This window comes from Neoarius graeffei, chromosome 16 (assembly GCF_027579695.1).
Source record: "Neoarius graeffei isolate fNeoGra1 chromosome 16, fNeoGra1.pri, whole genome shotgun sequence".
NCBI lineage: Eukaryota > Metazoa > Chordata > Actinopteri > Siluriformes > Ariidae > Neoarius > Neoarius graeffei.
In genome coordinates, this window is record NC_083584.1 from 60,740,955 (window position 1) to 60,813,043 (window position 72,089).

The following is a 72,089-nucleotide window of genomic DNA, read 5'->3' on the forward strand; positions in this document are numbered from 1 at the left end:
ACCTTCAGTGAATTAAACCTTTCTGGAACTGTAAATAATTTTAGCACTGACATTAGTGTAACCCGTCGACCTTCATCAGGGAACAAAATGGCTAACATTACTTTAAAAAAAGTTGAAAACAAAAAAGAACTATTAAGCTGTATTTCTTTCACAACGTTAAAGGGATGGTTTAAAGTCCGATGGTTAGGCTTTCCTGTTATACTGTGATTACTTGGGAAGCGTTTCAAATCATGTACATTTAGTCTGTACACTGATGGTGTGGTTTTTTACACTGTGGGACTCTGTGAGATGAAGTGCACTCTTTATTACCGTAGAAAACCTCTGAGAATAAAGTGTGGAACGCTGGACACTGGACACACCAAGTGGAGAACACAGCTACACCTCGGGCTGATTGACTACAGAGTCAACTCAGAGTCCGATTCCAAGTGATGGGAATCGATGCCGTTGACTCCAAGACGCGATTTCTCACAAGAATTGTTTTGGTTTCAAAAACCTGACACACAGAGAAAAATTAGCAGTTCAAATTTTTTAAAAAGTGCACAATAACAGCTTCAAACTGCCATCACGTGTTTCACTCAGAACAGTTTTGTCCTGGTTAGAGAACTGGCCATCATTCGAAATAACTGGCACCAGGAATCTTTCAGCACTCGCGAAAAAGTGATTGCAGATCTACTCTTGAAATGAGCTAGCTAGCTACTAGATGTTTAACGCGACTATATCGTTGCCTATTGTTTTTCCGTCATGAAACTGACAGTTGAATAGGTTGTTTGCGAGTCACATGATTCCAATGACGCGCAAAATTATCAGGAAGTGAAACGCAGAATGGACAAGATGGACAAAAGCCCGTATTCTGCTAGTTTAGACTATATTACAAGAGGAAGGTATCAAATAAAATCACTCCATAAACCATCGTCGTTTCTCGGTATGGTCGATGACTTGACATCGTATGCAAACAAGCAGTTAGCAAGCAAGGCAATTTACAAAGCAAATGCTCGCCAAATTAGAGTAGCTAACAGAAGCTAAACTGTACCCGATTCACTTCTAACGACTTCTTCGACTCAGCGATGTCACTCGATCGTTGACCTGTTTTTGTTGCAAATTATACATTTTAATTTGTTACATTGGTGTGTAGTGGAAGGATGCAGTTTATACAAGCTACATCATTGTCACTTTGTGGACTCAAGTCTGAATCTTTAGAGTCAACTCTCAGTTCCCAGATGCTTGGAATCAGAGACTCGTTTTGGGATCGACTCCCAACCTCTCGACAAACCACAAAGGAAGCTCAGGGAGCATTCTAGAATACCAAACTGGTTGTGTTCTAGAACATTAAACAATACCTACTCTACTGTCAAATGATAAGTTATTCTGGAACACTAGACTGAGAAGTGTTCTAGAACACTCTAGAAAGGTAAACTAGGCAGCATTCTAGAAGACTCTTCGGTTTAGTGTTACAACACACTTTGGTTTTAGTGTTCTCAAACACATCCTAGTTTAGCGATCTAGACTGCTAAACAAACTGCTGTTCCATCCTGCTAAACCAAAGAGGGTTTTTGAATGCTGATACATTCTACTTTAAGGCATGGCTAATGCTAGCATTTTAATGCTAGTTTTCATAAAGATGTCTTCAGTCACTTTAAGAGAAGTTCTCAGGCGTATGTTTTTTTTTTTTTTTTAATTTATGTCAAGTACTACATAGACATGCTAGTACATCCTAGAAGTGTGTGTGTGTGTGTGTGTGTGTGTGGGTAATGCTTGGGAATCTTTAACATGTTCTTTATTCACAATTTACTTTGTTAAATTTAGATGATCTTTCAAATGTGGACAAAACTTGTTCAAGTCTTTTATAAACCTTTTTCTTAAAGGAAATGCTCTACCAGTTTCGTTTTATAAATGACATTCGCTCATTGTATTTATGATACAGATGTGCAATAAAATTGTTTTGTTTTTTAACCATATTATGTGTTTGAACTTCTTACAACCACACACACACACACACACACACTTGTACTTCTATCATTGTGGGGACTCTTATTGGCATAATACATTCCCTAGCCCCAACCCGAGCCTTAACCATCACAACTACATGCCTAACCCCACCCCTTACCCTAACCCTAACCTAAACCTCATTCTAACCTGAACCCTACAACTAAATATTAACCATCAAACAGCCCTTTGAAAGAGTGAGGACCAGACAAAACGTCCTCACTTCCCAAAAATGTCCTAACTTTGTTGGGAAAAACATATTCCAATCCTCAATATGTAGTAAGTACAAGTACACATGTACGCGCACACACACACACACACACTGTCAAAAACCCAGAGTTTAATTTCATCTTCATCTCATACAAAATTGTTTAATTAACAAAACCGTTTTGCATGTTTTTACAAAGATAAATTAGCACTTTATAATATTATAACACAATTAAAAGCTACAAAATCCCCCCAAAACACACTAATCCAGAGGGCATCAATTATATTCCTAAATATTATCAGCCACATAATGGTTTTGGTACCGCGAGTTGGCCTAGTGGTTAGCGTATCCACCGTCCGACTGGGCTATCATGAGTTCTACTCACAGTTGGGTCATACCAAAGACCATCATAGCAAGTGTTGCCAGGCAAAACAAACCTCACCTGGCAGCACTTATTTTATACCTACATGTTGATAATGGTAATATTTCTCAATCATCAGCTGTCAGGTTATAGTCCTATGAAAATCCATGACCTTGAGCTTGACATTTCAAAGTCATTCAAGGTCAAAGGTCATGCCAGCAAATGAAAGCCCATATGGCGCTTCCTATATGTTGATAATGGTAAACATCTGGCTATCGTGAACCATTTTAAAGTTATAGCCCTTTGAAAATCCATAGCCTTCAGGTTGACCTTTCAAGGTCACTCAAGGTCAAAGATCATGGTGCCAAATGAAAGTCCATATGGCACTTCCTATAAGTTGATAATGGGAAATATCTGTCTACCATCAACTGTTTTCAAGTTACAGCCCTCTGAAAATCCGTGACCTTGAATTTGACCCTTCAAGGTCAAAGATCATGGTGCCAAATGAAAGGCCATGTGGGAGTTCCTATATGCTCATAATAATAAACATCTCTCTATCAGCAACCGTTTTTGACTTATAATGGAAAATATGTTATTTTGACCAAAAGGTTGATCTTTCTGGTGACCTTGAGCCGATTACTCCCAAAATATAATCAGGTAATCTACGGACCATTGCCCACCTACCCTGAAAATATGAAGCCAATCAGTGCAACCGTCTAGACGCTAGATTGTTAACAGACACACACAAACAAACTGCACTGATTACAATACCTCGCCTCGCTTACTCTGTCGTGGGCGAGGTAAAAATGGTGCCTTCTGCCATCTGGCAGATGTGAGCAGGGAGTCAAACTCTTGCGGTTACCAGACGACCCGCCCTCCACTGTAACCCTAGCTATGTAATAGACGAGAGGCCGAGGGCTACTGAAATGGAGATCGGCGCTGCCTGATGTGTCTTGTGGCATGGGAAGGACTTTGATGACATAATGGTTTCACTGTTCATTGGCAATGCCACTTTTCATGTTCGATCCAGTCAGAACTTAGAATGAGGTGGGACTTGGACAACGTTGTTTGGACTGTACTGAGCTTCATTCATGAGTTCTAAACGTTTCATAATAATAAACAGTGTGACTAGAGTTTCCAAAAAGAAAGAGACTCTGCTAGTTAACTGTAACTGGTGGCTTAATCATGGTTGGCAGAATAATACTGTGGGCTAAGAACGTTCCTCCTCCTCTAAGACGAGGTATTAGAGCAACATTTAAAATATTTTTTGTGGGAAAAAGAGTAAACTTTAACTGTTTTACAACTTCCCAAGAAGTGCTACAATTCCATTTCTGCACTGTAGTGGACTGTGGACCTGGAAAACCTGGGTGTTCTGAAGACATCAGATTGTGGAACCTTTTCAACTTTGTCAACTTGAATGATCTCGATTCTTTCCAGGACAGAGTGCTGAACCAACTCTAAATGCAGACAACACCAAGAAATTGCATGCAGAAGGTTCAAGTTACATTGAGAACGATCAAGTAATATTTACCAGGTCTGCAACAGGAGGACTGAATGAAAGGATGCATGTTGGAATTGAGAATCAACTCAGCCTCAGACACAAACGCAGACTATCGAGCTGAGAGCTTATTTTCAAACACTGTTTTTAATTTAATTAATGAATTTTAGTTGCCCTTTTAACCCTGGTCTCAGTCATTCATTTCTGAATCTACAACATTGTAGAAATGGTCCAATCAAAAAATAATAGTAATGCATGTCAATCCCCATTACACAAACATAAGCTTAACAGTTGACTAAACCTCTTACTTAACAATTTTTAAAATTATTTACACTATGTAAAACAATTTTTGTTCCTGGCTAGTAAGTGCTATTTTCTAATGACTGATGCCTCAAAAATATAGAAAATGCCAATTAATCCTTTCAAACTTTGCTTTTGTGTCCAGGACATTAGTATTTTGAAATTTCATTGAGAAAAGAGGCAAATTTGCATTTTTTTTGTTCACATAAAGTGAACATGTACTGCATTTATACACTACCATTCAAAAGTTTGGGGTCACTTTGAAATGTCCTTATTTTTGAAAGAAAAGCACTGTTCTTTTCAATGAAGATCGCTTTAAACTAATCAGAAATCCACTCTATACATTGCTAATGTGGTAAATGACTATTCTAGCTGCAAATGTCTGGTTTTTGGTGCAATATCTCCATAGGTGTATAGAGGCCCATTTCCAGCAACTCTCACTCCAGTGTTCTAATGGTACAATGTGTTTGCTCATTGCCTCAGAAGGCTAATGGATGATTAGAAAACCCTTGTACAATCATGTTAGCACAGCTGAAAACAGTTGAGCTCTTTAGAGAAGCTATAAAACTGACCTTCCTTTGAGCAGATTGAGTTTCTGGAGCATCACATTTGTGGGGTCGATTAAATGCTCAAAATGGCCAGAAAAATGTCTTGACTATATTTTCTATTCATTTTACAACTTATGGTGGTAAATAAAAGTGTGACTTTTCATGGAAAACACAAAATTGTCTGGGTGACCCCGAACTTTTGAACGATAGTGTAATTCTTCTGGACCTGACTGTATGTCCCAGGTGGTGAAGGGAGAGGACCACCAGGTGCTGTACACCTATTCACTCTCTTTTGGGACCATTCAAACCTGCAGTTACTCCACCGCATGAAGGGTGCCAAGATGCAGATTATTTGTTGGTATCTGGTCTTACAGTGGTGCTAAGCACACAAGTCGTTCTACCAATGAATGGTTAAAGAAGAATAAAGTTAATGTTTTGGAATGGCCAAGTCAAAGTCCTGACCTTAATCCAATGGAAATGTTGTGGAAGGACCTGAAGCAAGCAGTTCATGTGAGGAAACCCACCAACATCCCAGAGTTGAAGCTGTTCTGTACGGAGGAATGGGCTAAAATTCCTCCAAGCCGGTGTGCAGGACTGATCAACAGTTACCGCAAATGTTTAGTTGCAGTTATTGCTGCACAAGGGGGTCACACCAGATACTGAAAGCAAAGGTTCACATACTTCTGCCACTCACAGATATGTAATATTGGATCATTTTCCTCAATAAATAAATGACCAAGTATAATATTTTTGTCTCATTTGTTTAACTGGGTTCTCTTTATCTACTTTTAGGACTTGTGTGAAAATCTGATGTTGTTTTAGGTCATTTTTATGCAGAAATATAGAAAATTCTAAAGGGTTCACAAACTTTCAAACACAACTGTACACAGCTAATTAAGTTCACTGTGGTCCACAGACTGGAGGCGCAAGTGGTACTGGATGACTTTTTCTGCTACTGGGGGGTGTCGGTTCCATATTATATGGGTGCAATATGTTGTGGGGTGTTCAGCATGATTCAAGAAAACTGTGGGGATGAACCAAAACCCAGCAAATTGAGGTTCAATGCATCTTGCACCTGTATCCATTAATGGCTGGTTATCATCCATCACACCCTGACTCTGCGGTATTCCTGAGTCTTTTACCACACTGTAAAACATTTCAAATTGGTTTAACTTGGAAATACAAGTTCACCTGCTGCCTTGAAAATGTAAGTAAACTCAATTTGACGATTATCTTTGTTTCAACTCAGAAAAGTCTCAATTAATCAAGACAACTAAGTAATTCAAGTCTCAGCTCATCTCATCTCATTATCTGTAGCCGCTTTATCCTGTTCTACAGGGTCGCAGGCAAGCTGGAGCCTATCCCAGCTGACTACGGGCGAAAGGCGGGGTACACCCTGGACAAGTCGCCAGGTCATCACAGGGCTGACACATAGACACAGACAACCATTCACACTCACATTCACACCTACGCTCAATTTAGAGTCACCAGTTAACCTAACCTGCATGTCTTTGGACTGTGGGGGAAACCGGAGCACCCGGAGGAAACCCACACGGATACGGGGAGAACATGCAAACTCCACACAGAAAGGCCCTCGCCGGCCACGGGGCTCGAACCCGGACCTTCTTGCTGTGAGGCGACAGCACTAATTCAAGTCTAACCTTTGAAAACGTGCTCAGATTAGTTCAAATTAAAACACTTTTCAGAGCTCATTGAGTTAAAGAGAAAAAGTAAGTGGACATAACTAAACAAGGCTGAAATGTTTTACAGTGCACAATGGGATAGTGTAATCGTTTATGATTTATCTTTGTGGCGGCATGACTTTTACTAACACACTACTGCCGACAGAAATGATACACATCTAGAAACCCACAACGGAAATACTGCTGTCTTGGGGGCATGTTTTTATATCTTGGTGGGAGGTATGTCCTATATATCCTTATATGGATAGGAATATGTGACAGTTTTTACCTTTTGGGGATATTTTAACTGATCTTGTTCGTGTGTCAGGTGTTGGGGAGATTTTAACTCTTCAGTTGCGTGTACTGTACTGTGCTATTGGTGCTTTTAGATTCATCACTGTGGTTGATCTTTGCAGAAGAACACTGCCCTCAGGTACACCAAGTCTCTCAAATAGTCTTTCCATCACTTTCACACGCACTCTAAAACACTTACCATAACGTCGTTGTTCACGTGTATCATTTTAAATAAAAAAAATCTATATCTGAGATATTGCTTAAATAAGTTTGACTGTGAGTTAAAATTTTGAGACAAATGTAAGCAAATCTTTATTTCAATAATCCGTGTTAGAACAGAAATAGATTTGATACAAAAGAGGAGTACACGCTCTGAAAACATGGGACATGACTCCCCCAACAGAGCAGGTGATGTGAAGCAGCTGATTGCAGTGAATTGTAACATTCTGGTACACGGTCCAAAGGCGCGAGTCTGCATCCTGCTTAAACACAGGAGGGTCCCCTTTGTCCCTCAGCAAGCTGCCCGTCTTGTCTCCAACCACACCCCAGGTTACATTGCTGAGAGGATATCCTCCTGACGAGGAGCATTCAATCACGCAGTTATGGACAGGTTGGACATTGTCGCAACTCTGGACAGTGATGATGGGAACGCTGTAAGTGGCTGTGATTAAAAAAGAAAGACAAATACAGAGACAGATAGAGAGGGGGAAGCTAAAATTCCAAAAATCAGTTAATCACACCAGCCGCTCTGCATAATGATCAATAATTATCACTCGCATGAATTTCTAGACATGCAATCATGAAGACTGCTTTTGAAAGACTGCACATTCTTTTGTGGAGAAGCTGCTATAAGGGTTGATGTATCTTCTTCATCTCATCTCATTATCTGTAGCCGCTTTATCCTGTTCTACAGGGTCGCAGGCAAGCTGGAGCCTATCCCAGCTGACTACGGGCGAAAGGCGGGGTACACCCTGGACAAGTCGCCAGGTCATCACAGGGCTGACACATAGACACAGACAACCATTCACACTCACATTCACACCTACGGTCAATTTAGAGTCACCAGTTAACCTAACCTGCATGTCTTTGGACTGTGGGGGAAACCGGAGCACCCGGAGGAAACCCACGCGGACACGGGGAGAACATGCAAACTCCGCACAGAAAGGCCCTCGCCAGCCACGGGGCTCGAACCCGGACCTTCTTGCTGTGAGGCGACAGCGCTAACCACTACACTGTGCCGCCATGAATCTTCTTCCTAGATGTAATTAATCCTCATAGATTTAAACTGATTTTAGCCATCATTTGCATTTTTGTTCTATTTCACCTGTTATAACTGACGATACAATAACCACAACTTTCCCAAACTCTGACCTTTCCCATGATTCATTGAAATCGTGCAGCTATCATCTGGAAGGTAGGATATGTCAGAGTAGAGCGATTGGATTATTGTATTGGTTTATTAATAATGTAGTGTTTATATATTGTAAGTCACTTTGGACAAAAGTATCTGCCAAATACCGTCTAGGTTCAATATGTATATGTATAGGCTCAAGAAGCAAAAGTTAGAAGAGAAGCATGGGCTAATCATTTTCATGCAGATGCTATCAAACTTTGGAAACAATAAACATACCATACTTAAACTAGAAAAGCACTCGGAGAGCGCAGACCTCCGCCAAGAATCCTTTAAAAAAATTCTGGGATCCAGAAGGTGATCCGGATCACCGCCAAAATTTAATGGATTCTTACTTGTGCCCAGTCACGCCTCTGGAAAAAATTTCAGAGCAATCCGTTCATAACTTTTTCCGTAATGTTGCTAACAGACAAACCAACCAACAAACAATCAAACCAACGCTACCAAAAACATAACCTCCTTGGCAGAGGTAATAATTCCTTGTCGATGTATTTGTCCAAGCTTCTTCAACTTCTTAACTCCCCTGACCATTCCAGGTATTGGATGGAATTTGTACAACTAGGTGATTTGTTTACACTCGTACTTCAGCACCGGTCGCTCTTGAATTCTCTTGGCTACATGCACTTACTGTTAGTCACTTTGAATAAAAACGTCAGCTAAATGACTGTGATGTAGTGTAATGTTTGAATAATGTACAATACTTCAACAACAATTCCATAGAATTAACGTTGTTGATTCGGGTCCAAAATGCAGCGGTTAGTGAAAAGACAGGAATCGCATGTACAGACGAGCAGCGTATGCAGCATACGTCTTGCGAGTCCATGTGTGCTCAAAACAGTCTCTATTCATAAATTCTTTAAGCTTTCGTGAGTTGTTTGTGCACCCGACGGCACATGTTGAACCAGAAAAAGACATCATTTAAAAAGATGTTATCCACTGACGAAAACATGGTTGTTGTAGCTAGCTCCGCTCGACTACGTTCAGCTCTCAGCCTCATCTGCTTGAGTAAACCGGAACTCAAAGACCGGCATCCAGGAGAGGCGGGTGTCATGGTGACCCCCATTGTCTCTCGCAGGAAAGCCATGGATACTGATGATGCATGACGTCAAAAGGAGTTCAGCTTTGTACTCTTTGGCTCTCCAATACGGACACCAGACATTGTAACAGACATGTACAGCATCTTTACAGAAATCCGTAAATCAGTTAATTAGTACGTGAAGTAATGCATAGTTTTTGCACTTTCACTTGGCTATGCTGGAAAGCGCGGTGTCTTTTCTAGTCTACACCTTTCAGTAACACTTATCCGAGCATGATGGTTCTGTTGCTGACAGGAAGTCTATAGTCATTTAAAATAAGTATTCTTTACAACTGTGGAAAAACATCTCAGATAATACATGTCAAAACTTTACACAAATTTAAAGTGTGTGTGTGTGTACTTGTACGTGTACCTGTAACTGTGAGATTAAACTTGGTGTTGATGTAATTGTCAGTACTGGACAAGACAATACATCTGTACACTCCCTCGTCAGCAAGAGAGAGGTCGAACAGCTCCATGCTGAAATCCGTTTTGTTGACGTTGCTGCGATTTATGTACTCAGGAGGCACAATGATATTTTTGGTGTGAAACCCGTTGATGAAGATGACGTTGTCCTCATTTCCATCAGCTGGTGTCTTCTCGAAATAAAGCCCGTAAATGTTGTGTGGGCGCTCCAGCTCACAGCGCATATTTACACGTCCACCCACAATCCCATGAACATTACGCATGACAAAAGTTTTTCCTGTAGACACACACACACACAACACTCAGATTTTACATATGAGACATTCAGAATAGCAAGGTGAGGTGTGTGTGTGTGTGTGTGTGTGTGTGTGTGTGTGTGTGTGTGTGTTTTACCAGTGCTCACTATCTGCAGTGCTGAGATGATGACAAACAGCAACCTGAAATATTAACATTACACAAAACAATTTTGCATTAAGAAAATTAACATGAAGTTTAGTTATTATTATTATTATTATTATTATTATTATTATTATTATTATTATAGAATTACACTGCATGTAAATCAGTTGTCCCGTAATTAGCTGCTTGGTCATTTATGTCTGATGGTATTTATCAACATACACAATAAGCATTACCAAAGTCTCCTGCAGTATATCTGGGAGGAATTTTTCATTTGGTTTGGCCGACGAAAGATTTTACACAACGGAGCCCAATGTTTTCATTTCAGAAACGTTTCCTGTCCACGTTGTTTTCACAAGTGATAAATGGTAACCCGAGCATTCACACACTGTAACGATGTGTGCCCCCTCCTAGAACTGCCACCTTATTGTGGTGGAGGGGTTTGTGTGCTTGAATGATCCTAGGAGCTATGTTGTCGGGGGCATTATGCCCCTGTTAGGGTTTCCCAAGGCAGACAGGTCCTAGGTGACAGGCCAGACCAAGAGCAGTTCACCAAAAAACCCCTATGGAGAAAAAATCCAGGACCGTGACGTCGCCCGGTAGGACGCAGCCGGGGCCCCACCCTGGAGCCAGGCCCGGGGTTGGGGCTCGTATGCGAGCGCTTGGTGGCCGGGCCTTTGCCCATGGGGCCCGGCCGGGCTCAGCCCGAAGAGGTGACGTGGGCCCGACCTCCTGTGGGTTCACCACCCACAGAGGTAGCAGTAGGGGTTTGGTGCAGTGTGGATTGGGTGGCAGTCGAAGGCAGGGGCCTCGACGACCTGATCCCCGGACACAGCGGCTGGCTGTTGGGACATGGAATGTCACTTCGCTGGGGGGGAAGGAGCCTGAGCTTGTGCGGGAGGTTGAGAGGTACCGGCTAGAGATAGTCGGGCTCACCTCCACGCACAGCTTGGGCTCTGGAACCCAGCTCCTCGAGAGGGGCTGGACTTTCCACTTCTCTGGAGTCGCCCGTGGTGAGCGGCGGCGGGCTGGTGTGGGCTTCCTTATAGCTCCCCAGCTCAGCCGCCATGTGTTGGAGTTTACCCCAGTGAACGAGAGGGTCGCCTCTCTGCGCCTTCGGATTGGGGAGAGGGCTCTTGCTGTTGTTTGTGCCTACGGGCCAAATAGCAGTATAGAGTATCCGGCCTTCTTGGAGTCCCTGGGAGAGGTACTGAGGGGTGCTCAGACTGGGGACTCCATTGTGCTACTGGGGGACTTCAATGCTCACGTGGGCGATGACAGTGACACCTGGAGGGGCGTGGTTGGGAGGAACGGCCTCCCCGATCTGAACCCGAGTGGTGTTTTGTTATTGGACTTCTGTGCTAGTCACAGTTTGTCCATAACGAACACCATGTTCGAGCATAGGGGTGTCCATAAGTGCACGTGGCACCAGGACACCTTAGGTCGGAGGTCGATGATCGACTTTGTAGTCGTGTCATCTGATCTCCGACCCTATGTCTTGGACACTCGGGTGAAGAGAGGGGCTGAGTTGTCAACTGATCACCACCTGGTGGTGAGTTGGATCCGCTGGCGGAGGAGGAAGCTGGACAGACCTGGCAGGCCCAAACGTATGGTGAGGGTCTGCTGGGAACGTCTGGCCGAGCACTCTGTTGGGGAGGTCTTTAACTCCCACCTCCGGGAGAGCTTTTCCCAGCTTCCGAGGGAGGCGGGGGACATTGAGTCTGAGTGGACCATGTTCTCTACCTCCATTGTGGATGCAGCTGTTCGGAGCTGTGGCCGCAAGGTCTCCGGTGCCTGTCGTGGCGGCAATCCCCGAACCCGGTGGTGGACACCGGAAGTAAGGGATGCCGTCAAGCTGAAGAAGGAGTCCTATCGGGCCATGTTGACCTCCGGGACTCCTGAGGCAGCCGACGGGTATCGGCAGGCCAGGCGCGCTGCAGCTCGGGCAGTTGCGGAGGCAAAAACTCGGAACTGGGAGGAGTTCGGGGAGGCCATGGAGAAGGACTATCGGTCGGCTTCGAAGAAATTCTGGCAGACCGTCCGGCGCCTCAGGAGGGGGAAGCAGTACTCTGCCTACACTGTTTACAGTGCGGGTGGGGAGCTGTTGACCTCGACTGGGGACATTGTCGGGCGGTGGAAGGAATACTTTGAGGATCTCCTCAATCCCACCGTCATGTCTTCCACTGAGGAGACTGAGGCTGATGACTCAGAGGTGGACTCGTCCATTACCCAAGCCGAAGTCACTGAGGTAGTTTGCAAGCTCCTCGGTGGCAAGGCACCGGGGGTGGATGAGATCCGCCCTGAGTATCTCAAGTCTCTGGATGTTGTGGGGCTGTCTTGGTTGACACGCCTCTGCAACATCGCGTGGCGGTCGGGGACAGTGCCTCTGGAGTGGCAGACTGGGGTGGTGGTCCCTCTTTTTAAGAAAGGGGACCGGAGAGTGTGCTCCAATTACAGGGGAATCACACTTCTCAGCCTCCCAGGGAAAGTTTACTCCAGGGTACTGGAGAGGAGAATTCGACCAATAGTCGAACCTCAGATCCAGGAGGAACAATGCGGTTTTCGTCCTGGTCGCGGAACACTGGACCAGCTCTATACCCTTCATAGGGTGCTCGAGGGTTCATGGGAGTTTGCCCAACCAGTCCACATGTGCTTTGTGGATCTGGAGAAGGCATTCGACCGTGTCCCCCGTGGTATTCTGTGGGGGGTGCTTCGGGAGTATGGGGTTCGGGGCTCTTTGCTAAGGGCTGTCCGGTCCCTGTATGAACAGAGCAGGAGTCTGGTTCGCATTGCCGGCAGTAAGTCAGACCTGTTCCCAGTGCATGTTGGACTCCGTCAGGGCTGCCCGTTGTCACCGGTTCTGTTCATAATTTTTATGGACAGAATTTCTAGGCGCAGCCAGGGGCCGGAAGGAATCCTGTTTGGGAACCACAGGATTTCATCTCTGCTTTTTGCGGATGATGTTGTCCTGTTGGCTTCTTCAAACCAGGACCTTCAGCATGCACTGGGGCGGTTTGCAGTCGAGTGTGAAGCGGCTGGGATGAGAATCAGCACCTCCAAGTCCGAGGCCATGGTTCTCGACCGGAAAAGGGTGGCTTGCCCTCTCCAGGTTGGTGGAGAAGTCCTGCCTCAAGTGGAGGAGTTTAAGTATCTTGGGATCTTGTTCACGAGTGAGGGAAGGATGGAGCGTGAGATCGACAGGCGGATCGGTGCAGCCTCCGCAGTGATGCGGTCGCTTTACCGGCCCGTCGTGGTGAAGAAGGAGCTGAGCCAAAAGGCGAAGCTCTCAATTTACCAGTCGATCTACGTTCCGACTCTCACCTATGGTCATGAGCTTTGGGTAATGACAGAAAGAACAAGATCGCGGATACAAGCGGCTGAAATGAGTTTCCTTCGCAGGGTGGCTGGGCGCTCCCTTAGAGATAGGGTGAGAAGCACAGTCACTCGGGAGGAGCTCAGAGTAGAGCCGCTGCTCCTCCACATCGAGAGGAACCAGCTGAGGTGGCTCGGGCATCTTTTTCGGATGCCTCCTGGACGCCTCCCTGGGGAGGTGTTCCAGGCATGTCCCCCCGGGAGGAGGCCCCGGGGAAGACCCAGGACACGCTGGAGGGACTATGTCTCTCGGCTGGCCTGGGAACGCCTCGGTGTTCTTCCCGAGGAGCTGGCCGAGGTGTCTGGGGAAAGGGAAGTTTGGGCTTCCATGCTTAGACTGCTGCCTCCGCGACCCGGTCCTGGATAAGCGGAAGAAGACGAGACGAGACGAGACGAGACGAGACGAGCATTCACACACTGTAACGATGTGGTGTGTCACACACGAGCAAAAACAGTTAAGATTAATGACTGACTCTTAATACAGCCTGTGAAAGTATTTTGACTTGTACATTATACATACTGCACTCTGTATAAATGGGATGATGTGAAAATCAGATGCCAATCACAGAATGAGAAGCCTCGGCATTGTCGAACAAACTGGTTACCACATCTCATCTCATTATCTCTAGCCGCTTTATCCTTCTACAGGGTCGCAGGCAAGCTGGAGCCTATCCCAGCTGACTACGGGCGAAAGGCGGGGTACACCCTGGACAAGTTGCCAGGTCATCACAGGGCTGACACATAGACACAGACAACTATTCACACTCACATTCACACCTACGGTCAATTTAGAGTCACCAGTTAACCTAACCTGCATGTCTTTGGACTGTGGGGGAAACCGGAGCACCCGGAGGAAACCCACGCGGACACGGGGAGAACATGCAAACTCCACACAGAAAGGCCCTCGCCGGCCACGGGGCTCGAACCCGGACCTTCTTGCTGTGAGGCGACAGCGCTAACCACTACACCACCGTGCCGCCCTGGTTACCACATTACAACATAAAAACTACATTTCAAATGGACATATTTTTTTTAAATATGCATTTTTGTAGTCCTTTTGATGTGGACAAAACTATAAAACAAATGTACATGTTTTCAAACGAATGTGGACAAGGCTTCAGATGAGATTTTGTTCAATTGGTTAAATCACAAACACAGGCTTGTGGAGAGTGTGTGTGTATGTGTGTGTGTGTGCATGTGAGTATATGTAAAGTTGAGACTCACCAATAAACACATTGCATTTCCATTGAAAAGAAGAGAGACACTCAGTAACTCAGTAGAGACGCTCACCCTGCTAAAACAGAAGTAAAAAAGAAGAACCACCAGTTTTGGTTTGCAGTTGTATACTGTGTACTCTCAATGAACAGAGTAAACAGTATGATTAGGGGTTATATATGTTGTTTTTTCCTGTTAGAGAGAAAGTGGTCCTACCAGTGAGTGTGTGAAGTTTCATCAATCAAGTCGAAGATGAAATGGAAGCAACTAAACAAGGCGAAGAGCTCTAGTCCACAGTGCGTGGGGGGGGGGGGGGGAGAGAGATGTAAGAAGACATACACTTTACATCATTATAGAACACTTCATGGTTCAGTCTTCTAGAACCTTTCCAAGACATGCTCTAGAATGCTAATCACGAAGCATTTGTCGCAGCAAAGGCAAGGTTTAGATGCGTGGATGATCTAATGAATGATTGTCCATCTGTGCGTAATTAATTGATGAACTATTTTTATCCTTTGTGAGTGAAAATGCCGAGCAGAGAGAAGCAGTGGCAGGGCAAAGCAACTTCCCTTGACAGTGTTCTGTTGAACCTGTGCGTGCATGACTGTGGAAGGTTTTGGTTTTTGTTTAAAGTACATACAGTATTTCTTTTTTTTTTTTTAAAAAGGCTGTTCTGAAAAGCTGATCAGGAAATAAGCTCCAAATAAATCAACACCCTACTTTCATTGCTTGCCTCCTTACTTTTCCCAACCTTATGAAAGGTGTTACAGTGGAGCGCAAATCTGTGATCTTTGGGTCGATCCACGGCTTTGGAGTTTTCATCCTTTGTGGAAACTGTAAAGTACAACCCCGATTCCAAAAAAGTTGGGACAAAGTACAAATTGTAAATAAAAACGGAATGCAATGATGAGGCCATCTAGCTGGCTGAGGACCATCTAGCAGTATATTCCCCTTCTTCCTCAGATCGTTTCCCTGAAAAATGGTGGTCATTGCTTCCAAAGCTGGTACCACCTGTAAAAATTCATGGGGGTACACAACCACACATGACTGGATTAGAGAGGTAATCAAACCTCCTTCCACCAAAGCATCTTTCAAGATGTGGCACTGAAGATAGCATGCTAGGTCAAATGCATAGCATGGAGGGGGCAGTTGATCTTCGACTTAATTATCCACTTATTTCAAGGGACAAATTCGCCAGATTTTCAGACATTGTTAAGGGGAACATTTGTGGATGGGTTCTGCAGTAGCAAAGCACAGTATGGGATCTGCACAGTGTTAGCTGGGGGGTATTACCTGGGCTGTTAACATCAGAGGGTATGAAGGGCTCTACCCAATCACCTTCATGGTAATTCCCCACAGGGATTTCCCCTTGAAGCAGTCACAAGACAAAATCCTGAAGCATGCCTTCAACAAAGTGAAAGTACCCTAACTGTTCGACTATTAAGGATAGGTTATATTGAGTGATGCAGGACAAACTAAGGAAGAGACCCAGTTGTTTGTACCATGGAGCCTCAGGAAAATGTTTCATGTGGTTCATCATAATCCCATGGCTGGGGATTTAGGTCAAGATAAGACAGTAAACCATCTCATGGCCCAACAGCTTGTGAGTCTGTTGGCCACCCAAAAGCACCATTGTGCCCACTCCTATTGATCAAGGACCATTTTGAAAGAATTGATATGGACCTCAACAGGCCAGTAGTCTGGGGTGCACAAGAGCATCACTTTGTGTTGTAGTTAAATGGATTGTGTAACATAATTCCCAGAAAAATATGATCTGTACATTTGTGTACAATGATACTCAGAATTGTGATAACTGGCTTGAACTCCTATTATTTTCTGGCCAAGAGGTCCCACAAGCCTCCATGGAATTCTCCCCATTTGAATTACTATAGGGGTAGAAGCCCCACAGCGTCTTAGACATTGCCGAAGAAAATTGAGAGGAGGGGCCTTCACAGAGGCAAAATTCAGTACAGTAATTTGGTACAGACTCAGGACCTTTAATCCTGATATTATTCACATCAAGTTTCAAATTACTAACAAACTGACAAGAGCCCTTCAAGATCACACAGCAAGTTGATGTGTTAATGTGATGCATTACAAATTTATCTATTCAACCTCCTAAAACTATGGAGAAGCATGGTCACTGTGGCTCTGTGAACACTAACTCCTTAGAAGGAGAAACTGTGCATCTGCCCCTACCATCTACTCAAGCACAAGAAATAGGTGGTTTCAGAGGAGCTTGAGGGTATGCTTGATATGGGTGTAACCATGCACTGACAAATTGCTCAATCGGTTAGGTGCAGCTTGTTTTTAGTGAACACTGGTTTTAGCTAAGGGAGATTGGCAAATTTCATTGACTCCAATGTCCCAAGAGAAAATGCCCTAACCTACTCCGTTTGGTTTACACCCTTCTATTTGGGTTGTTTGGAACCCTGGCCACATTTCAATAACTAATGTCAAAATCCCCACCCCCACACCACCTATGCTGCTACCTATTTGGATGATATTATTCATAGTACTGAACTGCAGTGGCACATTAAACATTTCAGGGTTGGTCTGAGATCCTTGACAGAGGCAGGACTGGCAGCAAATCCAAGGAAGAGTTCAACTGGACAAGTGGAAGCACAGTAACTGATCTTCTACTTGGGAATGCCAGATACAGTGTATTGCAAAAGTATCCATCCTCCTTGGTGTTTGTCCTGTTTTGTCGCATTACAAGCTAAAATTAAAATGGAATTTTGGAGGGTTAGCACCATTTGATTTACACAACATGCCTACCACTTTAAAGGTTCAAATTGTTGTTTTATTGGGACACAAGCAATAATTAAGATGAAAAAAAAAACAGAACTCTGGAGTGTACATAGGTATTCACCTCCCCAAAGTCAATACTGTGTAGAGCCACCTTTTGCTGCAATTACAGTTGCAAATCTCTTGGGGTATGTCTCTATTAGCTTAGCACATCTAGCCACTGGGATTTTTGCCCATTCCTCAAGGCAAAACTGCTCCAACTCCTTCAAGTTAGATGGGTTGCGTTGGTGTACAGCAATCTTCAAGTTATGCCACAGATTCTCAATTGGATTGAGGTCTGGGCTTTGATTAGGCCATTCCAAGACATTTAAATGTTTCCCTTTAAACCACTCCAGTGTAGCTTTAGCAGTATGTTTAGGGTCACTGTCCTGCTGGAACATGAACCTTCGTCCCAGTCTCAAACCTGTGGCCAACTCAAACAGGTTTTCCTCCAGAATTGCCCTGTATTTAGTGCCATCAATCTTTTCTTCAGTCCTGACCAGCTTTCCTGTCCCTGCAGATGAAAAATATCCCCACAGCATCATGCTGCCACCATGCTTCACTGTAGGAATGGTGTTCTCAGGGTTTGTGCCACACATGGCATTTCCTATGATGGCCCAAAAGATCAATTTTAGTCTCATTTGACCAGAGAATCTTCTTCCATGTGTTTGGGGAGTCTGCCACATGCTGTTGGGCAAACTCCAAACGTGTTTTCTTAAGCAGTGGCTTTTTTCTGGCCAATCTTCCATAAAGCCCCGCCCACTCTGTGGAGTTAAAGTGGTCCTATGGACAGATATTCCAATCTCTTCCATCTCCACTGTGGATCTTTGCAGCTCTTTCAGTGTCATCTTTGGTGTTTTTGCTGCATCTCTGATTAATGCCCTCCTTGCCTGGTTTGAGTTTTGGTGAGCAGCCTTTTCTTGTCAGGTTTGTAGTGGTGCCATATTCTTTCCATTTCGCTATAATGGATTTAATGGTGCTCCCTGGGATATTCAAAGTTTGGGATATTTTTTTATAACTCAACCTTGATCCATACTTCTTCACAACTTTGTCTCTGACCTGTTTGGAGGCTCCTTGGTTCTCATGTTGCTTGCTTAGTAGTGTTGCAGAGTCAGGGTCCTTCCAGAACAGGTTGAGTTATACAGACATCATGTGACAGATTATGTAACACTTTGATTGCACACAGGTGGATCTTAATCAACTAATTATGTGACTTATGAAGTGAATTGTTTGGACCAGCTCTTATTTAGGGGTTTCGAAAGGGGGTGAATACTTATGCACACTTCAGATTTCTGTTTCTTCGTCTTAATTATTGTTTGTCACAATAAAACAACAATTTGCACCTTTAAAGTGGTAGGCATGTTGTGTAAATCAAATGGTGCTAAGCCTCCAAAAATCCATTTTAATTCCAGCTTGGAAAACAAAACAAAACAAAACAGGACAAACACCAATGGGGATGAATACTTTTGCAAGACACTGTATATCCCCAAATTGATAAGACTGCAGCAATTGCAACCTGCCTAAGACCCAAAGCCAAAAAGGTGAGGAAGTTTCTGAGGTTGGCCTGCTATTATCGTAGATTTGTGATCTCATCATTCCCTCACCATCAGCCCTCTGACTGGCTTCAGTAAAAAGGATAGTGCCAGATTTGGTTTAGTGGTCTTTACCCAGGTAAAATATGCACTTTGGCAGCCTGCTCTTACTTTCTCTTGATTTCTTTTTCACTTTTTACAGACTGATGTGCACAGATGTTGGGGGCCATGTTGTCCCGGTTGGTGGAGGAGATGGAGTGTCCAGTGCTGTGCATCAGATGGAAGCTCTTGGTACAGGACAGCAAGCACAGCATGATAGAGAAAATGTGCCTGGCCATCAAATGGAGTGGTCCTCACATCCAATACTATCTGTTTGGATGGGACTTCACCCTCTTTTTCTGACCATACAATCAAACTCATCATGATCCACCAACATGTGGATCACTAATTGGTATCTGGCACTTGAAATTCAAGTTGGTCTACAGGTCGAGGACGCAGATGGCTGTGGCGGATTCCTCTCGCTCTGGGGGTTGTACCGGTAGCAGGGGCATAGTTTAGTTATTCTAGAACACTATTTACAAACAGTATTTTGCTTGTAAACAGCGTTCTAGAATGCTAATATGGTCTACTTTCAGTCAGGAGGCATGGCTCGTTCTCATAAATGGATAAAGATGCGTTTGGTCACATGAAGAACACTGGTTGAATTTCCACACCAATATGGTAGTCCAGGAAACCCAACCACGTGTGTATGAGGGAGAGGTTGAGGTATCTCTAGTATGTTCTGCATCATCCATTTACTTTAATAAACAAGATAATCTCTCGAATGCAGACAAAACTGCTCTGCATGTTCATGCCAAGTCCTTTATAAACCTTTTTCCCAAAGGAAATATTCAGTCAGTTCTGTTTTATACTGTATTTATAATGATATAAATGTGCAATAAATATTAACCATCCATATGTTTGAACTTCTTACACACACACACACACACACACACACACACACACACACACACACACACAAAGCAAGTGTCATAAACCTAGAGTTTAATTTCTTCTTCGTCCCATACAAAATCATTTAAATAACAAACCTGTTTTACATTTTGCTGATGTTTTTACAAAGATAAATTAGCATTTTACAATATTACAATACAATTAAAAGCCACATACGGAAGCCGAGAGAGGCCCTTCATATAATCCTTTTTTTTATTCACCTTGTTATCCCGAGATAACGACATAATTAATTCAGGATCTCGAGAAAACAGCACAACTAATTCGAGATCTCAAGAAAACAAAACAATTATTCCGTGATCTCGAGAAAACAAAACAATTATTTCATGATCTCGAGTAAACAGCTGAGAAATGGTTCATTCAGGTGCGCCAAGAGACTTGTGATATGCTGACTTTGGGGCTATTTCTCATTCTGTATAGACGCAACTTTGGTCATTAGAATGTCTGGAATAATCGATCACCTAATAAGGCAATATTTTGATCAAGGGTTGACACAGGGAGAGATTGCATTAAGTCTTTTAATAAGGGATAATTTCAAAATTAGTCCGCGGCACCTCCGCAGAAGACTGGCCCGGCTTCGTCTCTACCGACAGCGCACCTGAATGAACCATTTCTCAGCTGTTTACTCGAGATCATGAAATAATTGTTTTGTTTTCTCGAGATCTCAAATTAGTTGTGTTGTTTTCTCGAGATCCTGAATTAATTATGTCGTTATCTCGGAATAACGGTTTTGTTTTCTCGAGATCTCGAATTAGTTGTGTTGTTTTCTCGAGATCCTGAATTAATTATGTCGTTATCTCGGGATAACAAGGTGAATAAAAAAAGATTATATGAAGGGCCTCTCTCGGCTTCCGTAGCCACAAAAAGACCCCAAAACACACTAATCCAGAAGTACATCACAGCCTTCTGGGAAAATGTGTTTGTATGTGTCTGAGGCACTTTAGTAAAAGTTTGCAACATGACAAACATTCATACATTCACTTCAGCGATTGTCTTGCAATTTACATTGTGTGTGTGTGTGTATGTGCTTGCCCAAGAGGACATTTGTTATATCACCATTTTCAAAGTTCATCCTAAATGTTTAAGACCAGGAAGGTTCTAGAATGTCCACACCCTTTTCACTACATAGTGCACTATGTAGGGAGCTTTGTCATTTTCTCGTCATGTCTTGCAGCACAGTGTTGAAGAGTGTCATAACAATATAACCTAGGGGATGCAGAGCACCCACTGCATATTTAGTGACTAGAGAGTCAGGCACCATTTCAGTTACCAGACAGGGTTTGGGAATGCTGAGGCTAAAATGTTCTAGATTAGTTTAAAAAAAAAAAGTGTTTAGAACAGTTGAAAAACAACCAAGAGTCGAATCTCGAAAACTTGTAGCAGGATATTTGGTCTTTTTGGGCCAGTTTTATTGTTTATCCATCACTAGCTATGCCAGCTAGCAAACTCCTAAGTTGTCTGTTTATTTCAGCTATCGAACTACCTGATTACTGGTTAATTCATTTTGAAATAGCGCTAGTTAGTCCTGATCATTAAATAGCCTTGATTTAGTGTATCCAAGATGTAAATAACATGATTTCCTGTGTCTCACATTGGGCTATTTGAACAAAAAAAAAAAACCTGAAGTACATATAAATGAGGTACTATGATTTTCTGTAAGCCTTATTTCTATTTTTTACCTCATGTTTATCAATGATGCCAACATTAACTTTGAAGATGTATCTCGAATTGTTGGAAAAATCAGCAACGAAGAATTCCAAGCTGCAAAACGATATAAATCCTTCATGCAGTAATCCATTCACAGCTAGAGTATAGTAATATTAACTGACATTAGCACTGAAAACGAAGCTAGATACTGTATGTAGCAAACTCATGTTTTTACCTCAGTTCAGTTCATTTCCATCACATGGATGAGTGTTTCTTTGCTCAATGTGAAATCTAGACAATAGCAAAATGCTAGTCAGACCTACAGTGGTGCTTGTGAACCCTTTAGAATTTTCTATATTTCTGCATAAATATGACCTAAAACATCATCAGATTTTCACACAAGTCCTAAAAGTAGATAAAGAGAACCCAGTTAAACAAAGGAGACAAAAATATTATACTTGGTCATTTATTTATTGAGGAAAATGATCCAATATTACATATCTGTGAGTGGCAAAAGTATGTGAACCTCTAGGATTAGCAGTTAATTTGAAGGTGAAATTAGAGTTAGGTGTTTCCAATCAATGGGATGACAATCAGGTGTGAGTGGGCACCCTGTTTTATTTAAAGAACAGGGATCTATCAAAGTCTGATCTTCACAACACATGTTTGTGGAAGTGTATCATGGCACGAACAAAGGAGATTTCTGAGGACCTCAGAAAAGGCATTGCTGTTGCTCATCAGGCTGGAAAAGGTTACAGAACCATCTCTAAAGAGTTTGGACTCCACCAATCCACAGTCAGACAGATTGTGTACAAATGGAGGAAATTCAACACCATTGTTACCCTCCCCAGGAGTGGTCGACCAACAAAGATCACTCTAAGAGCAAGGCGTGTAATAGTCGGCAAGGTCACTAAGGACCCCAGGGTAACTTCTAAGCAACTGAAGGCCTCTCTCACATTGGCTAATGTTAATGTTCATGAGTCTACCATCAGGAGAACACTGAACAACAATGGTGTGCATGGCAGGGTTGCAAGGAGAAAGCCACTGCTCTCCAAAAAGAACATTGCTGCTCGTCTGCAGTTTGCTAAAGATCACGTGGACAAGCCAGAAGGCTATTGGAAAAATGTTTTGTGGACGGATGAGACCAAAATAGAACTTTTTGGTTTAAATGAGAAGCGTTATGTTTGGAGAAGGGAAACACTGCATTCCAGCATAAGAACCTTATCTCAACTGTGAAACATGGTGGTGGTAGTATCATGGTTTGGGCCTGTTTTGCTGCATCTGGGCCAGGACGGCTTGCCATCATTGATGGAACAATGAATTCTGAATTTTACCAGTGAATTCTAAAGGAAAATGTCAGGACATCTGTCCATGAACTGAATCTCAAGAGAAGGTGGGTCATGCAGCAAAACAACGACCCTAAGCACACAAGTCGTTCTACCAAAGAATGGTTAAAGAAGAATAAAGTTAATGTTTTGGAATGGCCAAGTCAAAGTCCTGACCTTAATCCAATTGAAATGTTGTGGAAGGACCTGAAGCAAGCAGTTCATGTGAGGAAACTCACCAACATCCCAGAGTTGAAGCTGTTCTGTACGGAGGAACGGGCTAAAATTCCTCCAAGCCGGTGTGCAGGACTGATCAACAGTTACCGGAAATGTTTAGTTGCAGTTATTGCTGCACAAGGGGGTCACACCAGATACTGAAAGCAAAGGTTCACATACTTTTGCCACTCGCAGATATGTAATATTGGATCATTTTCCTCAATAAATAAATGACCAAGTATAATATATTTGTCTCATTTGTTTAACTGGGTTCTCTTTATCTACTTTTAGGACTTGTGTGAAAATCTGATGATGTTTTAGGTCATATTTATGCAGAAATATAGAAAATTCTAAAGGGTTCACAAACTTTCAAGCACCACTGTACATGCTAGCAGTCACGAGGAGGAACGAACAGCCACACAAACGTGTTCTTAGCATCAGAGTCTGTCAGATGAGTTTTATTTATTTCTCGTTTGTTTATTTCAAACTTTACTTTATGCTAATATTTCAACTTGTATATTTGATTCCAGTGCAGCGCTCATTTTTTATACCACGTCTCATTAATTGTGTTTAATTCTATTTGGATTTCTTTCCCATCGTTGTTTTTGTTGTAGTGAAAGTAAAGTTCATCCACAAAGTCTACTGTGAGCGGAAGTGTGAAAAGCGTCCGTTTCCTGTGTTAAATATTCAGGGTAGTTAAATATAGCCGTGTTAATAACGCGTCGAGAAAAAAGGAAAAACCACACAGGATAGAGTCGCAGTACATGAACGTTCAGACAGACCATGAATATATGATAAGCATCATTTCCTGGTGCCCACAGCCTATTTTAATTTCCTCTGTTAAACTCGGTGTGTGTTCTGTAAAACCCAGTAGTTATAGCGCTTTAAATTGGCAGAATCTCCTGGGTCTAACATTTGAATCTTTTGGGCTATATTTTAATAAGGTAGCCATTTTACATTTAATATACTTCACATAACTAGGAGAAATAGACCGCTAATCGAAAACACTTCAGAATTTTTCCAGAAACCTTCTGGTTTCCCTGTTGGTTTTGTTGTTGCTGTTGTTGTTGTTTGGTTGGTTGGTTTAAATTTTCTATGAGCTCACCATCGACACACTCCATCTTAGTTTTAAAGATAAGTATAAGGCTTCCTTGGTCTATGCCCCACTCATCAGCTAATAAACAACACCCTTAAAGGTGTGAACTTAAAGACATTTAGTTCACCCAACAACATCCAAATATTAACCTGTTGATAATATCTGGACCTCTGGCTATGTCTTTAACCAGAAAACATGAAAAGGGCCTATAATGGAGGACATCCAGTGCACACACAAAATCCCATAATGCACTGCATACTATGTAGTGGAAGTTCATTATGTCTGACTGTTTAAGTATTTTTAAGTTCGTTTCTTAGACAAGGATTTTAAGATCGTCACCTTGTTGACAGTTTCAGCGTGAATCTTCCACCTTCCTCAGAACTGTCACCAGATGTCAGGTGGTGACGTGCCTTATCAGCTGATGTTATGTTACGGAGGCGTGAACGTCCTGTCCGATTTGACAGGTAGCTCACGCCTCCTGCTGTCAGGTCGCTCCCCCAGGACGGCGCTCCAGATGTGCGACAGCGCATACGCTCCCTCATCCCGGTTTATTGTGCTTGCGTATCTCCACTACCTCTAAAATCCAACGCTGGAATCTATTTTCTTCAGCGCGAATCCAAACCATACAAGAACCTCCGACAGTTGCTAGTTCACCCCAAAGACAAAATACAACCGGACAACAAATGCAATGTCATCTATGAAATCCCTTGCCGTTCATGTAACAAAGTCTATATTGGTGAAACGGGCAGATGTTTCCATACACGAAGGAAAGAACACCAAATAGAATGTGAGAAAGAAACAACAACAAGATCTGAAAAAGAAAAAGCACACCAAGAAAACCTAAAATCAGCCATTTCAGACCACTGCAAACGACAAAATCACATAATGAATTGGGAAGAGGCCAGAGTCATTCGCGCTGAAGAAAATAGATTCCAGCGTTGGATTTTAGAGGCAGTGGAGATACGCAAGCGGGCAGAAAGGACGATAAACCGGGATGAAGGAGCGTATGCGCTGTCACACACCTGGAGCGCCGTCCTGGGGGAGCGACCTGACAGCAGGAGGCGTGAGCTACCTGTCAAATCGGACAGGACGTTCACGCCTCTATAACGTAACATCAGCTGATAAGGCACGTCACCACCTGACATCTGGTGACAGTTCTGAGAAAGGTGGAAGTTTCACGCTGAAACTGTCAACAAGGTAACGATCTTAAAATCCTTGTCTAAGAAACGAACTTAAAAATACTTGCACTGCATACTGCATGCAAATGATGTACCCTACATGCCCACAATAGACTGGTGATGTTCAAGGTGTTTATGTGAATGATATAGTGAATAGGGGTTGAGTGGAGGGTCGAGGATACATCCGCATTGGAGTAAGCTGCAGTGAAGCAAAACCACTCCTGAACATCACTCAATCTGTTTCCCGAATCAGTGCTACATAGTGCTAATGACTGAAGAGCTCTTGACTGCGGCGCCATTTTGCATACAGCAAGTCAAACGCTAATCCAGGATTTTAGAATCCCAATGGCTGTGGTCTTGATGCGAGGTAAATGGTGCTGTTTCCTGAGGAGAGGAAAAACTCCATTTCTCAGGTGTCTTTGCTGCATTGTAGATGAAAGCTACCATCATGTGCCAAGACTGGCAGAAAGTCTGAGAAACAAGGCACTTCAGTCGACTCGTTGTCCATTCACCCAAACTGGAGAAGCAGCCCTGCTAGTTCCTGCCACCACACAGCTTCCTATCATGACAACTTCCTATTGTATCTTCCTGCATGTTTTCCACTGTGCCATACTGCGTAGTCCAGTGTAAAAAACAATCTGGTGAAATTTGTCCAAGAACAATGATGCAGTAAGTGGCACAGTGACAGTGAGTGTCCACTAGATGTCGCTCTGTCCATGTCACAGGGTTTCTCACTGCTTCACACCACAGTCTCATTCCCTTTACCAATGCCATTTTTGTTGGTGTGGGTCCGTCGTGTGTTGTTCTGTGGACAGAGTAGGCGTATCCAGCGACGTTTCCAGGTCTGCAGTGTCTTGGCAGACCACACCCACATGCCACAAGTTACGCCCACCAGCAAGGACATGAAGATCCTGAGCATCTCGGCAGCAGCGTATGAGTCACTCGGCACTTGTTGAAAGTCAGACCAATTTGAGACGCGGTAGAAGTAGCACGCCACAACGCAGGAGGCCGGGACAGTGTAGAGCACAGAGAAGACGCCAATCTTCACCATGAGCCGCTCCAGCTTGTCTGTCTTGGCGCCATCCTTCTGCAAGTTGGACCGGATCTTAAACAGTGAGACAAGTCCGGCGGCAATGAACAGCGTCCCAACAGCCAAATATGTAAAAAGTGGTGCCACGACGAAACCAGTGAGTGCCTCCAGGTTCTGGTTGCCGACGTAGCACAGGCCGGTGAGGTCATCTGCATCAACCAGGCGCATGACGAGCACCACAATGGTTTTGATTGCTGGGATGGCCCATGCTGCCACGTGGAAGTAGGAGCTGTGCATCTCAATGGCTTCGTGTCCCCACTTAAGTCCTGCTGCTAGAAACCAAGTTAATGTGAGGATTACCCACCATACGGAGCTTGCCATACCGAAAAAGTAAGCCAACAAGAAGACCACAGCGCAGCCTGAGTTCTTTAAACCATCCCGCGCTAGGATCGGGACGGCAGCGTCATCAGCATCGCACGACACGCGCTCACGTCCAGCTGCTAGCAAAACCAGAAAGGCAGCACTGTATGCGTTGTAGCACACACTCAGAAATGCAATGGGACGCTCTGGGTAGGAGAACCGTCCTGAGTCCAGCAGGAACGTCAACACCGTGAAGGAGGTGGAGACGAAGCAAAGCCCTGCCCACAGTGCCATCCAGGCATCAGCAAATGTCTTGGCAGAACGGCTGTATAATCCAGAGTCGTAGCCACACTGCAGCATGCAGGAACTGCTGCGCTTTGACCACACATAGCGGTCTGGGGGAGTGGGGTCTTCACCAGGGTCATGGTCAAGAGGGATGCACTCAGCGTCAAGGCCATGGTGCGGCCGTAGCGTGCGCACCGATGGAAAACGAACATCGTTCTCATCCTCCTCACCCGGGCCCTCCATACACATGTGAGTGTGATCGTTTGTAGGCGGGAACAGGCTGCAGTTCAGCAAGTTAGGCCACGAGAAGCCGAACTCCTGCAGTACGGGCAAACACTTCTTCTGCACGGACAGACACATGCTGCCACATGGACCAATCAGCTCCGGAACCTTCTCCGTACACATCGGGGCGTAGACTGAACACAGGAAGAACTAATGGAGAGACACAGATAGAGAAAGAGAGAGAATGTTAACAGCAGTAATTAGTTATAAAATACAGTGTGATGTTTAACGATGTTATTCTTGCAGACATTGTATTATTTTTGACGCACATTAAACAAGTATACTGACAAAGAAGTAATCAAACACATGAAGACCCGATGTCTGAGGTGAGTGAGAACACGGCATTTGGTCCCTCAGAGTGACATTGTGAAACAAAATTTCTTTTTCTTTCACAAAATGTTTTGTTAAGTGGGAGAAAGTGTTTTGTTTGTTACTTTAACGAAGAATAATGTGCTTCTGCCTGGGAATTTCTCTCTCTCTCTTGTAACATTACGTGGATGCATGTGTGTGTGTGTGTGTGTTATGTGTGTGTGTGTATACGTATTCACTGCATTCTAGAGTTTTCACTTTTGTACCACGGTGATGTGACTGATTTCTGATGAATAAATTTGGATATCTTTATTTTTAAATCTATTCTTCTGCGTGGGCGGCACGGTGGTGTAGTGGTTAGCGCTGTCGCCTCACAGCAAGAAGGTCCTGGGTTTGAGCCCCGGGGCCGGCGAGGGCCTTTCTGTGTGGAGTTTGCATGTTCTCCCCGTGTCCGCGTGGGTTTCCTCTGGGTGCTCCGGTTTCCCCCAAAGACATGCAGGTCAGGTTAACTGGTGACTCTAAATTGACCGTAGGTGTGAATGTGAGTGTGAATGGTTGTCTGTGTCTATGTGTCAGCCCTGTGATGACCTGGCGACTTGTCCAGGGTGTACCCTGCCTTTCGCCCGTAGTCAGCTGGGATAGGCTCCAGCTTGCCTGCGACCCTGTAGAACAGGATAAAGCGGCTAGAGATAATGAGATGAGATGAGATTCTTCTGCGTTGTAATTCAAAGTAATTCTGGTAAAGGTGGGACCAGGAACTTCTCCAGATATATTCACACAAGAGAAGTTTGAGTTTCTGGAGTGTGTTCCAGAAACCTCTTTAGTTGACCTGCTTGAGACACATTTTTCTGCAGTAACTTGGGGCTTTCCGTTCTGAACGTCGCTGATTACTCAAACACGAGCTTGCGGCTGACCCTCTTACCAGACATTTTTGGGAAAAACAAATGGGATTGCTAAAGTATAATTCCAAGCAAAGGGGAACATCTCCACCCAAGTATTAGGTCAAAAATGTCTAGTGCTGGTTCTACAGCTAGGAGAAACATTTCAAGTGCATTTTTGGGACCAGGTTTTCTCCAGGTACTTTAATATTAGGCCACTGTTTCTGCAGTGCAGCAGAAACACAAACTGGGAACTCATTCAGGAAGATTCTGAAACTCTTCAGAAAGTTGGTGAGAACATGACTATGGTGCAAGATCCATCCATCAGGGTCGCGGGGGGTGGTGGAGCCGATCCCAGCTGACTTCAGGCGCGAGGTGGGGTTCACCCTGGGCAGGTTGTAGGGCTAACACCCTGTCACGGGCAATTTAGAGTAGCCAGTTAATCTCATCTGCATGTCTTTGGACTGTGGGAGGAAGCCGGAGCACCCGGAGGAAACCCCCACAGGCATGTGGAGAGCAGACAGAAAGCTTTGAACCCAGAACCTTCTTGCTGTGAGGCAAGAGTGATAACCACTGCACCCCCGTCCAGCCCCTAGAGTGTAACAGTAATTTGAAGTGTTCAGAGTAACAATATGATATTATATTACTCACACATTCTCTAGCCTTATTCAGATGGGATTAGTTTTGCAGGTGGGGTTGTGTAATTATTCCCGGTGTATTTAAACCTTTATGTTTTTAGTCCCTCCTGAATCTGTCACTGTCACCGATACTGTATTTACAGACTCCGTGTTCCTATGTGTGGAAAAATGATGCTGTCTTTCACTGACCATATAATCAACTAGAAATTAATATGTAGTAGCTTGCAGTGAGAGGTTTTGCAGTGTGCAGTTTTGCAGTGTGCAGTTTCACAGTGTGTGGTGAGCAGTTTCACAGTGTGCGATTTGCAGTTTTGCAGTGTGCAGTTTTGCAGTGTGTGGTGAGCAGTTTTGAAGTGAGCAGTTTCGCAGTGAGCAGTTTCGCAGTGAGCAGTTTCGCAGTATGCAGTTTTGCAGTGAACAGTGTGCAGTTTCGCAGTGTGCTGTTTGCAGCTTTGCAGTGTGCAGTTTTGCAGTGTGTGGTGAGCAGTGAGCAGTTTCACAGTGTGCGATTTGCAGTTTTGCAGTGTGTGGTGAGCAGTTTTGAAGTGAGCAGTTTCGCAGTGAGCAGTTTTGCAGTGAGCAGTTTCGCAGTATGCAGTTTTGCAGTGAACAGTGTGCAGTTTCGCAGTGTGCAGTTTGCAGTTTTGCAGTGTGCAGTTTTTCAGTGTGTGGTGAGCAGTTTCGCAGTGTGCGGTTTGCAGTTTTGCAGTGTGTGGTGAGCAGTTTCACAGTGTGCGGTTTGCAGTTTTGCGGTGTGTGGTGAGCAGTGTGCAGTTTCGCGGTGTGCAGTGTGTGGTGAGCAGTGTGCAATTTCGCAGCGTGTGGTGAGCAGTGTGCAATTTCGCAGTGTGTGGTGAGCAGTTTCGCAGTGTGTGGTGAGCAGTTTCGCAGTGTGTGGTGAGCAGTGTGCAGTTTCGCAGTGTGCAGTGTGTGGTGAGCAGTGTGCAGTGTGTGGTGAACAGTGTGCAGTTTCGCAGTGTGCAGTGTGTGGTGAGCAGTGTGCAGTGTGTGGTGAACAGTGTGCAGTTTCGCAGTGTGCAGTGTGTGGTGAACAGTGTGCAGTTTCGCAGTGTGCAGTGTGTGGTGAGCAGTGTGCAGTGTGTGGTGAACAGTGTGCAGTGTGTGGTGAGCAGTGTGTGGTGAACAGTGTGCAGTTTCGCAGTGTGCAGTGTGTGGTGAGCAGTGTGCAGTGTGTGGTGAACAGTGTGCAGTTTCGCAGTGTGTGGTGAGCAGTGTGCAGTGTGTGGTGAACAGTGTGCAGTTTTGCAGTGTGCGGTGTGTGGTGAGCAGTGTGCAGTGTGTGGTGAACAGTGTGCAGTTTCGCAGTGTGCAGTGTGTGGTGAGCAGTGTGCAGTGTGTGGTGAACAGTGTGCAGTGTGTGGTGAGCAGTGTGTGGTGAACAGTGTGCAGTTTCGCAGTGTGTGGTGAGCAGTGTGCAGTGTGTGGTGAACAGTGTGCAGTTTCGCAGTGTGTGGTGAGCAGTTTCGCAGTGTGCAGTGTGTGGTGAGCAGTGTGCAGTGTGTGGTGAACAGTGTGCAGTGTCGCAGTGTGCAGTGTGTGGTGAGCAGTGTGCAGTGTGTGGTGAACAGTGTGCAGTTTCGCAGTGTGCAGTGTGTGGTGAACAGTGTGCAGTTTCGCAGTGTGCAGTGTGTGGTGAGCAGTGTGCAGTGTGTGGTGAACAGTGTGCAGTTTCGCAGTGTGCAGTGTGTGGTGAACAGTGTGCAGTGTGTGGTGAGCAGTGTGTGATGAACAGTGTGCAGTTTCGCAGTGTGCGGTGTGTGGTGAGCAGTGTGCAGTGTGTGGTGAACAGTGTGCAGTGTGTGGTGAACAGTGTGCAGTTTCGCAGTGTGCAGTGTGTGGTGAACAGTGTGCAGTTTCGCAGTGTGCAGTGTGTGGTGAGCAGTGTGCAGTTTCGCAGTGTGCAGTTTCGCAGTGTGCAGTGTGTGGTGAGCAGTGTGCAGTTTCACAGTGTGCAGTTTCGCAGTGTGCAGTGTGTGGTGAGCAGTGTGCAGTGTGTGGTGAACAGTGTGCAGTGTGTGGTGAGCAGTGTGTGATGAACAGTGTGCAGTTTCGCAGTGTGCGGTGTGTGGTGGGCAGTGTGCAGTGTGTGGTGAGCAGTGTGCAGTGTGTGGTGAACAGTGTGCAGTTTCGCAGTGTGCAGTGTGTGGTGAACAGTGTGCAGTTTCGCAGTGTGCAGTGTGTGGTGAACAGTGTGCAGTTTCGCAGTGTGTGGTGAGCAGTGTGCAGTGTGTGGTGAACAGTGTGCAGTTTCGCAGTGTGCAGTGTGTGGTGAACAGTGTGCAGTTTCGCAGTGTGCAGTGTGTGGTGAGCAGTGTGCAGTGTGTGGTGAACAGTGTGCAGTTTCGCAGTGTGCAGTGTGTGGTGAACAGTGTGCAGTTTCGCAGTGTGCAGTGTGTGGTGAACAGTGTGCAGTGTGTGGTGAGCAGTGTGTGATGAACAGTGTGCAGTTTCGCAGTGTGCGGTGTGTGGTGAGCAGTGTGCAGTGTGTGGTGAACAGTGTGCAGTGTGTGGTGAACAGTGTGCAGTTTCGCAGTGTGCAGTGTGTGGTGAACAGTGTGCAGTTTCGCAGTGTGCAGTGTGTGGTGAGCAGTGTGCAGTTTCGCAGTGTGCAGTTTCGCAGTGTGCAGTGTGTGGTGAGCAGTGTGCAGTTTCGCAGTGTGCAGTTTCGCAGTGTGCAGTGTGTGGTGAGCAGTGTGCAGTGTGTGGTGAACAGTGTGCAGTGTGTGGTGAGCAGTGTGTGATGAACAGTGTGCAGTTTCGCAGTGTGCGGTGTGTGGTGAGCAGTGTGCAGTGTGTGGTGAGCAGTGTGCAGTGTGTGGTGAACAGTGTGCAGTTTCGCAGTGTGCAGTGTGTGGTGAACAGTGTGCAGTTTCGCAGTGTGCAGTGTGTGGTGAACAGTGTGCAGTTTCGCAGTGTGCAGTGTGTGGTGAGCAGTGTGCAGTGTGTGGTGAACAGTGTGCAGTTTCGCAGTGTGCAGTGTGTGGTGAACAGTGTGCAGTTTCGCAGTGTGCAGTGTGTGGTGAGCAGTGTGCAGTGTGTGGTGAACAGTGTGCAGTGTGTGGTGAGCAGTGTGTGGTGAACAGTGTGCAGTTTCGCAGTGTGCGGTGTGTGGTGAGCAGTGTGCAGTGTGTGGTGAACAGTGTGCAGTTTCGCAGTGTGCAGTGTGTGGTGAACAGTGTGCAGTTTCGCAGTGTGCAGTGTGTGGTGAACAGTGTGCAGTTTCGCAGTGTGTGGTGTGCAGTGTGCAGTTTCGCAGTGTGCAGTGTGTGGTGAACAGTGTGCAGTGTGTGGTGAGCAGTGTGCAGTTTCGCAGTGTGCAGTGTATGGTGAGCAGTGTGTGGTGAACAGTGTGCAGTTTCGCAGTGTGTGGTGAGCAGTGTGCAGTTTCGCAGTGTGCAGTGTGTGGTGAACAGTGTGCAGTGTGTGGTGAACAGTGTGCAGTTTCGCAGTGTGCAGTGTGTGGTGAACAGTGTGCAGTGTGTGGTGAGCAGTGTGTGATGAACAGTGTGCAGTTTCGCAGTGTGCGGTGTGTGGTGAGCAGTGTGCAGTGTGTGGTGAACAGTGTGCAGTTTCGCAGTGTGCAGTGTGTGGTGAACAGTGTGCAGTTTCGCAGTGTGCAGTGTGTGGTGAACAGTGTGCAGTTTCGCAGTGTGTGGTGTGCAGTGTGCAGTTTCGCAGTGTGCAGTGTGTGGTGAACAGTGTGCAGTGTGTGGTGAGCAGTGTGCAGTTTCGCAGTGTGCAGTGTATGGTGAGCAGTGTGCAGTGTGTGGTGAACAGTGTGCAGTTTCGCAGTGTGTGGTGAGCAGTGTGCAGTTTCGCAGTGTGCAGTGTGTGGTGAACAGTGTGCAGTGTGTGGTGAACAGTGTGCAGTTTCGCAGTGTGCAGTGTGTGGTGAACAGTGTGCAGTGTGTGGTGAGCAGTGTGTGATGAACAGTGTGCAGTTTCGCAGTGTGCGGTGTGTGGTGAGCAGTGTGCAGTGTGTGGTGAACAGTGTGCAGTTTCGCAGTGTGCAGTGTGTGGTGAACAGTGTGCAGTTTCGCAGTGTGCAGTGTGTGGTGAACAGTGTGCAGTTTCGCAGTGTGCAGTGTGCGGTGAACAGTGTGCAGTTTCGCAGTGTGCAGTGAACAGTGTGCAGTTTCGCAGTGTGCAGTGTGTGGTGAGCAGTGTGCAGTGTGTGGTGAACAGTGTGCAGTTTCGCAGTGTGCAGTGTGTGGTGAACAGTGTGCAGTTTCGCAGTGTGCAGTGTGTGGTGAGCAGTGTGCAGTGTGTGGTGAACAGTGTGCAGTGTGTGGTGAGCAGTGTGTGGTGAACAGTGTGCAGTTTCGCAGTGTGCGGTGTGTGGTGAGCAGTGTGCAGTGTGTGGTGAACAGTGTGCAGTTTCGCAGTGTGCAGTGTGTGGTGAACAGTGTGCAGTTTCGCAGTGTGCGGTGTGTGGTGAGCAGTGTGCAGTGTGTGGTGAACAGTGTGCAGTTTCGCAGTGTGCGGTGTGTGGTGAGCAGTGTGCAGTGTGTGGTGAACAGTGTGCAGTTTCGCAGTGTGCGGTGTGTGGTGAGCAGTGTGCAGTGTGTGGTGAACAGTGTGCAGTTTCACAGTGTGTGGTGAACAGTGTGCAGTTTCGCAGTGTGCAGTGTGTGGTGAGCAGTGTGCAGTGTGTGGTGAACAGTGTGCAGTGTGTGGTGAGCAGTGTGTGGTGAACAGTGTGCAGTTTCGCAGTGTGCAGTGTGTGGTGAACAGTGTGCAGTTTCGCAGTGTGCGGTGTGTGGTGAGCAGTGTGCAGTTTCGCAGTGTGCAGTGTGTGGTGAACAGTGTGCAGTTTCGCAGTGTGTGGTGAGCAGTGTGCAGTTTCGCAGTGTGCAGTGTGTGGTGAACAGTGTGCAGTGTGTGGTGAGCAGTGTGCAGTTTCGCAGTGTGCAGTGTGTGGTGAACAGTGTGCAGTGTGTGGTGAGCAGTGTGCAGTTTCGCAGTGTGCAGTGTGTGGTGAACAGTGTGCAGTGTGTGGTGAGCAGTGTGCAGTTTCGCAGTGTGCAGTGTGTGGTGAGCAGTGTGCAGTGTGTGGTGAGCAGTGTGCAGTTTCGCAGTGTGCAGTGTGTTGTGAGCAGTGTGCGGTGAACAGTGTGCAGTTTCGCAGTGTGCGGTGTGTGGTGAACAGTGTGCAGTTTCACAGTGTGCAATGAGCAGTTTGTCCCCGAGCTGAAATCAAATGCACACTGCTGGTGTAAACTCGAACAGTAGAGTGCACACAGTTCATTAACACACTTTACACAAATTAAACACATCTGAAAGCTAGAACAGAAATACAGGTGTGTGTGTGTGTGTGTGTGTGTGAGAGAGAGAGAGAGAGAGAGAGAGAGAGAGAGAGAGATCATTTTCCATCGTGTTTCACTCTAATTTGAGAGGTAGCCCATGTTTATGTTTAGATCTGTTCAGTGTGTGAAGGGAGGGAAAGAGAGAGAGAGACTGAAGGATAGATAGATAGATAGATAGATAGATAGATAGATAGATAGATAGATAGATAGATAGATAGATAGAAACAGAAATAGACAGAGAGGGAAAGAGAGAGAGAGAGAGAGAGACTCGTACCCGCAGCTGTTTTGCGCACCCGTACTGGATGAGGGGGGTGAAAGTGGACAGCTGTAACTCTGCGTCCGCCTGCAGTACGTTTCCGACCAAGTTCGGCATGCGCGTGACGTTGTAGCCGAGGTCACGGCACATAGACATGCGGATCGGTTCGCACGCGGACTCCGACTCCTCCTCCTCCGCGCCGCCTGTCCCGAACGCGCGCGCCACTCCTGACCCGCCACTCAGCAGCAGCAGCAGCAGCAGCGCACGAGCCGAGCGCAAGCTCCGAGCCATTGTGCCGCGCGCGCACGCTTTCATCCAATGAGAAAAAAAAAAAAACAGGCTCCGAGAAAAGCAGCGCCTCACCAGCAGCGCCTCACCCCGCCAGCAGCGCCTCACTCCGCCAGCAGCGCCTCACCAGCAGCGCCTCACCCCGCCAGCAGCGCCTCACTCCGCCAGCAGCGCCTCACCAGCAGCGCCTCACCCCGCCAGCAGCGCCTCACTCCGCCAGCAGCGCCTCACCAGCAGCGCCTCACCCCGCCAGCAGCGCCTCACCCCGCCAGCAGCGCCTCACCCCGCCAGCAGCGCCTCACTCCGCCAGCAGCGCCTCACCCCGCCAGCAGCGCCTCACTCCGCCAGCAGCGCCTCACCCCGCCAGCAGCGCCCGCGGTGATGAGTAATTACCCCCAACGCGTCTCCCGCTCTGTGATGTTAAATAGCATCCCGGGGCTCTCTCCTCTGTGCACGTGACGCGCCAACCGCGGGGTCGCGCGAGCTTCACCGGACTGGAGCGCTCGGACAGGCGCGCGGAGTTCTGGAGCGGGGGGAGGAGTTTACAGCTGGAGTACAAAAAAAAACCCCGGGATCAACCAATCAGAAAGCAAACAGACAGACAGTGGGCGGAGACACTATGCCCCGCTGCCTCTGCTGCTGCTGCCGCCGCCTATTATTATTATTATTATTATTATTATGACATGTTCTGCCCCTTTAATTTCTATCTGTTATTATTAAACCATAATTTAAGCTACATCCTTGCACCTTACTGGGACAACTGATATAGCTTTAAAGCTTTAATCTAAAAGCTAATTAATCTAATTACTACTCAGTGCCACCTCAGTGACAAGAAAAAGTAAAGTTATTTATGAGTGTATTTTAGCAAATTGGCTTCTTTTAGGGCGGCACCTAAGGGTGTAGTGGTTAGCGCTGTCGCCTCACAGCAAGAAGGTCCGGGTTCGAGCCCCGTGGCCGGCGAGGGCCTTTCTGTGCGGAGTTTGCATGTTCTCCCCGTGTCCGCGTGGGTTTCCTCCGGGTGTTCCGGTTTCCCCCACAGTCCAAAGACATGCAGGTTAGGTTAACTGGTGACTCTAAATTGAGCGTAGGTGTGAATGTGAGTGTGAATGGTTGTCTGTGTCTATGTGTCAGCCCTGTGATGACCTGGCGACTTGTCCAGGGTGTACCCCGCCTTTCGCCCGTAGTCAGCTGGGATAGGCTCCAGCTTGCCTGCGACCCTGTAGAACAGGATAAAGCGGCTACAGATAATGGATGGATGGGCTTCTTTTAGAGTTTTGTCCATCGTAGCTTTTTTTCTAGGGCGGCACGGTTAGCACAGTCGCCTCACAGCAAGAAGGTTCCAGGTTCGAACCCAGCGGCCGGTGAGGGCCTTTCTGTGCGGAGTTTGTATGTTCTCTGCATGGGTTTCCTCCGGATGCTCCAGTTTCCCCCACAGTCCAAAGACATGCAGGTTAGGTTGATGTGGGGCAGCCTTGAGCAAGGTACCTGACCCCTGACTGCTCCCTGGGTGCTCTGGTGTGGCTGCCCGCTGCTCACTCTGAGTGTGTGTGCGTGTGTTCACTGCTTCAGATGGGTTAAATGCAGAGGATGAATTTCACTGTGCTTGAAGTGTGCATATGACAAATAAAGGTTTCTTCTTCTTTTTTTTTTTATATATGACCATTTCTCTCTGACATGTCAGAATGAGGGCAGTTATGAGACAGTGCAGTGGTGGATAATTGAAGGTAATTACAACTTCTAAAAAACTATTCTGCCGAGTTTACTCTAATAGATAAAAGTGACATGTCATAATCACTAGCAGCAGCAGTACCGAGGGCGACGACAGCTCTGACTTGTGGCTGCACTGTAAAAACACCATCGTGACCTCAATTCATACATCACAACACAAGAACACAGTAAACTGCGAACCAATCAACCAGCCTTAAATCACACTTCACTCTTCCCAGGATCCTCAGCACCATGAAGCGAGTCGCCATTTTCAATGCTTGCGATATTCCAAAAACAATTCGCAACAATTCAGCGACATCCTGAGTGATAGACCTTAAACTGTAATGTGAAACTGAAGACATTTTGTCAAATAGTTTACATTTAGTGAGGGGGCGTGGCTGTCTGTGCCACTTGATCATCAGTAGGTCACATGACCATAACATGTCTGTATGCTGTACCTGCTCACAGGTCAGTAACTTATATAAAAACTCTCACATTCCTTTCAAACGTTGTTGTTAAACTGGGCCTTGGTTTAATTCTGGTTTCAGCGGGAGATTGAGGTTTGAAGAAAACCTCCTTCACCACAGGAAACATGTCGAACAGGAAACAAACATCTATATTACCTGGGTTTATTTACACTGGACATTTTATTGCATGCAAAATATAGTGTAATATTTCCAGAGGAGTGAACATACCGGCAAAATAACTTTAAACAGTTGACCACTGTGGGTGACATCATCCTAATATATACACATATTGTATAAACAGAGAGAGAGAGAGAGAGAGAGAAGGAGTGTGGGAGTGTGCAGGCATCCTGCAAGGATTTGTTTACATCACAGCAGCATCTAAGGAGATAAAAGAGAGACAGAAAGACAGAGGGACACACACACACACACACACACACACACACACACCGCCTTTCCCGTGACCCCTGGGTTCAAGAGGTCAGGGGTAATTAGCAGGTTCATGCTCATGCAGCCAGAGGCTGGACAGCAGGGGACACACACACACACACACACACACACACACCTCAATGTTCATATCCTAATATGTGTGTGTGTGTGTGTGTGTGTGTGTGTGTGTGTGTGTGTGTGTGTGTGTGTGTGTGTGCGCGTGTGTGTGCGTGTGTGTGTGTGTGTGTGTGTGTGTGTGGACTTTGCGCTTCTAGGTATTTCTGTTTTATTCTCAGCCCTGTTAAATCCAGGCTCAGAGTGTTACTTGCATGAACACACACACACACACACACACACACAGTATTCACATGATGCTTGGTGTGAGAATTTCCAGATATGGTGTGCGCGCACGTGTGTGTGTGTGTGTGTGTTCTCTCTGCCACATTCTTCTGTCTCCTGTCTCCTGTCTCTCTCTCTCTCTCTCTCTCTCTCTCTCTCTCTCTTTCTGTGTGTGTGTGTGTGTGTGTGTGTGTGTGTGTGTGTGTGTGTGTGTGTGTGTGTGTGTGTGTGTGTCCAAAATCAACATGATTATGGAAGTATACGGGATTGCACCATCCTCCCAATCTCATGTTAAACATTTCCTCTAAATGTCCTCCGGGGAAGAGAACTCCCTAATATCACCGCCCGTTTAAGTCATCCAAACTATCCAAATCATTTCAAACCCAAAGCTTTGCAAATGCCCTAGTTAACTACGCTTCTTTCATTGTTCAGTTTTTTTTTTCAGAAATAGAAATGGGTATGAGACAGAAGCACAAAGAGTGCTTAAGAGAAATGGAAAATCGTGACTTTTAAGGAGGGAAAATGTAAATAGTAACAAATGCTCCTCACAAGACAGTTTCCAACAATCCAAATCTCAAAATGAAAACCAGGCTCGGATCGAATACAATACCCCATAGTATTTGCAGAACAGAATAGGGTGCAAATCCAAAGGGTATTCAGGTAAACAAGGCAAAGATCAAACATAATGTGGCAACCATCAAACAATGGCTCAGAACTTCGCAAAGAACCGACTATGTAATTTGTGAGCAAGACGAATGAGAAAGAGTCTCCAGAATTCAGAGGAGGTCATCTAGTGAAGTGTCTCTGGTGGATTAATGGTGCCTTGTAAACAGCAATTTGCAAATTTTAATAACGTCATTTTTCCACCTCCGCATATTCAATGTGCAAAGTGAAAAAAATGCATGCTTTCACAAAAGTGTGTCTTTTGTTTCCTCTGCCAGAGCATGTATAGCTCAGAAAAAAACTAGTTTAACCACAATCCTACAGTTAAGTGGCTACTGTTGTGAACTTCATGCAAACTTCAATCTTCATGCAACATTTTGGACTGAAATTGCAGTACAACAACAAAGCAACAATACCAAGTAGCTTAGCAACAAGCTAGCCAGCAGACAATCGCGAGTAACTTAGCAAAAAAAAAAAAAGCTGGCAAACGTTAACAATAACTCTAATGTTGATGATTATCTTCTCAAAACAGTTTTTAGTATGGCCAGTGTTATAGATTTAACCAAGTACTGTGTCTATATATTAACTATTTAAATTTAATTCTAAACTAATTTAAAAGTCGAGAAGTGGTACTTTAAATTGTTCAGTGTGAGCAGCCTTTTTAAAAGGAGTTGAGATGATTACCCTGAGTTGAAATTTCAATTTGAGGGGACGTTTTTGCCAGCTTTTAGTTCTAGGTGAGGAATTACAAGTTAGAACTTCACCTTGAATGCAGCAAAACTCTCCACCAACACCCAAACAATCCCAAGAAGAAAGCCCCCAAAACCCAACCAGTCCTTCAATGGGGCCTGACCTTAGGTCTGGGAGTGAGTGCAGTCTGAGTACTCTCTGTGGTAGTCCATGATGAGTGAATTATCCAAAATATTTTTTACTGGGACCCAGGACCTTCAGGGCCATAGTCCTTCCAGTCTACCAGGGAATACATTTCCATCACCTAAAGCTCTATCACCTAAAGCCAAGTAGCTCCCTTCCGAAGAAAGCTGGCGCTCCCTTCAATGGAAGCAGTGGCTCAGCTCCTGTTATTTGTTTGTAGGTGGATGGAAAGACAGGTTTGAGTCATGAAGCATGAAAAGTTGGAGCAATTCTTTCAGTAGAAGGTAATTCTAAGTGGTTAAATTAGCCTGTCTCAAGATTTTAAAAGGGCCAGTGATGTTTGTTGGTTTGGATTTCCTGTTTGTGGACTCTATGCAGCCAGATTTGCTTCCCAAGTCTTCTGGCATATCCTTCTCCCTTTGCTGACCTCTGTAAGTTCTCAAGGAAACATGGGGATCAGTAATCAAGAACACACTGAAATGGGGGTGAGTCTTGTAGATACAGGGTCTTGCAAAAGTATTCATCCCCCCTTGGTGTTTGTCCTGTTTTGCCACATTACAAGCTGGAATTAAAATGGATTTTTTGGAGTGTTAGCACCATTTGATTTACACAACATGCCTACCACTTTAAAGGTGCACATTGTTGTTTCATTGTAACACAAACAATAATTAAGATTCACCCCCTTTCCTATGAAACCCCTAAATAAGGGCTGGTCCAACCAATTCACTTCATAAGTCACATGAAAGCTCATGTAGCATCAAACATCTGGCTTTTGGGCTATTTTTGTAGCCAGTCAGCTTGTTTACAGACTCATACAAGTGATTAAGATCAGAGATATTTATTCATAAATATCTCTGATCTTAATCACTTGTATGAGTCTGTAAACAAGCCAACTGGCTACAAAAATGGGCAGTTGATTGAGCTCCATCTGTATGCAGTCAAAGTGTCACCTGATCTGTCACATGATGTCTGTATAAATCAACCTGTTCTGGAAGGACCCCGACTCTGCAACACCACTAAGCAAGCAACATGAGAACCAAAGAGCACTCGAAATGTGTCAGAGACAAAGTTGTGAAGAAGTGTAGATCAGGGTTGGGTTATAAAAAAATATCCCAAACTTTGAATATCCCAGGGAGCACCATTAAATCCATTATAGCAAAATGGAAAGAATATGGCACCACTACAAACCCGACAAGAGAAGGCCGCCCACCAAAACTCACAGACTGGGCAAGGAGGGCATTAATCAGAAATGCAACAAAAACACCAATGATAACACTGAAGGAGCTGCAAAGATCCACAGTGGATATTGGAATATCTGTCCATAGAACCACTTTAAGCCATACAGTCCACAGAGCGGGGCTTTATGGAAGAGTGGCCAGAAAAATGCCACTTCTTAAGAAAACAAATTTGGAGTTTGCCCAACAGCATGTGGCAGACTCCCCAAACACATGGAAGTAGATTCTCTGGTCAATTGAGACTAAAATTGATCTTTTTGGCCATCATGGGAAACGCCATGTGAGGTGCAAACCCTACACCCTGAGAGCACCATTCCTACAGTGAAGCATGGTGGTGGCAGCAACATGCTGTGAGGATATTTTTCATCTGCAGGGACAGGAAAGCTGGTCAGGACTGAAGGAAAGATGGATGTCACTAAATTCAGAGTAATTCTGGAGGAAAACCTGTTTGAGTCAGCCAGAGGTTTGAGACTGGGATGAAGGTTCACGTTCCAGCAAGACAGTGACCCTAAACATACTGCTAAAGCTACACTGGAGTGGTTTAAAGGGAAATGTTTAAATGTCTTGGAATAGCCTAATCAAAGCCCAGACCTCAACCCAATTGAGAACCTGTAGCATAACTTCAAGATTGCTGTACACCAACGCAACCCATCTAACTTGAAGGAGTTGGAGCAGTTTTGCCTTGAGGAATGGGCAAAAATCCCAGTGGCTAGATGTGCTAAGCTAATAGAGACATAATCCAAGAGATTTGCAACTGTAATTGCAGCAAAAGGTGGCTCTACAAAGGATTGACTTTGGGGGGTGAATACCTATGCACACTCCAGATTTCTGTTTTTTTTTTCATTTTAATTATTGTTTGTGTCACAATAAAACAACAATTTGCACATTTAAATTTGTAGGCAGGTTGTGTAAATCAAATGGTGCTAACCCTCCAAAAATCCATTTTAATTCCAGCTTGCAATGCAACAATACAGGACAAACATCAAGGGGGATGAATATTTTTGCAAGACACTGTAAGTATGTCAGGAAATATCTGTGAAGTGATCTGGTCGGTTCTGTCAGATATGGTACCCTTCAGCAGGCCATGCCCATGTCTGAACACTTCACTAAATTTAACCTTGCCTTTAACTAATGACTAGAATGGTAGTGTTAGGTTTTGATTTGTCTGTAGTGAAGGAGGTTGAATTGACAAAGTATGATCTAGGAATGTAGACCTCTGCTGCCTATGAGATTCTGCCTTACAGATACCTGGGAGATTCTGCCTTATGGCTATCCTGGAGATCCTGCCTTACGGATATCCTGGAGATTCTGCCTTACGGATATCCAGGAGATCCTGCCTTACAGATACCCGGGAGATTCTGCCTTATGGAGATCCTGGAGATTCTGCCTTATGGATATCCAGGAAATCCTGCCTTACAGATATCCAGGAGATTCTGCCTTACAGATACCTGGGAGAGTCTGCCTTATGGATATCCAGGAGCTCCTGCTTTATGGATACCTGGGAGATCCTGCCTTATGGATACCTGGGAGATTCTGCCTTACAGATATCCTGGAGATCCTGCCTTACGGATATCCTGGAGATCCTGCCTTATGGATATCCTGGAGATCCTGCCTTATGGATATCCTGGAGATCCTGCCTTATGGATATCCTGGAGATTCTGCCTTATGGATATCCTGGAGATCCTGCTTTATGGATATCCAGGAGATCCTGCCTTATGGATACCTGGGAGATTCTGCCTTATGGATATCCAGGAGATCCTGCCTTAGGGATATCCAGGAGATTCTGACTTACAGATATCCAGGATATCCTGCCTTATGGCTATCCAGGAGATCCTGCTTTATGGCTATCCGGGAGATCCTGCCTTATGGATACCCAGGAGATTCTGCCTTATGGATATCCAGGAGTTTCTGCTTTATAGATATCCAAGAGATTCTACCTTATGGCTATCCAAGAGCAAACAGTCACTGATACAGACACAGCTGCTCAGAGTAGTTTCTCAGTTTATTGTTGGACAAATATGAGTATAAATTCGCATTCAAGAGTGTGTTTTGGCTATGTGATTGGATGATGATGATTTAAGAAGCTGAGTTGTCTGTGTGTGACAGAGTAACGAAAATGGGTGATGAAGCATTACATCACTGGTTTAGACTACACTACTGTGTGAAAGAAGAGAGACATTATGTACCATTACATCATCCATCAGGATCATAGGCTTATGAAAAGAACAAAGACATTACTGGTCAACATAACCTTCATTACACAGAGAGCAGAATGTGTGAGTCAAGATAAATCTCAAGGATTTAACTCACCAAAGTAAATCGCAAATCAGGACCGCCTGTACCAGTTCCAAGAAAGCCAGACAAATTTTTTTATCAGGTAATATTACCTTTTGGGACAAAGAGGTTGATGATGAAGTCATCGTAAGACCATGGACAATGGGATGAGACTCCAGCAGGTCTATAGCTAATTTTCTCCATAATTTAGTCATGGCCAGTTCCCACCCACTAGACAGCTCTCACCATCACATGACAGCTACCAAAGGAAGTCGGGCAAAGTTCCTTCTCAGTATGTGACGTCATCTGACTATATCTTTTAAAACTGCTGTTCATGTGACATCAGGACAGCGTGCACATCCATGTGCATGATCTTACAGACACCTATTTTAGTGTTTTCCCAGCTCCTAACACACCTGATTAAACTAATCAGCCAATTAACAGACTTGTCTGAATTGAGTTGGGTGTGATGGAGAAGAGAAAACACTAGAATATGGAGAACAGGGGATACCCCAGGACCAGGGTTGGGAACATGTGATCTAGGACATAACCTAGGAATTTGATTGAGAAGTGATGGAATTCACACTTCTCTAGCTTGGCAATGATGTGGCTTTCCATGGAATGTGTGCAGCACCTTTTGAACATGTCAGATATGTTCATTTGCTGAGGACAAGAAGATCAGTATATCATCCATGTATCCAATTATGAACTGATTCAGGAGCTCTTGGGGGATCTCATTACCAAGGTGTGGAAAACAGAAGGCAGGTTAAAGTGTATGTAATGCCTTTTTCTAATGCTTTAAAATGAATATATCATTAGTAATGACCAAAATGAATAAATAAAGCAGGGGGGAAATTAATATAAATTATTTGTTATTTTATTATCAAGCACAAAACTATCGATAAATTACGGGTTCCAGATCCTAGAAAAAGGCAGCCTTGCCTCAGGGCAAATCTCGCATGACGTCATGCGTGGAACCCCGGTTATCTGGGTCATTTCAGTTCATCTGACTCTGTGCTTGTTTACTCGCTAAAATTGGATATTGTTATTGGATCTTACAAAAATAATGATGTGAAAGTGCTGAGTTGTGTTTGGATGTTCAAATCCATATACAACAGGACATTCAGTTCATGAATTTCCTAGAAATGACACTAATCTAAAGCGACAGTGGGTGAAGTTTGTGCAAACGAAGTGCGCAGATTTCATGTTGCCGACGAATAATAAATCTGATTCATCAAGAGTTCATCACCACCAGAACGACCACATGGGAATTATTGGAGCAAAAAGAAACCTATTTATTTAATAAATGAGATTTGATCTGGGGCGGCACGGTGGTGTAGTGGTTAGCGCTGTCGCCTCACAGCAAGAAGGTTCTGGGTTCGAGCCCCATGGCCGGCGAGGGCCTTTCTGTGTGGAGTTTGCATGTTCTCCCCGTGTCCGCGTGGGTTTCCTCTGGGTGCTCCGGTTTCCCCCACAGTCCAAAGACATGCAGGTTAGGTTAACTGGTGACTCTAAATTGACTGTAGATGTGAATGGTTGTCTGTGTCTATGTGTCAGCCCTGTGATGACCTGGCGACTTGTCCAGGGTGTACCCCGCCTTTCGCCCGTAGTCAGCTGGGATAGGCTCCAGCTCGCCTGCGACCCTGTAGAACAGGATAAAGCGTCTAGAGATAATGAGATGAGATTTGATCTGACATTTGGACAGTTCATCGATTTCCCTATTGACACACACACACAGGATTATGATCAACATTTACACGCTTGCGACATCCGATCTTATCGTTTCTGATGCACTTTAGCATAAAGAAAAATGCACGCACGCAATCATCATCATTAATTATTAACTGAAGCGTGTTAAATGCTCTCAGATTGCAATATTGCAAGACTCGATTTGTTTTTAGTTTTGTTCAGGAAAGCATGATGAAAGGTAACCACCACATTCTGCACATCTATCTATCTATCTATCTATCTATCTATCTATCTATCTATCTATCTATCTATCTATCTATCTATCTATCTATCTATCTATCTATCTCACACATGCAACAGAGGAAGACTGTCGTGAACTGAGTAAACTGGCATCTGTTTCTCATCTTGGGGGCTTGAAAAGATAACCATTTTCTCCGGAATATCCTTGATAATCTTCTGCCCCTTCATCCGACATATAAGAATCCCAATCACTATCGGAATTCTCTCCAAAATGTGATTCCATATTGAGACCGGTCTAACCACTGCTGCGCACAGGAATGAAATTGATACCTGGATTGTTACACCTGTGACATCACGCACCCCTTCGGGATCTTCCAGTTCAGTCCCAGCAGAGTCCATAAAAATTGACCGATTTTATTGATTTTCCATTAATTTATGGCCTTTTGGATTAGCTATGGTTCAAAAACACATGGTCAATCAACATAATGATTTTTGCTTTGTACAAGGAAAAAAAGTGTAGTTTAGGGTCACTTTAACCAGACCATAAGACATGACCAATGTCCATGGTAGTCTGATGTGGTTATGAATGCTGTCTTCCATTCATCTCCCTCTTATATGCACTATGCAAATGTTTTATCCAAATCTTTGCTCCTCTCACTTGTTTAAGTGCTGAAGGCAAGAGTGGGAGTAGATATCTGCACTTAAGCATCACTGCATTCAGGCCCCTGTAATCAATGCACGCAGAAAGGCCTCCGTATTTTTTTTCCATGAAGAAGAACAATACTACTGCTGGAGACAGTGATGGATGTATTTAAAATCCTTCTTGCGTAGTCGAAAGCACACATAATGGCAATTACAGAATCCTGGTTAACTCCTACTATTCCGGATTCCTATCTTGCCATTGAAAATTATCAACTATATCGTAAAGACCGCGCTAGTAAGACCGGCGGGGGAGTGGCCTTTTATGTAACTCAGAAATATGTGCACTCAATATCAAAAATCAAAACTGATACTGAGACATTACAACTGGTAATACATTTTACACCACAGCAAGCAGTTACAATTATCGCCACTTACAAGCCTCCTAATGTCAGTGCAAATGACTATTTATTTCATTTTACTGATATAGTTAAATCTGTTACAACAAAGGAGCTTGTTATCTTGGGAGATATCAATCTTGACTGGAATATGGATTCATCAAAACATTTGAAAGGCACTGCAATAAAACTTGGTCTGTATCAACTTATTAAGGATCCAACAAGAATTAGCAATAATTAGCAAGAATTAGCAATTTTGGATCTTATTCTTACAAATCAGCCCTCAAAATATGCAACGTCTGGCGTGATAGACACCGCTATTTCAGATCATTTTCTTATCTATGCAATTAGGAAAACTTTAAAATCCCCTAAATCTCATGCCCCTTTTTCTACACCAAAAATACCAATCTCAAAGAGAACTCAATTTAATGACGAATTTAATGCTATAAATTGGAACGATGAATTGTCTCTGGAAAATCCAGAACAAATCCAAGCACAATTCCATACTAAATTTCAATCAGTACAAGATAAATATACTATTGTCAACAAGGTTTGACCTAGACAAATTAAATTACCCTGGATAAATACTGAACTAGCCAAACTTCTTAAGCAGAAGGCCTCTCTCATTAAAACGTATAGGATAACTCGAACATCTGAGAGCAAAAATAATTTTATACAAATAAGAAATAAATGCACTGTCGAACTACGAAAGGCTAAATTGGTCTATTTTCAGCAACAAATTATACAATCTACCTCAAATCCAAAGACTCTATGGCAGACTCTTAAGGTTATTACTGGTGAGAGTAAAAAGAAAAAAACCCCTAATATACAGATATCCCTACAGGGTACTCTTATTTCAGACTCAGAAAAGATTGCAAGTGCTTTTAACAATTATTTCCTGACTTCTGTCAAGGAACTGGCAACAAATTTTGCCCCTCCTTTTGCTTTATCATCTGTTTTTCCTCCAACATCAGATCAGTTCTCTTTTTCTGAGATCTCTCAAAACCAGGTGATAAACCTACTACACTCATTAAAAAATTCTCATGCCCATGATATTTATGGTCTAACTACCTCCTTTTTAAAGAGTCATGCTGAAAGCCTAATACCTCTTTTCCAGCATCTTATTAACCTCTGCATTAGGCTCTCCATCTTCCCCTCTGATTGGAAAATAGCACAAATTACTCCCATTTTCAAATCTGATGACCCCACTCTTGTTTCAAACTATAGACCAATAGCAATACTTCCTGTTATGTCTAAGCTGCTTGAAAAAGCTCTATATAATCAGTTAAGCTCCTATCTTGAAACAGGCAACTGGCTTAGTGATTGTCAATATGGATTTCGTGCCAATCGGTCAACTACATTGGCTTTATTGTTCTTTACTGAACAAATATGTGACTTTCTTAACAAAGACCATATCACTGGAGCTATTTTTATTGATTTTCGTAAAGCTTTTGATACTGTGAATCATGAAATTTTATTAAAAAAAACTTCTCTCTTTTCATTTGTCTTCTGCTGTAATCGAAACGTTTTCATCCTACTTGAAAAACAGGTCACAAGCTGTTAAAATTAATTGTGTAACATCTCAACCTTCAGCTTGTGAAATGGGTGTGCCACAAGGGAGTATTCTTGGACCACTGCTTTTTATTTTATATATAAATGACTTACCTCAAGTATGTAATTATTCAAAATGCCTACTGTACGCTGATGAAACAGTTATGTTTCTCTCTGACTCAAATCCTGAGGTCATAAATACCAAACTATCATCTGACCTTCAGCTCTTACATAACTGGTTGGGGAGGAACCATCTAACTGTTAATGTAAAGAAAACTGAATGCATGTACTTCCCACGGGCGCAGATAGAGGGGGGGACGGGGGGGATTCGTCCCACCCAGATTTAAATTCACCTCGTTCGGTCCCCCCCACTTATAGGGAGGAAAAAACGTCTATGCTGTCTTTCTTTGCATAAGGCAAACCTCACAGAAAAATCAAAAGACTAATTACCATTCGGTTTATTGAGGTGCACAGCAGTACATACATAGTTGCAACTGCGCAGACTGCACAGGTTGCGAGCTCGAGCTTGGTTGCTATGGTTACCCACAACAAGTTTGACAGGCATATCGGGGACAGCTCCTAGTTCAGGGTGCCAAAAGGCAGAAAACGATTGCATCGTTTTTTCCAAAAAAAACCCCGACTGTAAGTAAACTGTGCCTTACTTTATCATATCACCTTGCAATTTTTTGATAGTCTGTTCAAAGTAATGTCGTAGTGAAAGTAAAATCGTACGGAGTAGAGATGCCTTTCTGGTAGCCTCCTTCTTTCGGTGGCAGCCTGTAGATTCAGTGCTCAGAAGGCAGTTTTAATGTTTAATCTGGCGTTCCCTGCCATAATTTCAGCGAGCATATTGTTTCATAAGGAAACTTTGCGAAGAGTTGTTGACTGACTGCCGCTCACGCAACACACAGGCATAGTTAGAAAGTCAGGATGCACTGGTTTACACTTTACACACACACACGTAGCCCAGCCTCTCGCTATGGTTAACAGTTGGAACTTAGCGGTTTTAAAACTAGTTTTGCAGTTTTGCAATTTCTATGCGTGATGATAATGTGTAAACTTTGGATTTCCATAGGCTATGTTAAAATGTTATCATTGTCCTGGCCTGCAGGTAGTTCCTGGTGATGGCAGTGAGGGAGGTGAAATAACATGTATACACACTACCGTTCAAAAGTTTGGGGTCACCCAGACAATTTAGTGTTTTCCATGAAAAGTCACACTTTTATTTCCCACCATAAGTTGTAAAATGAATAGAAAATATAGTCAAGACATTTTTCTGGCCATTTTGAGCATTTAATCGACCCCACAAATGTGATGCTCCAGAAACTCAATCTGCTCAAAGGAAGGTCAGTTTTATAGCTTCTCTAAAGAGCTCAACTGTTTTCAGCTGTGCTAACATGATTGTACAAGGGTTTTCTAATCATCCATTAGCCTTCTGAGGCAATGAGCAAACACATTGTACCATTAGAACACTGGAGTGAGAGTTGCTGGAAATGGGCCTCTATACACCTATGGAGATATTGCACCAAAAACCAGACATTTGCAGCTAGAATAGTCATTTACCACATTAGCAATGTATAGAGTGGATTTCTGATTAGTTTAAAGTGATCTTCATTGAAAAGAACAGTGCTTTTCTTTCAAAAATAAGGACATTTCAAAGTGACCCCAAACTTTTGAACGGTAGTGTATATATATATATATATATATATATATATATATATATATATATACATATACACACACGCACACATACATGTATACACAAAATGGAATCATTTGCTGACAGCTCAGTCCCCCCCAGTTCAAAAATCCTATCTGCGCCCCTGGTACTTCCACACCTCTAGAAAAAGGTTATCTTTTACTGTTCCCATCACCTTTGCAAACCAAGATCTGGTCATTACAAAGACTTACGAATATCTTGGTGTGTTACTTGATTCACACCTTGCTTATCGTGACCACATCTCTAAACTAACAAATAAGCTTAACCAGAGATTATATGTATATAACAAGATAAGGCCATATTTGTCATCTTCTGTTTCTGAAACCTATTCACATGCAATTTTGTTTTCAACAATTTCCTATGGTCTTTCAATATGGTCACTTACCACTAAGGAAATTACCGGTACTGCACCAACTGCACGTTTATATTATCGTGCGCTTAAGATCCACAGTAATTTACCTAAGTGGTCTCATCATTGCATTGCACTCACACATACCAATGCCCTGACTTTTGAGAATTTCATGAACAGTTATGCCATTGCTCTTTATTTTCAGATATTAAATAGCACATCACCTACATTTACTGCACTTCTCCCAATACACAATGTGAGACAAGTGCCCTGTACCTGATCAGTTTCACAAGCACTTATACCAGTTCCTTCTTTTAGAAATAGTTATGGTCAGAGGTCCTTTTTTTTACACTTTTACTAAAGTTTGGAATGTCATTCCTTATCATATTAGAGTATTGCAATCTATTGCAGCCTTCAAAAAGGCATACAGATTGCACCTCTATAATAGTTATACCTGTACTCATTGATTGTTGCATGTAACAGTCTATGTAATGTATGTAATGTCTATTGTTGTCTAAGTTATTTGTGTTTCGTTTATGTTAATGTCCTGCTTTTGTTATGACTTATGTTTTGTGTTCTGCAGAACAGGAACCTGCTGTAAACCAGTTTGTTAAACTGAGTCAGGCCCGTCTTAACTGTAACTGCATTGTTACTTTTAATACTTTCCTGTATAATAAATGAAAATGAATGAATGAAATGAATTTAGCATGAGTGGCTCTTTGATGAATTCTTCATGGCTTTGGACTACATGGATAGAATGAGGTTGGCTTCTCGGAGCCAACTAACTAGGCAGGAGGTCGATTCAATACCACAGTCAGTGTCAGTGAGAAGATATCTGAAAGGCTTTTACATGACTGAAAGCCTCTGTCAGTTCAAGGTAGGGCTCAGGAATTTCTACATTATTCTTGAATTTAGGGCTCTGCAGAGTAAAGAGATACAAGTTGTTGTTGTTGTTGTTGTTGTTTTTAAATATATCTCAACTCCAGCAGACCAGCTCAACTTCTTCATAGAGATCAACAGGTTATGAGTGATGAGCCAGGATGAGCCCAAAATATTGGGATTCTGTGGGGATTTTGTGACCATGGTTCCCGCTCTTGCCTCTGGTGCACATCTTTTACCCAGTGGTGATCAATTCACATTCAAGGATTTATGCAAGGGAACAAGAGAAATGGAACATTCTGGCTATTTCCTCATCCAGGAAGTTCCTTTCTGCAACCAGAGTTGATGAATGCTGGAAAGCATATAAATTGTGAGCCCCAAGAGATAAATATGGGAACAGTACTTTTCTTATGTTCTGTCTTGGGAGTGACTTGTTGGGTCACCTGGTAGCATTGTGTTTGTTTCGGTCTTAAAATACAGTTGACTTGTAATGACTTGAAATGTAATGTAATTGTAATAACGTTCCACCCATTGTAACTCCACCTATTTGTTTTGCCTCAAGTGTGTGTGTGTGTGTGACTCATCAGAGCATATTGATTTGTCTTAACAAATTTAATCTCTGACATGCATCTTTTCCAGAGACAGGATGATCAAAAACCTCTCAAATTGCCTTCTTAAACTCTGTAAAAGTTTGCTGTCATTTTTTTCGATCAAAGATAGCAGTCACCACTAGTAGCAATAGCACATAATAATAATAATAATAATAATAATAATAATAATAATAAATTACATGTATATACCGCCTTTCTCAAACTCAAGGTCGCTTTACATAGGTCAAAGAAAACAGAACACACAAGGAAAAAAGTTGCTAAAGAGTGGTAAGTTTATACAGTAGTGGAAGAGGAGAAGTGTTCATGAAACAGAAAGGTTTTGAGATGAGATTTGAAGAAAGAAAGAAAGAAAGAAAGAAAGAAAGAAAGAAAGAAAGAAAGAAAGAAAGAAAGGGAAGAGCAGTCATGGAGGGGTTGAGGGAGGGAATTCCAGAGCTTGGGGGCCATGGCACTGAAGGACCTGCCACCCAGGGTAGAGAGTCTGGTGCGGGGAGCAGCAAGAACATTCTGGTTAGAGGATCTGAGAGAGCAGGATGGAGTGTAAGGGGTCAGAAGGTCACAGATGTAAAGCACCAGTTTGATTTTATCCACATCCCAAGGTTAAAGAGATGGAGAGCTTGCAGAAAGGATATAACATTGCATAAGGAAATCTTTGCGTTCCTGGGAGAACCGTAGTATTTGTCCAACTGTGCAAGACGAAGGTGAGGCAGACTTACTTCCATTGTGTGTTTGGATGTTGTTGCGTTGGCTGTGACTCCCCTCTGTAGACTCAGATGAGTTCCTGTATAGTGGCTGCCAGTTGGTGGCATTGCTGAGCATGAGCGCCTCATACTTTACCTTGAGATGCCACAAAGAGTGCATGACCTGGATCAATGTAGGTAGGTGAAGCATGCTATAATGGACAGGACTCATAGGTGTTCTGAGAATCCATGCACAGGAGGTCACACTACAGCTCGTGATGGTTTTGCAAATACTTAGTGATGAAAAATTGTTCGCATCACCACCAATCGTCGGATGTACTGCGAATGTTCTCCAAATTCACGAGTTGTTTTTTGGTGTGTCTCTGCCCCATGAGTGGCCAAAAATGTCATGAAAAATTTCAATGCATACGTTGAAATCTCATGGTGATGTTTTCATCGACAAACTAATGCCCAGGTCAGATGGCAGAAAGACGCATGCTGCGACCTGCGATTGGTCGGGTGGCGACTTATCGCAGGTGGACGTAGGCGTTTTGCATCAGATCCTTTGTTGTGGTCAGACGTATTGCAAGACACAGAGTTTTTAAGGTGAATCAACCAGTCAGAAGCAGATGCAGCTAGACACAGGTTGATGCAGCGCACAGAAAACCTTTAAAAAATATAAGGCCATGGGGGGCGTCATGGCTCAGGTGGATAAGGCGCCATACCATAAATCCGGGGACCCGTGTTCGATTCCGACCCGAGGTCATTTCCCGATCCCTCCCCGTCTCTCTCTATCCCGCTCATTTCCTGTCTCTACACTGTCCTATCCAATAAAGGTGAAAAAAGCCCAAAAAAATCTTTAAAAAAAAAAAATATATATATATATATATATATAAGGCCATAAGACTGCTCGCAGGTTGTTGTAAACTATTTGCAGGTGCAGTCGGCATCTACCTGCGATGCATCGCAGCCATCTCTAAAGACTTGTTTTCCCCGCGTCAGCCTGCGTCTAGCTGCCACTATCTGCTTCAACCTGCAATTGGTCGCTCAAGCATTGCACAACTGCCTGCCTCTACATGTGTCAACCAGCTATTTGCACTGATTGGAAGCGAATCGCACCTGAAATGCGAACAGATCGTGATCCACTTGCGTCAACCTGCTGCTACTACAGACCCTCTGCAACACACTGCCATTATACTGCTAAGACCAGTCTTGCGTCTACCTGCGATTTTGTTATTGCAGGTAGAGACCAGTAGTTGAAAACTAGTTGCAACCTGCTGTCTGACCTGGGCATAAGCGGCAAATACTTGCATATGGGCGTGAGAATACTTCCCGAAGCTCAGGGAAGCATCGCCACCAAACGCCTCATTTTCATCAATAACCCATTGCAAAGCATCGTGTTGTAGCTGTAGTGTGACCGTAGCCGAACAAGACATTCCACAAACAGAAACTCAAAATCAAAACCAGGCTAAAGTCAAACGCAAACACAATAATCCAAAGAATTTCCAGAACCAGAGTACAAATCCAAGGAGTGATTAGTTACCAAGCACAATAATCAACAGTATTTCCAGAAGCAGGGTGCAAATCCAGAGTATTCTGGTAAACAAGTTAAAGGTCAAAGACTACGGGATAATGTCTCAGAACTTTCTTGAATGAGGAAAATTGACAAGGTTTCACAAATACATTGAGTAAACATCTATTTCATATAGGTTGTTTTTTTTTAACAAGATATGAGCATCACAAATGAAGAAAAGTTTCTAGAATTTGCGAAAGGGAACCATTGTTGGCGTCCCTGGTAGATGGGACACCTGGTTACACAGTTATTAATTTCGTTTTAATGTAACGTTTTAACCAGGCAGGTACAAACTAGTAATGAATATGGTATTTGTTTTGTTTGTTTACTTCATTCGTATCTAACTGCATGCTCATGCATGAAAGTAAAAACCTCCTGTTCACACGTACCCTTTTACTTGTGTCCTGCAGGATCCCAGTCCTGATACATTACCCGAGTCTTAACCAGCTTCAAGCTTTTTAAAAGAGAAAAAAAACAGAGTGTTGTGCCTTGTATTTGTATATGTACCCATTGAGAACACATTATCTGTTCAATCTGAGTCACATATTCGTATTTGGTTACATCTTTAAGAAGGTTATGGGGTACTACGGCCAAAACTTTTGAGAATCACTGTTCTAGACAGCTAGTATTGCAGGATCTTACTGTCCTGTTTTCTTAATTTCCTAACCTCTCTCTCTCTCTCTTCCCAAGAGTACACAACATTGCACAACATTTAGATTGCACAACATAAATGAGTAATGAATGAATAAATACACTCACTGGACACTTTAATAGGAACTTGTTGTTGATTCTAAGATCCCTTTTCTTGGCTGCAGGACTGGAACCCAATGTGTTGTTCTGCTGTTGCATGCTGAGATGCTTTTCTGCTCACCACGGTTGTAAAGAGTGATTATATGAGTTACTATATCCTTCCTGGGAGCTCGAACCACTTCAAATCTGGTCATTTTCCTCTGATCTCTCTTACCAACAAGGCGTTTGTTTCCACCCGCAGAACTGTCGCTCACTCAACTCACTCAGTGTTTTTTGTTTTTCACACCATTCTGTCTGTGTAAACCCTAGAGACTGCTGTGTGTGAAAACTGCAGGAGATCAGCAGTTTCTGAAATACTCAAACCAGTCCGTCTGGCTCAAACCAACACCCATGCCACAGTGAAAGAAAGTCACACTTTGAGATCACAGTTTTTCCCATTCTGATGTTTGAACATCAGCTGAAGCTGTTGATGTGTATTGGCATGATTTGATGATTCATGATGCTGTCAAGGGACCGGCTGATTACAGAACTGCATCAGATGTATGGGTGTTCCTAATAAAATGGCCAATGAGTGCAAATCTCACTAGGTCTGATTGAAATATCATTAATATCTTACCATTGCAACATTTGGAATTTTTTTTTTATTCACAGGTGTCACATCAACTATGAAACATAAACCATAGTGTCTCAGTTGAGCAAGTGTGTGTGTGTGTGTGTGTGTGTGTGTGTGTGTGTGTGTGTGTGTGTGTGTGTGTTTGTTTATATGTGTATTTGTGTCCTTCGGATATGTTTTCTGGTGTACATTCCTTCAGCACAATTGAGGCAGGAAATTTCTCTATGACAAGAGGAAGGGTGTGTGTGTGTGTGTGTGTGCGTGTGTGTGTGTGTGTGTGTGTGTGCGCGCGTGTGTAATTTAAGTCTATTGTCCCCTTTTTCTTCAGAGAGAATCCCAGCATTAGTATCAGCTGACCAATTAAAAACAACAACAACCCGGATCCCAAGCTAGTTCACTACATAGTGCACTATTTTGTTGTCTTCTCTGAGAGCATATTCGTAGTTGTGACTAAAATCAGTGCACTCATGAAAATGCTGCACGATAGGTTCATGTCCAAACCACGTACAGTATACAGAACTGAGTCCTGCACACTGTATGGGGTCTAGGCCACACCCACCCACCCACCCACCCTGATTTGCTAAGATAAAAACATAGTGTTAATTTGCATGTGCTTTCTGATAGATTATTCATTACATGTGATTTGGTTCAGACGACACCGGAAGCCTGGCTGACAAAACCTGACACAAGGTTTCACTGGGATCCTACGGCAGATTCAGTACACTGTATTTTAATTTCTTATTGAATAACAGGCTTTTAATATGTCACTTTGAGCCCTGTATAGAAAACGCACAGCTTTTACACGTGATGAATGGGAAACCTTTCGAAGGGACTGAACCTCATAACCAACAGTAAATCCCAGAAATGGTAACGAACACCACTGAGAACTCAAACATACTGGAAGCAGTCAGACCCAGAGCTTAAGCAGGGCTCAGTAACCAAACCCGGAGCAGATTTATACAACTATTATAGATCTTTATGTTATCTTTGCAATTGGTAAATACTGTAAATAAATTGTGTTTGATAAATTGCATTCACTGTGATGACCTGGCGACTTGTCCAGGGTGTACCCCGCCTTTCACCCGTAGTCAGCTGGGATAGGCTCCAGCTTGCCTGCAACCCTGTAGAACAGGATAAAGCGGCTACAGATAATGAGATGAGACGAGATTTTTGAAATATTTTCTCGTTCTTACAGTGGATATAAAAAGTGTACACACCCCGTTAAAATGATCAGTTTTTCTGATGTAAAAAAATGAGACCATGATAAATAATTTCAAAACTTTTCCCACCTTTAATGTGACCTATAACCTGTACAATTCAAATGAAAAACAAACAAATCTGTTTGGGGGAAAAACATAAAAAAATAAAAAATGTACAATAAGCTGGTTGCATAAGTGTGCACACCCTTAAACTAATGCTTTGTTGAAGCACCTTTTGATTTAATTACAGCATTCAGTCTTTTGGGTTCACACCTGCCATCAACTAAAATGACTCTGATTAACCCCAAATAAAGTTCAGACATTCACTCAGTTGCCTCCTCCAGTAAAAGCCAGGGTTCACAGAGAGCTTACAAAGCGTCAGAGGGATCAAAAACATTTCCACGGCATTAGATATACCATGGAGCACAGTGAAGACAGTCATCAAGAAGTGGAGCAAATATGGGACAACAGTGACATTACCGAGAACTGGACGTCCCTCCAAAATTGATGAAAAGACAAGACGAAAACTGGTCAGGGAGGCTGCCGAGAGGCCGACAGCAACACTGAAGGAGCTGCAGGAATTTCTGGTAAGTACCGGTTGTGTACGACATGTGACAACAATCTCCCGTATTCTCCATATGTCTGGACTATGAGGTAGGGTCAAAGAAAAACATCCAGGCCCGGCTAAATTTTGCAAAAAAAAATACATCAACTCTCCCAAAAGCATGTGGGAAAATGTGTTCTGGTCTGATGAAACCAAGGTTGAACTTTTTGGCCACACTTCCAGAAGGTATATTTGGTGCAAAAACAACACTGCGCATCACCAAAAGAACCCCATAGCCACGGTGAAGCATGGTGGTGGCAGCATCATGTTTTGGGGTTGTTTTTCTTCAGCTGGAACAGGGGCTTTAGTCAAGGTGGAGGGGAATTATGAACAGTTCTAAATACCAGTCAATTTTGGCCCAAAACCTTCAGGTGTCTGCTAGAAAGCTGAAAATGAAGAGGAATTTCATCTTTCAGCACGACAGTGACCCCAAGCATACATCAAAATCAACAAAAGAATGGCTTTACAGGAAGAAAATGAAAGTTTTGGAACGGCCCAGCCAGAGCCCAGACCTAAACCCAAGTGAAAATCTGTAGGGTGACCTGAAGAGGGCTGTGCACAAGAGACGCCCTCGCAATCTGATAGATTTGGAGCGCTTTTGCAAGGAAGAGCGGGCAAATATTGCCAAGTCTAGATGTGACAAGCTGACCCAAAAAGACTGAATACTGTAATTAAATCAAAAGGTGCTTCAGCAAAGTATTAGTTTAAGGGTGTGCACACTTATGCAACCAGCTTATTGTACTTTTTGTAAAAAAAAGTTCTTCCCCCTAACAGATGTGTTTGTTTTTCATTTGACTTGTACAGGTTATAGGTCACATTAAAGGTGGGAAAAGTTTTGAAATTATTTATCGTGGTCTCATTTTTTTTACATCAGAAAAACCGATCATTTTAACGGGGTGTGTAGACTTTTTATATCCGCTATACTTCTGAGGAGAAAACCAAAACAGAATGTACACAGATAAATATCTATATCTATATACACTTCAATAACAGACATCTGTACTTCCTCTATTTGGCTGCACAGATAGTGGGTGTGTTACGGGTGATTTACAAAGAATAACTGCACTAAAGATGTCACATGCAAATAGTGTGGGTTGGGTTGGGTTGGGTTGGGTTGGGTTGGGGGTCAATGGGAAGGGTGGTATGAAAATGAGTTTTGTTTCATGTGTGAAATATTCTCAATAGTTTTGGTGAGTTGCACATACTGTAGCATTCAAATTATAATATATAATAGTATTTTTTACTACAAGATTATAATCAACCAAATATAGAGAGTCATTATTTAACCTATCTATCGACTTTTTTTTTTTCAAGCTTGAAATAGCTCATTGTTTTGGCAGATAATCTTTTCTAAAAAAAACAATATTAGCAAAATTGCAATAGAATGAGAAAATTTAAAGCTTGAAATGTGTAAAAACATCTAAAAAAAAAAAAAAGGCTGAACTACAGTACCAGTCAAAAGTTTGGATGCACCTTCTATTTAATTCAATGTTTTTTCTTTATTTTTATGAATTAAAAGTCACTTCATGCCTTAAAGTAATGATGGATGTCATTTCTCTTTACTTAGTAGAGCGGTTCTTGAGACAGAGCGGTGGCTACAATTATTGACACCTTAACGATCTTTTGGCTGTTGCAAAAGTAGAAAAGACTTTCAATACGTAAATTGTGCATGAATAATTACTCAAACTTCCACTGGGAAAAAAACGAGTTGATTCCTGATTACTTAGCGTATCAGATCACATGACACCGTTCCACAATTATCGACACCTTTGTCCACAGTTATCGACACCGTTCCACAATTATCGACATCCAGATGGTTATTTATTTTTTTAAAAATAATCGGTATGTGGTATTAAGTGAACAAAACATAGTTTTTATTTAAAATTTGTTTTACACAGACATTTGGTGCAAAATAACTTTTATATAAATATATGGATGTCGGTGTTTACGTAAATGAGGAAGTAATTCTAATGTTTGCAAACAAATGAACTGATAATGTTTAACCTGCGTCAGAAAATCTTTTTGTTCCACTTTCTAAGTATTTTCCTAGATCACATTTTGTTCATAATTCGTTGTTGTTTGTATTAATTTCTAGTTTTGTCGTTTACCAATAAATGTCAAGAGGGAATTGACATTGTAACCGCATGAAAATCCAGGTCAAAGGTCACATCTCATTCCTTGAACCAAAATATAAAGTGTCTCCTGATATTGTAATATGTGGTCGATATTTACAACAAACTGCAAAAAAAAAAAAAAAAAATCTGAATGGAATTGAAAAATCTTAATATTTCAAGCATGTAATGTTTTATATGCTTGGAATTTAATTCTGCTCTAATTCTATTTATTGCAATCGGATTCCAAATACTCTATAAACATTTCATTCTGTGATGAATCAGAAAAAAATTATTATAAATCACAACACTTTTATTTTTTTCAAGTACTTCATCTACTTCAACAATGTTACACAAAGATCGATCCATAACAGTTGTAATGTCCCTTAATTCCACAGGGTGTCGATAATGATGGACACCAGTGAAAGTGATCACTATTATCGACACCTCACGTGACTTCTCAAACACGCGTTTAGATACAAAACGGCGACTGTCAAATGAAAGAGTAAGAAACAAAGCAGGTTTCGATGAGGAGATCATGAAGTATCGATGAATTTGATCAGTAAAAACATGTCCATGATCTTTCCACCACGCTTACCTGCGATGAGAACATCCGGGTTTTCCAAAAAATTGCTGATCATGATAAAAAAATTCGATCTCAGGTAACGAGCTGTGTCATCAGACGACAAGCTCAAAGGGCGAGGTGGGTCTTCCAGTTGATTAATTAACCAATAATAAATGTTGGAACTGAAACTCACCTTTGTAAAATTGTTTTTTACTGGTAAATCTGAAAAGGTGTCGATAATTATGGACTGTCGATAATTGTAGCCGCCGCTCTAATATGTTTGGATTACTAGAGTTGTGGATGGAATAGGGTTATTTCATAGAGTGTTTTTATTATTTACTATTTACTGTTTGATTTCAACTGCATTAATAAGGTAAGAAACTCGTCCACTAATTAATTTTGATGAGGCACAGCTGTTAATTGAAAAGCGTTCCAGGTGACTCCCTCATGAAGCTGGTTAAGATAATGCCAATAGTGTGCAAAGCGTCATCAAGGGAAACAATGGCTACTTTGAAAAATCTCAAATATGAAACATATTTTGTTTTATAACACTTTTTTGTTTTGGACATCATTCTATATTTGTTCCAGATATTACTTCATAGTTTTGGCGTCTTCAGTTTTGTAGAAAATAGTCCCAGTAGAGAAAAACCTTTGAATGATGAATGTACGTGTGTCCAAAGTTCTGTAAAACACCAATTGAAGGTCATGGGATGAGTCGAAAAATATGACGTGAACTCAAGATTAAAAGAGTTGGATGTCCGTTTGATCTCTTAACATTGCTGAAGACCAAGTTCACCTCCTTCATGGCAGTTTTTGTCCAGGAATGATTTGAGGAACGTGACAAAGAGTTCAAGGTGTTGACTTGGCCTCCAAATTCCTCAGATCTCAATCCGATCAGCATTTGTGGGATGTTCTGGACAGACAAGTCCGATCCATGGAGGCTCCAACTCACAGGACATAAAGGATCTGCTGCTGACGTCTCGGTGCCAGATATAGTACCACAGCACAGCTTCAGAGGTCTTGTGAAGGCCATGCCTCGACACATAAGAACTGTTTCAGTGGCACAAGACATTTAAATTCAAATGGCAAAAATGGGTTTATGCAAATTTAACACTTGCCCAGGGGAGACTGAAGTGAATTTTAGGCGACAGTAAATCTCACTGTTGGTTCTGAATCAGTTTGTTTGCCGTGCCTGTCTTTAGGGATTCAACTGAAGTACATATTAATTGCAGTGAACACACCAAGAGAATGAGATGTACTATTTAATTAGTGTTTGAGCGAACTGTTTGTGGGTATGATGAAATTTGTGTGTTTCCAAATGCGTGTTACACCATGTTTGCTTGGCATACTGATTCACATTCAGTCCTGTCAGGTGTATCATAATTATGATATGAGCCACTTGACCATAACCACAATATCATCATCACAACCTGGGAACTTTCATTTTCAGGAGTGTGTCGATAACAAACAGCTACAGTGGCCAACTATATCAATGGCTTCAGCATTCATGACTAAGCCCCGCCTTTTTACTGTCCCACAGTTTTATATGCAATCTTTATATGTGCTTAAGCCCCGCCCACTTCATTGCCTCGTCCAGGTCTTGATTGGCATTCTGGCCTTGTTTCTGTGTGTTGATTATCTTGTGTATACAAAGTGACACAATGCAAAGTATTTATAATTGACTCAATGCACGGAAAACACACACACACGCGCGCACACACACACACACACACACACACACACACACACACACGGACTTCTAAGTTTCCATAGTAAGAACAGACATCCGATTTATTTCTGCAGCCAAGCTGTCCAAGTGTTTTGTGTGTCCTGTGGTTTGTGTGTGTGTGTGTGTGTGATGGGGAGAAAAGTTTGACATAAACAACTTATTCATGTCGTCCAGTCTGTGGGATCCTCCTGCACATTCTCTCCATTCCTCACACACACACACACACACACACACACACACACACACACACACACACACACACACACACACACACACTAATGCAGACAGGATTTCAGCTTTTCTTGCATTTGTGTAAAATCCGTACCAGTCTGCCACTGGGCTGAGCCAACACACACACACACACACACACACACACACACACACGATAAAGATTATTAAGTAATTACACAACCACAGTTGCCTTTTTATTGTGTATTAGTGTACTGTATATTACACTTTTGTTATTTATTGCACTTTATGTTGTTCACAAAACAATGTAATGTTACAATAAATGGATAAAAGTTTTCTACAGATTGTTTGGTGGAAGAAGAATAAAACATTTGAGGATGTGCTCAATCAACATCAGGGTGGTAACCTTATCTCTGCTTTGCATCATCCAGATATTTTATCAATTATTTTTCCTAACACACACACACACACACACACACACACACACACACACACACACTTATGTTAGTACAGTATGTTCTGTATCATCGCTCTCATTAGCAGACTTGGGTGAAGTTCCTCATATCATATGAATCAAAGCCCAAATACACTCATATATATATATTATCTGTGTCTGTCTGTCTCTCTGTCTGTCCGTCCGTGTAGACGCCACTTCGTCTCTCTGGCACACTCTCTTTGTCCGGTAGTTTGAAATGCTCGTTTGAATTTCCAGGCTGTTTTTCCTTCTGGAAGAAGAGAAAGAGATAAAAAGAGCTAAAGACACTTACAGAGAGAGAGAGAGAGATGGATTAGATGAACAGATTTGGCACCACAAGTGAACACCATTTTTATATAGCAAATATCTCTCTCTCTCTCTCTCTCTCTCTCTCTCTCTCTCTCTCTCTCCACATTTAAAGCATAAGATTTTCAGTTTTACTGGTCATTCTTTTTTCTCCTGGATCTGTTTTCCATACAGTGAGAAAGGAGAGAGAGAGAGAGAGAGAGAGAGAGAGAGAGAGAGAGAGAGAGAATGTGTGTGTGTGTGTGTGTGTGTGTGTGTGTGTGTGTGTGTGTGTGTGTGTGTGTGTGTGTGTTATATTTGTGTTTGTTGTTTTGTTTCTAATATTATATCGTCACTGACGTTACAGCATGGAGAAGAAGAAGAAGAATGCTTGGAACACAGTCAATGTCTAACACACACACACACACACACACACACACACACACACACACACACACACACACACAGATATGTTGCCAGTAATGTCATGTACATTTCCAGAAATAACATCAACTTCCTACCACCCAGGAGACACACACACACACACACACGTAAATCTTTTCTCCATTGCACATGTATATGTCAAGTCCAGTACTAATATCTGTACCAGTACCAGTGGATCCAACTCACTGTTTGTTTTTGTTTTGTTTTAAGATTTCTGAGTCTGGCTCATTGGTCTGGGTTTTTTTATTCCTCCATTTTTCTTCCAAATACTGATTTAGCCCATTCCCCCTACACCCCCCACCAGCTCTTCATAATATGACAACCGGACAGGTCAAAGGCTCACGCATGCCAACCTCATGTTTTCTAACTGCTGAAGAACTCAAAGTCATGCTGCATCACATCACAGTGCAGTGTAACACGCTCACAGGAAAGCGCTATCTGCCCTCTTCTACATACATGACCTCGGAGGTGCCTACGATTGGCAGGTGTCCTGTGATTGCCAGGGGAGTGAGAGTATATAATCCCTCTCTCCCTTGGATGCTGGATGGCTCACGAATGGCCCTGGCACTGTCGGGATTCAAACTTGATCCTGCTCCATGATGATCAGTGACCCCTTGTCTTTGTTGCCCGAAAAAGCACAATGACGCACATAGACGGACGAACTGAAAAAGAGACAGTTGCTTAACTAGCTGGTAAATTCTACTTCTTCATATCTATAAATCATAATTCAATAACGCTTTATTGCGAGTATTATTTGACGGTATCTTTTAGTTTAACTCGGTAGCTAATCTTTATTTACTGTACATCCGAATTCTTTAAAATTTATTAGGCGTGGTAGGTAGCGTTACCGCTTCATAACTCCAGGACAGTTTGGTTAAAGACTTGTAAGTAAACATTTGATGCAAATATTTACTATTATGCTAATTTATTAATATAATACATTCATAATTACAGTAGGAACTTTATTAGTACCTGTTCTTTATAGGTAACATCATTAGCTTTCACCAATTTCCTTTTTTATATGAACAAAAACTTTAGCATTGAGCTGTTCGTTGGAGCTAAACTTTGCGTTTTTTTATAATAGCTCAACTTCATCGACGTAATTATCACTAATTTTGTCATTTTACATTTTTCTAAGTGTACATTTAACAGTTATTCCACGAAATCGAGTCGTACATGAGCTGATAGCCGAGGAGGCGTGTAGCACCAAGTTTGACGAGATTGAGTGGAATAACTGTTTTATTCTAACCACACTCACTGGATTTTGAGAAACAGAGCATTTTTATTTAATTTTTTTTGCAAATTTGATAAATAAAAACTTTACACAAACTGTCTGACAAAATAATTTCCGCTTAGAATGTAAACAAACCGGCAAAATGAAAGGAGCAATTTGTGAAAAATGCTATTATAATAATAATTCTTGGAAAATATATATATATATATATATATATATATATATATATATATATATATATATATATATATATATATGTTGCACCACAGGATTTTTGCACCAGATGCTCTGTTTACAGAAAGTGTAGAAACGATGTTGAAAAGTGTGTGATATTTTGCACCGTTTCTGCTGGCTGATCCAGTAGGGGCAATATTGAGGTGAATATTCATTGATAGTTACTGGATCAGGCGGCACGGTGGTGTAGTGGTTAGCGCTGTCGCCTCACAGCAAGAAGGTTCGGGTTTGAGCCCAGCGGCCGGCGAGGGCCTTTCTGTGCGGAGTTTGCATGTTCTCCCCGTGTCCGCGTGGGTTTCCTCCGGGTGCTCCGGTTTCCCCCACAGTCCAAAGACATGCAGGTTAGGTTAACTGGTGACTCTAAATTGAGCGTAGGTGTGAATGTGAGTGTGAATGGTTGTCTGTGTCTATGTGTCAGCCCTGTGATGACCTGGCGACTTGTCCAGGGTGTACCCCGCCTTTCGCCCGTAGTCAGCTGGGATAGGCTCCAGCTCGCCTGCGACCCTGTAGAACAGGATAAAGCGGCTGAAGATAATGGATGGATGGATGGATGGATGGATGGATGGATGGAGTTACTGGATCAGCCAGTGAAAACGTGCAAAATATCACACACTTTTGAATGCTGTTTCTACACATTTTGTAAACAGTGCATCTGGTACAAAAATCCTGTGGTGCGACACATCTACATTCGTACCATCAAATACTTTTATTCCCTATTTTGTTGCTTTTATTTTTTGTATTTTTTGGGGTTTTGTTTTCGAGTAGAGTTTTTATTTCGTCCTCAGTTGGTTCAGTAACATGCTCCGCCATTTTGTTTTTCTCTACTCATGGTATATGAGCTGATAGTCTAGTAGTAGAGTAGCCAATCAGAGCAGAGTAGATAGAATAATTTAATTTACACAACATCATTGTTGAATTCTCAGTTCTGATTGGTCAGAAGATGTTCAGAGTTTCTGTCGACCACCAGCGTAACGTACGTCTGATTACAACAATAAAGCCTGACTCATTTCATGACTTGCACCAGTGATAGCACAGTCACACTTATTGTTGTCACGGTAACAGTTAAAATCAGCTAGCATGCTGGTATGAACCAGAACCAGAACCTCAAGTTCCTTTGGCTCCTGTTTAGGCTGGCCTAGGTTCGTCTATTTTGGAATATTCAGTGGAAAAGCTCTCTCTCTCTCTCTCTCTCTCTCTCTCTCTCTCTCTCTCTCAGTCTGTGTGTGTGTGTGTGTGTGTGTGTGTGTGTGTGTGTGTGTGTGTGTGTGTGTGTGTGCATTTGAAGATTGCATTGGACCAAAGCCTTGATCCAAGGCAGTTTGGAAACATTTGTTGGGAAAATGTTACTTCTGCTACTCAGTTTGAGTTTCACTCTTTCTTTCTTAAACACACACACACACACACACACACACACACACACACACACACGTGGTAACATGATTCTGTTTCATAATTAGAAGCACTAATGGGAACACACTCAGCCAGGTTCCACTGGGATTTTTGGAATTTTCACACACACACACACACACACACACACACACACACACACACACACACACACACACACACAGAGGGGTCCAGGTGGGGGTTTATGGGGTTTATGCAGACCTTAAAGTGCTGTACTTAATTTTCAGTAAGTGTGTGTGTGTGTGTGTGTGTGTGTGTGTGTGTGTGTGTGTGTGTGCGCGCGTGCGTGTGCACGCACATTTACGTGTTTATGGTGTGAAAGAGTGTTAAAATGTTTTAATCGCTAACATATTCACAATAAAAAAAACTGCTGTTACTTCTGTCTGTCTCTCTTTCCTCCATCTTACATTAACCTCTCTCTCTCTCTCTCTTTCTCACACACACACACACACATTCTGGTTATGAGGTCATTTCTGCCTCAGCAATCAGCAGTTAAATGAGCACTTATTAATTAGTAATGCGAGTAATGTTTGTTTCTATCCCTGATTTTCTCTCTAATTTCATCTTGGCCGATTCCCATCCAGCAGCCATCAATCCGGAGGGTGAAGGCTTTTATGTGCTTCCTCTGAGACATGTGAAACCAGCTAATCAACCCCCTTACACTGTGTCACCGGGTATAACATACTCAGAGGAAAGTGCTATCTACCGCCTTCCACATGAATGCGCTCACAGATGCCTGTGATTGTTTGGTGTCACTGTGACACCTGAGAGTACGGCCAATTTTAGACTCCCGGATGGTTAATGGCTCAGATGGCTGTAACATCACCAGGATTCAAACTTGTGATCTCCAGATAACAGGGTGAACGCTTTTCTGTTGCACCAACCAGGAGCCTCAGTGTTAATGAAACTTATTCAGTAATGGCTAAACCTTCGTTAAATCATCATTTATACATGATATATGATTTAGTCATGTTAGTATTGACTAAAGCTTAGAAAATTATTATTAATTTCTTATTTAGTAATGTTGGGAAAATAAATAATTGTTTATGATTGAGTAATGCTAAAAGTGGCTAAACCTTAGCTAAAGTGTTGCATATTTGTTCTATAGTAATGTTATTACTGGTTATGTTATATTTTAACATAATAATGGCTAAATCTGTACTATAATGTTGCCTATTTATTGTGTAGTAATGTTAAGTATCTTAACCTTAGCTAGGTTATCATTTATTATTTCTTTAGTAACATGTAGAAAATGTAATATATGACTTAGCAATGTTTATGGTGACTGAACTGGAGATAAATTATTAATAATTTCTTATTTTGTAATGTTGGGAAAATGTGATTTATGATTTAACAACATTAGTAGTAGCTAAACCATAGCTAAGTTATTGCTTATTTATTACCTAGTAATGTTAATAGTGGTTATGTTTTATTTTATTTTTGATTTAGTTATGTTAGTAGTTGTTAAACCTCAGCTAAATTATACTTTCTATATAATTAAGTGTTGTTAGTAGTGACAATACTCTACCTAATTATAAAATCGGTACCGACAATACTCTACCTAATTATAAAATCGGTACCCTATGTGTACATGTGTCTCCTCCTTATAAATAAAACTGTTTTCTGATCCCATGTCCGTACAGTAAATATCGCATATATACACGTTATCAATGATACTCGCCCCATCTCTTACAAGCATCACCAAGCTGTGAGCAGCATCAGGGCTTGGAGTATTTTGGTTACCAGTTTTGTTCAAAATACAGTGCTGTGAACTAGATCTACTTTCAAAATAATAAGAAAGAAAGGACTTGCTCATGAATCGTCTTTGAAGCATTATTTAGTACTAATGAGCACATTGTGTTTCACAAGTGTAGTGTAAAGACTCTAAAATAAAAAATAAAATAAAAAAATTCAAGTGAATAGCAGAAGTTTGACCAATTATACTTTTAACTTTTACTTTTACTTTTCACGAAGGAGCTGATTTATTCCAACATGGGACTTTTGTAATTGTAAACCGAGCGGATCGCTCAGACGATTCCAACGTTGCCTTCGCTGCCTTCTCGAGTTTTTGTTGAATGGCTGGAATTCTTGGTGTAAATATCTGTCAAAAAGCTAAAAAAAACCTTACAAAACCTTTCATTTGACCTTTCAGAAGGACCAAACAAAAGCTGTGATAATCAAAAGGTACATTTTCTTCAAATAAACACCACTTACTCGATATCGAATCAGTAGCCTCAGCGAACCACGAGGTGAATTTTGTTTATGTTTTTATCTGCCGATTATCTTCCGATACTATGAAGTTATAACGAGGTTTCTCTTATTTTGTTTCTGGTTCTGATTGGTTCAGAAGTTTATCAAGAAGTAGAACGGGTAATCGAACTCCATCAGGATAAGTGCTGATTGGTTACGAAGTTTTGCTATTGTTACACTCATTCTTACAGTCTTACACACGCTGACATCGTGGCTTTGCCACTCATCCTTTTGTACCTTTGATAACGCGAGATCAACTGTTCGTATCGTGAGATCACGATTCGGCGTTCTGATGATTGTTATGCGTATGCTCAGTGCACTATTGTTACACTCATTCTAACATTCTTACAACACGATGACATCGTGGCTCCTGCCTCGCTTCGCCTCTATGAGGCAGTAGCCACAAAAATTGATAACTTAGTATAGAAGTTCGTAGGAGGGGGAGGAGCACAGAAAGACGGCAGGCCAGAATAAAGTTCCATAACTCTTTTATTTTGGCTCTTTTCAGATCCAAAAACACTCTCTTCCATACATATACACACACACACACACCCAAGTATCTGGTTCAGGAGAAAGCCCTCTTCCTCTGCTCTCTCTCTCTTTATATAGGGCGCGGTCACTGAGAAGACACACAAACACAGGTTAATTGACATCAGGTGTAGTGATTCTGCCACTTACCTTCCCTGACTCCGCCCTCCTGTCACAGACCGGCGCTTGACCACGCCCCCGCTGCCACACACCCCCACCGCCCGACTCAGGCCGGGCAGCTGTCCGGCCTGCAGCCGACTCCCCCCCCCCGACGGGAGAGAAAGTCCGCCACAACCATCTGCGCCCCCGGCCTGTGGATCACCTTGAAGTTGAAGGGTTGGAGTGCAAGATACCAACGGGTGATCCGCGCGTTGGCATCCTTCATGCGGTGGAGCTACTGGAGGGGCGCGTGGTCCGAACAGAGGGTGAAAGGGCATCCCAGCAGGTAGTAGCGGAGGGCGAGGACCACCCACTTGATCGCAAGGCACTCCTTTTCAATCGTGCTGTAACGCCCCTCGCGTACTGACAGCTTTCTGCTGATGTACAGCACTGGACGGTCCTCCCCCTCCACCTCCTGGGACAACACGGCCCCCAGCCCTCTGTCTGATGCATCAGTCTGTAACATAAAAGGGAGAGAAAAGTCAGAGGAGTGTAACAGTGGCCCCCCGCACAGTGCAGCCTTTACCTCAGAGAAAGCCCGCTGGCATTGCTCCGTCCACTGGACCGGATCTGGTGCCCCCTTTTTAGTCAGATCAGTCAGTGGGCTGGTGCCGTCCGAATAATTAGGTATAAACCTACGATAGTAGCCAGCCAGCCCCAGGAACTGTCTCACCCCCTTTTTGGTCTTGGGCCTCGGGCAGGCCGCAATTGCTGCTGTCTTGTTAATTTGGGGACGCACCTGCCCGTTGCCCAAGTGGAAGCCCAGATACCGTACTTCCACCTGCCCAATCGCACACTTCTTTGGGTTGGCTGTGAGACCCGCTCGCCTCAGCGACCTAAGGACGGCCCTCAGGTGTTGTAAGTGCCGCTGCCAGTCATTACTATAAATAATGATATCATCGAAGTATGCGGCCACATAGGTGGCGTGGGGGCGGAGGACCCTGTTCATCAGCCGCTGAAACATAGCGGGCGCCCCAAACAGCCCAAACGGAAGTGTGACAAACTGGTGTAAGCCGAATGGTGTGGAAAAGGCCGTTTTTTTTCTCAGGATAATGGAGTCAAGGGGATCTGCCAATAACCCTTTGTCAAATCCAGCATTGAGTAAAAGTGAGCCGTGCCTAGCCGATCGAGCAACTCATCAATACGAGGCATTGGGTACGCGTCGAATTTAGACACCACGTTGACTTTTCTGTAGTCCACACAGAACCGGACCGACCCGTCAGCCTTGGGAACCAAGTCCACTGGGCTGCTCCAGTCACTGTGGGACTCCTCGACAATGCCCATCTCGAGCATGGCCTCGAGTTCTTCCCGAACCACTTTTTTCTTGTGTTCGGGTAGCCTGTAAGGGCGGCTACGCACTACCACCCCCGGGGGCGTCTCAATGTGGTGCTCTATGAGGGTGGTGCGGCCGGGCAGGGGCGAGAACACGTCCGAAAACTCGGTCTGCAACTGGGCAACCTCCGCGAGTTGGGTCGGGGAGAGGTGGTCTCCACAGGGGACCGGAGAGGTACGTGATGCCAATGTTCCCTTTTGAACCTCTGGCCCCAGCTCCGCCTTCTCCGGAACCACCGACACCAACGCCACGGGGACCTCCTCGTTCCAGAGTTTGAGCAGGTTGAGGTGGTAACTCTGTAGCGCCCCACCCCTATCTGCTTGCCTCACCTCATAGTCAACGTCCCCGACTCGCCGTGTGACCTCAAGTGTCCTTGCCACTTGGTGACCAATTTAGAGCTCGATGTGGGCAACAGTACGAGTACTTTATCTCCCAGGTTTCGGCACCACTGTAGAAGTTCATAGGAGGGGGAGGAGCACAGAAAGATGGCAGGCCAGAATAAAGTTCCATAACTCTTTTATTTTGGCTCTTTTCAGATCCAAAAACACTTTCTTCCATACACACACACACACACACACACACACACACACACACACACACACACACACACACACAAGTATCTGGTTCAGGAGAGAGCCCTCTTCCTCTGCTCTCTTTCTCTTTATATAGGGCGCGGTCACTGGGAAGACACACAAACACAGGTTAATTGACATCAGGTGTAGTGATTCTGCCACTTACCTTCCCTGACTCCGCCCTCCTGTCACAGACCGGCGCTTGACCACGCCCCCGCTGCCACACTTAGTATTATTAGTATGGCGTAATCGTAGGTAGGTTATCTTTTATCTACGATTTAGTCATGTCAGTAATGACTAAACAGGTTATTGCAAGTTTATTATGTGCATTAATAGTGACTAATCATTTTTCATGTATAAAAGGTTTAGTAAAGTTTAGTGGTTAAACTGATAAGAATGTGATGTTCTTAACTTTTTTCAATCCTGTGACTATTAATCGAGTTCTGGTGTTCAAAAGTCTGATGTCCTGCTAGAAACTATTGTCTTGCAATCTTAGCAAAAAAGAGACGGAACCTGCTAGCTTTCATTTAACAGCCATTTAACTCCCGCACCGCCCTCTGACTAACACACACACACACACACACACACACACACACACACACACACACACACAGGTAAAATCAGACTTGTCTGTCATGACCTCTACCCTCCATCTTCCTTGTGTGTGTGTGTGTGTGTGTGTGTGTGTAAGAGTGAGACCAAACATGATCATTATTTAGATACCCATTGCAAGTTCCATCATTCTGAACAATGGTTAAATCCCCTGTGTGACCTTTGACCCCAACCATGAGACTCATCGTCTACAGTTACACACACACACACACACACACACACACACAAACAAATCTGACTCAACACATTGTGCGAGTATATATCTATATAATTTTATACACATCTACACAACTCTGAATAAACACTGCCTGAATATAAACACTTCTATAAACTTCTACACAACTACACACAACTACATGACTCAACACACTGTCGAAAATGTTAAAATTAACATACCTCTATGCATGTTTACGCAAACTGTACACAGTTACATAACTTCATAGTGCCAAAAATAGATCAAATCTACACAACTCTATACATTTCTACACAACTGAACAGATCTACAGGACTGGACACACTGTCCGAATATAAACTTGGCACAACTCCATAGTTCTCAACACAATTGAAAACACACTTGACTTGACACACAGCCCAAATACAAACTCTACACAACTCTACAGATTTCTACACAACTGTACTGATCTGCACAACTTGATATCCTGATTATATTTGCATAAATTTATGCATTTACACATTTATACACTGACACACAACCACTCTTTTCTACAGGAATCAATACAGTGCTTGAATTTAAACTCTACACAACTTTACACACTTGTGTACACCTTCGCACAACTCAACACACTGCCCGAAGATCAGCTCTGCAGCTCAGACTCCATCCCCTCTTAAACCACTGCACTCTTTATATCTCTACACACAGCCAGAAACACACTGACTCTCACTTTCTCCTTTCCCTTTCTCATTCTCTAGCCACTTTCCTTTCTTTAGTTTAAGTAGTGGAAACTGTGCGCACACACACACACACACACACACACACACACACACACACACACACACACACGGCTACAAATCAAGTACAATAAAAGTCAAACTGCAAAACTATGTTACAGTATAGAAGGGGAAAAAAGACTATTGTGTGTATGGTGTGTGTATGTGTCGTTCCTGGTGGAGTCATTGCCTTTTACACACACACACACACAGACACACACACACACACACACACACACACACACACACACACACACATAGGTTGGGTTCGGGTTAATGTGTTCTCCTGCTCTGTCTGACTGGTTTCCTCTCACTAATCAC

The 72,089-nt window shown here is 43.3% G+C and overlaps 3 protein-coding genes across 8 annotated transcripts in view; 1 reads left to right on the plus strand and 2 right to left on the minus strand.

The window, feature by feature from the left end:
- Positions 1-1,950, plus strand: part of LOC132900155 (T-lymphocyte activation antigen CD80-like) — an 18,997-nt gene extending 17,047 nt beyond the window's left edge. For all 6 annotated transcript variants that reach the window (XM_060942193.1, XM_060942190.1, XM_060942195.1 and 3 more), the window contains exon 8: positions 1-1,950. This exon is cut by the window's left edge. The gene's annotated coding sequence lies outside the window, so the exon portion shown is untranslated.
- A 5,241-nt stretch (positions 1,951-7,191) lies between these two features.
- Positions 7,192-52,039, minus strand: LOC132900270 (T-lymphocyte activation antigen CD80-like). The gene is made up of 6 exons (XM_060942276.1): positions 51,991-52,039; positions 14,989-15,058; positions 14,782-14,851; positions 10,180-10,223; positions 9,734-10,063; positions 7,192-7,535 (listed from the first exon to the last, which is right to left on the minus strand). The coding sequence occupies exons 3-6, from the start codon at positions 14,802-14,804 to the stop codon at positions 7,192-7,194; spliced, it is 741 nt and encodes a 246-aa protein (XP_060798259.1). The 5' UTR covers positions 14,805-14,851; positions 14,989-15,058; positions 51,991-52,039.
- Positions 25,565-35,736, minus strand: fzd4 (frizzled class receptor 4). The gene is made up of 2 exons (XM_060943312.1): positions 34,945-35,736; positions 25,565-27,668 (listed from the first exon to the last, which is right to left on the minus strand). The coding sequence occupies exons 1-2, from the start codon at positions 35,239-35,241 to the stop codon at positions 26,301-26,303; spliced, it is 1,665 nt and encodes a 554-aa protein (XP_060799295.1). The 5' UTR covers positions 35,242-35,736; the 3' UTR covers positions 25,565-26,300.
- Positions 52,040-72,089: the final 20,050 nt, after the last annotated feature.

Excerpts from the sequence above, each read along its gene's own strand:
- LOC132900270 (XM_060942276.1), bottom strand. The coding sequence starts at position 14,804 with ATGGAAATGCAATGTGTTTATTG. Across the intron at positions 10,224-14,781 it reads GAAATGCAATGTGTTTATTG|GTTGCTGTTTGTCATCATCT; the intron begins GTGAGTCTCAAC and ends TTAATATTTCAG. Across the intron at positions 10,064-10,179 it reads ACTGCAGATAGTGAGCACTG|GAAAAACTTTTGTCATGCGT; the intron begins GTAAAACACACA and ends GTGTGTCTACAG.
- fzd4 (XM_060943312.1), bottom strand. The coding sequence starts at position 35,241 with ATGAAAGCGTGCGCGCGCGGCACAATGGCTCGGAGCTTGCGCTCGGCT. Across the intron at positions 27,669-34,944 it reads GGTGCGCAAAACAGCTGCGG|TTCTTCCTGTGTTCAGTCTA; the intron begins GTACGAGTCTCT and ends TCTCTCCATTAG.